The following is a 72,089-nucleotide window of genomic DNA, read 5'->3' as shown; positions in this document are numbered from 1 at the left end:
GTTACTAAGACAAAAAGAAAGGGAGTTTAAATAAAAAGTAAATGGTGTCGTGCATCTCTCTTCCTTCTGTGTAGAACTGAAGATGAGTGTTGAATTCTGCATATATTATCAGAGTGTTGATGGGTTGGTTAGCTTTCTTTCTTTTTTTATACTTTGTTATAAAGGATGGCTCTCTGGATGAGGAGCCAGTCTCCTTAGAAAATGAAGGTTGGATAAAAATGAAAGAGATCCATTTCTAAAAAGATTAAAGTGTTCCCAATTTAAGATTTGATTTTTCTTTTATCTCTCTCTGTAATTTCATGAATCTGAGCAATTCCCAGTGTGGGAATTCCCTCCAGAAATCATATTCAACTTTCAGTCTTAGAAACTCATCTGGTTACTAAAAGGTCAGTTGACCTGCCCATGATCACATGGTAAATTTGCATGTAAGACAGGACTTGAAACTAGGTCTTATGGCTCTAAGGAAGACCAACCCTCTGGCCATATGCCATGGCTATTTGTCTAATACTGAGTGTGCTTTGTGGTCAATCTCATAGGCTTTTGGAGCTGGAAAAGATCTTAAAGATTACGTAGTCCAAGTCTTTACAGAAGAAGAAATTGAGATCCCAATCCCAATTTTGGTTCTTTTCCCAATATACAATGTTGCCACCGAATTCCTCACTCAACTAGGTCAGTCCAAGTGACAAAGGGGAAAAAATAGTATTAAGACTAGGCTCTGCTATTTTAGACTCAAGTCTGCCAGAAACAATATTATTTAACATTTTGACACATATATGTATGCATGTATATGTGTACATGTATATTTCCAGATATATGTTTCCATATGGGGGGGGGTGGGGGGTACACTAGAGACAGGGACATCTACATTTCAGCTTCTTCTTTAAGTCTTCCTCTCCCTGCAAAGACTTCTCCCTACAGGGTATCTGGAACAGAATCTCGTCTCAAAACTGGAAGCCAGAAGACCATGGCTTCTCTTCTCCCCAAACGCTCCCCGTTGTGCCCCTTCATCGCTGGCTTCAGAGCATGGAGCACTCAATCTCTACAAGGGCAGAGAGTCTTGGGAAAATGTGCTTTTAGCCCTGGGTCATCATCATCACCCCACGAGGACATTGGTCAACTACAGTCACATCATACAAGCCTCTTCCCATAGAATAGAGCAAGGCAAATCGAGAGAAACCTACTTAATGTTCACGGCTGGGCTCTACTTAAGCTAACAGATGTCAATGTTGTGGCTGAGTTACTTCAGTTGTGTCTGACTCTTCATGATCCCATTTGGGGTTTTCTTGGCAAAAATACTGGAGTGGTTCACCATTTCCTTTTCTGGCTCATTTTATAGGTGAGGAAACTGAGGCAAATAAGGTGGTCACACAGCTAGCAAATATCTGAGGCCAGGTTTGAATCCAGGAAGGTGAGTATTCCTGATTCCAGGCTTGATATTCTAACCACTATACCTCCTAACTGCTATTCTGTGTGCTTACAGACTATTCAATCAGCTAATAAGGATAGTATTATATCTCTTTAACTGAAAATAACATCAGAGGCCATCTAGTCCAATCCCTTCATTTTATAATTGAGGAAACATTGGTGCAAGAAGGATAAGAGACTTGAACAAAGTCACAGAAGTATATTTTTTTTAAACCCTTACTTTCTGTCTTGGAATTGATACTAAACATTGGTTCAAAAAAAGAAGAGCAATAAGGATTAAGCAGTAGGGGTTAAGTGACTTATCCAGGGTCACACAGCTAGGAAGTGGCTGAAGTCACATTTGAACCCAGGACCTCTCATCTCTAGGCCTAATGCTCTATCCACTGAGCACCTAGCTATTCCTCCTTTATAGGTTTCTTCTGAGAGAACCCATAAGCTTTCTCACCATTTAGCAGCAATTACTTTTTTGTCTTCTGCTTTCATTTTTAGTGAGACTCCTTGAACCAAGATGTGCCTCAGCTCCCCAAGTATTGTCTAGACTCCCTTGCTTTTAGGCAAGGGCCTGTATCAGAAGGATCAGCAGTTGTATAAGTAGATTCATATCCAATTCCTCTGACCCAAGAGTTTATGCTCCTCCCCTGTACCCTGTAGGAACTTGTTTTGCTTGACTCTATATAATGAAGGTTTTATTTTCCTTTCTTTTTCAATGAGGAGAAATGGGAACCTTAGGAAGTGGACTAGAAAAAAGATGGATATTTGTTGTTGATAAAAAAAATACAATTTCACTTTAAAAGTATTATTCCTCATGTTGCAGATGAAGAAACCTAAGTCAAAGGAAAGATTCAAACCCAGATCTTCCAGACTCCAAACTTAGCACTAATCCTATCTTTGAAAAAACAAATCCAATTGATTCTTTTTGCAGTGAAAGCATTTCCTTCATCTGGCCCTCTCCTGGAGGAGGTGATATGGCATGATTCAGGAGTTCTTCATTCCTTCCAGATCCAAGAGTTCTCTGTGACCCTGATCAGAATGGAAGGGACTCCATACATTGGGAAATGCTTCTCCCGTGACCTTTAGTCACCATGGACAGCCTCTGACTTTGGGCTGGGCAGGCCGGTGTCTATGGTGACAAGGGATCAGTCACTGCAAGGTTGTTGTACAAGTTTTTTTTTTTTTTTTCTGACCCCTCCCTCTAGGCAAATCAGATCTAAAGGCTCTTTATCAATTTGGCAGTGGTTTGAGCTATCCACAACACCTTCTGAAGACACTTAGTGCAAGTCTCGTGCTTTTTAAATATGGTGGCCACCATTCAGAGCCAACAGAATCTGTTACATATAAAATCTAGTGTTTTCTTGGGGCTTATGTGCTATTCAGCCCCTTCAGTTGTGTCCGACTCTTTGTGAACCCATTCGGGGATTTCTTGGCAAAGTGGTTTGCCATTTGCTTCTCATTTTATCGATGAGGAAACTGAGGCCATTGGGGTAAAGTGACTTGCCCAAGGTCCTATGGCTAGTGAGTATCTGAGGACAGATTTGAACTCAGGAAAATGAGTCTTCCTGATGCCAGGCCCAGCACTCTCTCCACTGTGCCATCTTGCTCCCCTTGACTTATGTACAAGTCACTTTTGGGGGTTACCATCTTCTTTGAGATTGCACAGAATTGATTCATCATCCTTCTAATACCCTATGGGTAATTTTCCATTTCTGCCACTGCCTCCATGCTATTTTGCCTTGAGGGGACACAGACCTATTTCTTTTGTGTTCCACCACACAACAATATATTTATTCTGATGTAATCACAGATGACCAACCCAAAGGATGATATCATTATCCTATACCAGGGGTTGCTGCAAGTCAGCCATGATCAAGCTGAGTAGTGAGGTCTGACCCTAGCCCATGGACTTTGCTTCCACTGAAGAGAGTTTTTCCAGGGGAAGTCCCAAGCTTGGTTCTGCAATTTCTGGCTCAGAGGCCATGCTCCTGTTCTGTGACTCATCTCCTTTGCCAGCTCTGGAAGAAGGGCCAGAGTGTGAGAGATGAGGACCATGGACCTGACTTCTGCATAATCCATTCTGCTTCTCCCTCACCTGAGATTATACTCATTTGCATTTGTACAGCGCGTTAAGGGTTGCAAAGTGCTTTTCCTCCCAACAATGCCAGATAAGGCAAGGAAGTTTCCCACTTTACAGTTCTGAAAACTAAGGATCAGAAAGGTGTTGTGGACATGCACTGAACTTGTGACTTGATCGCTTAATAAATGCTTGTTGAATGGCCATTCATTTCTGTCTGGCAGCGTGTTAGCCCACCATCAATGGATTATTGGCCTCTTGGACAGAGAACTATGTTCCATGTATATAATTTTGGGGAACAACATACTTCAGGGTCAACAGCTCCTACCTGGGGAGTGACTAAAAGGATCTCTTTGTCAGTAAGAGCCCAGTGGACTTCTGATTGCTATCCCTTTCCCAATACAAAGCTGCCCAGGATGGCTTCTGCATGGAACCCCGAGGCCTTGCTTAGATAATAATTGACTTTTCCATAGTGATTTAAGGTTTGTTTATAAAGGGACCTAACAAATACAGTGTCTTATGGACAACTAGGTCAGAAAGACCCATCTTTCTGAGTTCAAATCTGGCCTCAGACACTTTCTAGCGATGTGACCCTGGACATGTCACTTAGCCTTGTTGACCTGAGTATTATCATCTGCAAAATAAGCTTGAGAAGAAAATGGCAAACTACTTCAGTATATTTGCTAAGAGAACCTCAAATAGGGCCATGAAGAGTCAGTCAGGACTGAAAGGACTGAACAAAAACAAAGATCTTAATGCAGAAAGTTTTAATAGCTAAATTAAGTTTTAACAGCTAAAAATTGCACTTAAACTTTTGGACAACCTGTCTAATCTCATTTGAGTCTCATGACAACTCGAGTCAATAGGTTTGGTAGATATCTGTATTCTCATTTTATAAAGAAAGAAACTGAGGTTCTTTTGCTCTTGGTCAAGCAACTGGGAAGAATCAGGGGCAAGATTTGAACTCCTATATTCCTGAATGCACAAATGATGGCCTGGCAGATACTCTCCAGAGTTCAATTTAGTTTGAAATCCTATTATCCTAATAGCTTTCTTTTTTTTTAAATAACTGTTACCTTTTTTCTAAGAATTGATACTAAGTATTGCCTCCAAGACAGAAAAGTGATAAGAACTAGGCAATGGGGGTTAAGTGACTGGCCCAGGGTCACACAGCTAGGAAGTGGCTGAAGTCACATGTGAACCCAGGACCTCTCATCTCCAGGCCTGATGCTCTATCCACTGAGCACCTAGCTACCCCTCCTAATAGCTTCTTTGTGTGCTGCTTCTAAGAAAACCCATAAACTTTCCATTTAGTAGCAATTACTTTTTTGTCTTCTGCTTTCATTCTTAGTGAAACTCCTTGAACCAAAATGTACCTCAGGTCCCCAAGTATTGTCTAGACTCCCTTGCTTTTAGACAAGGAGCCTGTGTTAGGAGTACCAATAATCAAATGGATGTTTACAGGAAACTGAATATTGTGTAATTAATGACCAAGTTTAGCCCCAGAGAAAAGACGAGAAAATGCATTGACCTCTTGGCTCTAGCACACCCTTTGTACCTTCCATATCTCCCAGATAGAGGGCAACCCCCAAAACAAATGTCTTGACTGATTATGAAAGTCCAACAGGAATAAAACTAGTTCTTTAGGGTTTTGCTATTTCCTTCTTTTAAAATGCAAATATTATTGGGGGAGAAATATATTTAGTATCAATGAAGTACATTCAGACAGTTACAGTTTAGTGGATGGGAACCAAGTCTAGATACGAGAGGTCCTGGGTTCAAATTTGGCCTCAGATGCTTCCTAGCTGTGTGACCCTGGGCAAGTCACTTAAATGCCCCGTTGCCCAACCCTTACTGCTCTTCTGCCTCAGAACCAATACTTAGAATTGATTCTAAGATAGAAGGTAAGAATTTTTAAAAAGACGGAGTATAGAGCCAATACTTTAAGCCACCCAGCCTTAGGGGGACTGGAAGGGTTAGCTCATCATCCAGAAATGGATGACAAGTAGAATCCGAAAACAACATTTTCCTACTTCACGATCTTGACAGGGCACACTCCTATGCCCATGAGCTTAATTTAGCTGACACCCAGGAGGGATATCTAGGGCCCCAAAGGTATTCTCTGGCACAGAGTCCAATGCCTTGGTAATTCCTGGCAAAGACAAAGCGAAATAATGGCCCAGAACCAAGACCAGTACCTTAGCTGTTAGAACCTCCTTTGTCTTCATTGTTCTAAATATGGTGCCCCAGACATGTAAATCCAAGAGGGAAAACCTGTTGATGCCAAGAAATTCTAAATATTTAGAGGGTGACAAAAATTGGCCCCTGAAAAAGAGCCGTTGCCATGGATTCAATAATGTGTGTTCATTTCCATTTAGTGTCTTGAACTCAGTTTAATTTAATTTAATACAGTTTGATTTATGGAAGGTATTATGAGATAAATATTAATAAACAAAAGGAGTTTGCAAAAACACCCATTAGGCAGCATGTGTGTTGACAGTCAATCATCAAACATTCAACTCTTACTATGTGGGTATTTGCAAAATTTAAAAACTCTATTTCTGCTGTTGAGGTGCCCCCAGCCCAATGCGGGAGATGACATGCAAACTAGGCACATACAAAACATACACATCGTAGTCTTAGAGGGGAGTCACAGTGGGGAGACCTAGGAATAACCACTTGCAGAATGTGGGGTTTGAGTCTGCTAAGTATAAGGGATTGAAAATAGTAGTAGTCTCTCGGTAACCGAGGATGATGATTGTCTTTGTGCGTTTTTGTGCACAAAGACACCTGTGCATGAAGATTTAAGTGGAAAAGCCGATGCACAGAGACAGTCCCACTCTCTCGGCGTCGGAAGCCTGGGTCCAGTGGCACGAAAAGTCGTTACACCTGGAGACTTCCTCAGCTGCATTGGATGGCCGTGTTGTCTTTTGTGCTCCAACACGCCCTAAGCACTCCACAGTGCTTTGCTGCGTCGCCCTCTCAGCCGTTGAACCTTCTTATTGGTTTCTGAACCTTCTTATTGGTTTCTTCCATCTGTTCCGCCGAAGCAGTCTTCACATGCTGGGTGAGCAAAGCCCTGGTTCACCAGGGGTCGACGACCCGATGGCTACCCTCACAAGGTTTAGCCGGTCTGTCGAAGCCTTTGCCTGGGGTGTGGCCGCTGCCGCATACTAGCAGCTATTAGGAGCCACCAGTGAGAGCTGGGTGTCAAGTGGGGGTCAGAGGCTGGAGAGCTGCCCTAGGAGGGTGAGACAAGCCCTCCATACCAGAGATACTACTCCTCCTTGAGTACCCCATACACCCCAAGGGATTGAAAATAGCCAATTTTTAAACAATAATGATGGGCATTGATATAGCACTTGGAGGTTTTTGAAGCACTGTGTATATATGATCTCATTTGCTTCTCACAATGGCACTAGGAAGTAAGTCCTCGTATTACTCACATTTTCTAGATGATGAAACTGAGGCTGGGAGAGAGTAAGCAACTTGTCCAGAGTAAAATAGCTAGTATCTGAGGTAGGATTTGAACTCAGGTCTTCCTGACTCCAAGTCCAGCAATATACACCACATGGATACCTAAATGACTCCTTCAGGTGTATAAGGCATTTTATTACAGTATCCCATTAAATCCTCAAAACAACCATATGAAATAGGGACTACAGACGTTATCCTCACTTTTTACAGAAAAATGTACTGAGGCCTGGACAAGCTGGTTTGATTTGGAGGCAGGATTTGAGTCCAGATCTCTCCTGCCTCTGGTCCTATCATCCTTCCTTGTGCCGTGATTGCAAAAGGGTTATGAAGAAGGTGCGTAGAGCAGACCTGTCTGTTCTCAGTCCGCGCTGAAGGACTCAGTGCATTAGTAATGATGAAGCAATCCCCTTCACTGGCCAAGGCACAGGAAGTGCTACTGACTTAATGGTTCTTTAAAAGAGTCTTTGAAACAGGCAGGTAGGTGGTTCAGTAGATAGAGTGCTAGCCTAGAGCCAGGAAGACTCATCTTCCTCAGTTCAAATCTGTACTCAGACATTTACTAGATGTGTGACCCTGGGCAAGTCATTTAATCCTGTTTGCCTCAGTTTCTTCCTCTGGAAAGTGAGTCAGAGAAGGAATGGCAGGGGCAGTGAGGCTCAGCAGATAGAGAGCCAGATGGGAGATCCTGGGTTCAAATCTGACATCAGATATTCCTTAGCTGAGCCTAGCCCTTTCCTCTCTCTTCTGCCTTGGAACCAATACACTGTATTGATTCTAAGACAGAAAGTAAGGGTTTGGGAAGGTGGGGGAGCAGCAGTGGAGGAAACAGCAAACCACTTCAATATCTCTGCCAAGAAAACCCCAAACGAGGTCACAAAAGAGTAGGATGTGACTGAAAATGACTCCCATTCCTTCTCCTCTTCTCAGATGTAGATCATATCAGCACCATGTCAGCCACTCACAGTTCTAAGGGCAAGACTCAAGTTTGTTCTTCCACTTCTGTGGCTCTGTGCCCCATTGCTCATTGGTTCTGGCCTCTCTTCTGGCTCTTGGCTCTGAGGTTTCCTGTCCTGCTGGTTTCTCTTTCTCTTCCAGTCATCTGCCGTCACTCAGACATCAATGATTCCCAGTCCACAAGCCATGATTCTTCCCCTTCGACCCATTTGTTGCTTGGTATCACCCAGCCTCTTACTAATGGGGTCACTTGGACCCCATTAGTAAGCTAACTAAGCTCTCTGCTTCACACCAGAGCCACCACTCCATCGCTGACATTCCCCAAGGAAGTGACGGAGCTCCTTTCAAATGAGACATACTTCTGGGCCACTTACTGTATACTCAAGCGCCGAGTGTGTCCTATAGTCTTCCCACCCCACTCTTAATATCCATCTGAGCCTTAGTTTTCTCATGTGTAGAATTAGGCAGGGCAGCTGCATGGCTCAGTGGACGGAATGCTGGCCTTGGATTCAGGAAAACTCCTTCCTGAGTTCAAACCTGGACTCAGACACTTACTTTCTGTGTGTCCCTGGACAAGTCACTTAACCCTGTTTGCCTCAGTTTCCTCATCTATAAAATGACGTAGAGAAGGAAATGGCAAACCACCCCAATATCTTGGCCAAGAAAACCCTAAATGAGCTAACAAAGAGTTAGACATGACCAAACAATTACAACAAAGCAACAGTATGCAGCATGTACTGGCCAGAGAAGAATTATTTTATATTATATTTATTAAATTATATCATACTATATCATATCATATTATGTTATGATATGCTATGTATTTATTTTATGATATTATGTTATGTTATATTTTGTTATGTTATATGTATCATGTTATGTTATATTATGTTATGCTGTTATGTTATGTTGTGTTATGTTTTGTTTTATGTTATAGATGTTATATCATATTTATCATATATCACATCATATCATGTTATATTATTGTATATGCTATATTAAAATATATTGTGTTGTTATATCATATATTGGTTATGTTATGTTGTATTACATTGTGTTGTTACATTCTATTATATTGTATTATATCATATAATAGATTAGATTAGATTGTCATATCTTGCTATATTATATCACAGTATTATATTTATATTACATTTAATTATATTATGTTTGAATTATGTAACAGTACATCATACTATTAAAATTTCATTATCAAAATTGGCACCTCAAATCATTAAGCAAATGTTACTTATTAAGACTTAATTTGTTGTTTTGTTGATTTCTAGACTTAAGAAAACAGGGAAATTTTAATAATGTAGATTAGACTTAGAAGTGTGCCATCTAGGGAGCAGCTAGATGGCTCAGTAAAGAGAGACCCAGACCTAGAGACAGGAGATCCTGGGTTCAAATCTGGCCTCAGACAATTCCTAGCTGTTTGATCTTGGGCAAGTCACTTACCCCCCTTGCCTAACTATTGTTCTTCTGCCTTGGAACCAATACATAGTATTGATTCTAAGACAGAAGGTAAGGGTTTTTTTTCAAAAGTGTGCCATGTATACATTTTGATTTTCTAGTTAAACATTTACCAGTATACTCCTGTGCTTACTCCAGTCTGCTAACTGGTAACTGCCAATATTAATTAAGTATTCTTGCGAACTAAGTGCTAAGCTCTTTTGCTTTCATGATACTAAAAAACTAAGCTTTTCTAGTACCTTCTAAATTTAGTGCCCTGGTGCAGAACACAGACCTATCAACCCTAGTTGCATCTCTGATATCCCTTGGAGGAGAAGTATACTGGCTCTTTTCCTGTTGTTTTCTAACAACAAGAGAGTTGTTGCACTATTCTCTCTAGCCACTTTTTTCTTTCTTCTTTTTACAATGTATTCATTCTGCAACTCCTTAAAATCCATCTTCTTCATTTAATTCCTTTTAACCTCATTTCTTCCATCCCTAAGTGGTCTTCCTATTTACTTGGCAGATGTTAGCAGCTCAATTTCATTTCCCCTTTCACTGTGGGACCTTGATGCTAGCTCAGCTATGCTTGTTTCCTTTTCATTATGCCTTGATTTGAGGCAATGTATATGTGTCCTTACTTGATACAGAGTTGTCATGCCATTCCCTCCCATTTTATCCCTTATATATAACAAAAAGTCCTGCTGGATCCAAGTTTTCTACACCTGAAACATTTCTTTTGAGATCCCAGTGCTTCAGCCATCCTTTAGACCAGCAAAATCCATTTCTTCTGGGTGTAGTTGGGTGGTTCAGTGGTTTGAGAGCCAGCCCTAGAGATGGGAGGTCCTTGGTTCAAATCTGACCTCAGACACTTTCTAGCTGTGTGACCCTGGGCAAGTCAATTGACCCCACTGGCCTAGCCCTTACCACTCTTCTGCTTTAGAACCAATACTTACCAGCAATTCTAAGGCAGAAGTTTAAAAAAACAACAACCCAGGCTTGTAGCTAAATTTGTCATTCATCACCTTGATTCCTGGTTAATTCTGTTCTCTCTTTATCATAACTCTCTATATTAAGTTGGAAAGCTTAAATATTGTTTGTTCAATTCAGTTTTGTGTGGGGCTTTCCTGGGGCTTGAACTAAACCTATCCTTGCCTGATTGCCATCTAGTTCCTCCTTCTGTAAAAGAGTGTTTCCTCCTATTTGGAAGAAGAACTTTTTCAAGCTATTTTTGCCTCTTTTCTGACCAGGGAACATGATCCAAGACCCTGACCCCTTTCCCAGGGAACATCTCCCAAGATCACTGCTCAATCATCTAACACACTCAGTAGCTCTTTTCTCCTTTCTAGTATAAATTGATCTTATTTAGCTCTTAGTGAGGCAGCTTTGGATGCCTGAAAGAAGTGGGAGAAACCTGGGTTAGATTATCTACTCTTATGCTGACTGGCTGTATGACCCTGGGCAAGTCCCCTAACTAAATTTCAGTTTCCTCATTTGGAAACTAAGGACAATACTTCCTGTTCCAGAGCTGTTACAAAGATCAAACAATATAATATATGGAAAGTGTTTTGTCAACCTGAAAACAGATAACGAACCCTTGCTCTCTAGGTAGGTTGAACTGTAGCAAGGAAGATCTGAAAGATTTTGATCAGATGAATGACAAGACCAAGGCTGCATGTAAGATCATGGTGGCATCCACATAGATTGCCATGCTATTATAATATTAGACCTGCTGTTACTGTGTTACCTTTCATTGGATTTTATCTTTATTGTTTATTTTTTACTTCTAATTTTTATTGTTTACATTTTAAAATATTATATTTTACTTTATTATTTATGTAAATAAAATAAAAAGATAAATAAAATTCTATTTCTCATTATACTTTATTATTTATGTAAATCAAATAGAAATAGAAATAAATTATAGTTTGCTATTGTTACTATTAAAAGTTTATTTTTGCTTCTAATTCACAGGTGTCATAAGGATCAGAAAAGAATTAATCTGATGTGTTTAGTAATTTGTTGAGTTGTTTCAGTCACACTTAACTCTTCATGTTCCCATTTGGTGTTTTCTTGGCAAAAATATTAGGAGTGGTTTGCTTTTCATTCTCCACCTCATTTTACTAATGAAGAAACTTGGGCAGACGGGGATAAGTGACTTGCCCAGGGTCACATAGCTACTAAGTGTCTGAGATTAGATTTGAACTCAGGTTTTCCTGACTCTAGGCCCAGGGCTCTATCCACTATGCAATCTGGCTGCTTACTTAGGTAATTTTGCAAATATCTATTCAGCATCTCCTCTGTTTAGAGAACTGTATTATAAGGGGAGATCATTTTTTTTTCTTATGTCCCAGCCTCTGTCACAGAACTGTGAGAGTATTGTGAAAAGCCAATATTAATTTGTACCCTTTTTTGACCCCAAAACCATATTTATTGTATTTTATTTTATTTTAAAGCTCAGTTTCATCTCTCCAGAGAATTTTTAACATAATAGTATGATATAAGGTTTGGAAACGACATTGTCTCTGATTTGTCAGAGTGGGAAATCTTTCAGGGACGGGGGACACATACACAAAAATTACAATAAATACAATAATATAATAGACAATATAAAATGTGTAATATATAATATTATATGTTAAGTCATAAGGACAGGCAGAGGAGAATTGTCATGTGAGGGCTAAGAAGTCTTAAAGGCCTAAGGATCATACATGAGAGGCCTTTTTGAAAGAGATAACATTTCACTAGGGCTTTAAAAGATTGGAAAACTATATCAGATTACATGCCGTCTCAGGTAGAAGTAAGGGGAGGAAGCGAGTGAATCTGGATCACAAAATGTCAGAAAACAAATGTTCAAAATGTTTTTGACATGTAATTGGGGGAAAATTCAAGAAAATATTACAGGGAGAAGAAAAAAAGATTGGTAGGAACTCAACAGGTAGAGGGAATGAGACACCATTCGGGGACAAGGAACAGAAGAAGCAAGAGCTTAGAGATGGGAAAGTAATGAGTGGTCTGGCTTGGCTGAGTATTATAAAAATTTTAATTAATGTGCAATAATAAAAATATAATATTAAAAAGATTTATTAATGATCATTAGATGTAAAGGAATAAAAAAGTAACAAAATAAAAACCACGTGCCCATGGCTAATTAGCCTGTTCAAAATCCCTGCTTACCACCACAGTCGCGAATAGGAAGTAAAGAGAACTGGGATCAGCAATCCTACTGCCTAATATCCCCTGTCTACAGGAAGTACATAATGACAGGAAGTAAGTGGGCTCCCAGGAAATGTAGTTTTTAGGGTAACAGATTTCCAATTACACATTCCCCCCCTGATGGTCATTGGGAGACTAGTCTCCCCAATTGATCATTTAACATAATCAACTTTAAAATTACAATAAGTTGGGTATAAAAGGGGAAAAGAACAAACCAATGATTGCTAGGCACATTGACAAAATGCCAGTTGGGGGCAGTCCCCTTCAGCATAAAAGTATACATTAAAAAAAATGCATTTCAGCCCCACACAGTTCAAATCAACACATCCCAAAGTTCACTCTGGATATTCTGGTGCAGGTGTGGTCTGTGCAGGCATCTTCATGGCACCTTCTCCAAACAGTTCACTTTCTGGATTCAGAGAGGTAGCATGATTCTTAACCTAAAATTACTCTCAAAAGAATTTAAACTTTGCATTTTAGAATAATACACTCTACAGCATCTGGAGAATGACGAGATGAGAGACCAGCAGAAAAGGCAGGCTATTCCCGACTGAGAAGTTTACACTCCTAACTCTGTCATTCTGTGATTTTGATGTAGGAACAGATTTGGAGCCAGATAGGGCCTCGGGGGCAATCTGGTCCAGTGCCCTCACTTTACAGAAAAAGAAAAAGAGAAGTTGTGACTCAGCCAATGTCACACTTCTAATATACATCAGAAGTAGAATTTGAACCCAGAGCTTTAAACTCTAAAGTCAGTAGACTCTCTACAGCATCATGCTGCCTCCTAGAAGCAGAAGCATTATAATAACAGTGTTAAAGATATGTTATTTTGCCTCTCCTCAAAAGATCCCAGAGCAGAGGTTCTTAAATGTGTGTGTGTGTGTGTGTGTGTGTGTGTGTGTGTGTGTGTGTGTGTGTGTGTGTGTGTGATGAACTCTTGGCAGACTACTGAAGTCTATAGTACCCTTCTTGGAACAATGTTTTTAAATATATAAAATAAGATACATAAAATTAAAAAGGAAACCAATATAGATATAGCCTCAGCCACTTACTAACCCTAGTCTCAGTGACTTACTAACTATGTGACCCTGGACAAGTCCCTTGAAAGAAGGAAGGGAGGAAGGAAGGAAGGAAGGAAGGAAGGAAGGAAGGAAGGAAGGAAGGAAGGAAGGAAGGGAGGAAGGAAGGAAGGAAGGAAGGAAGGAAAGAAGGAAGGAAGGAAGGAAGGAAGGAAGGAAGGAAGGAAGGAAGGAAGGAAGGAAGGGAGGAAGGAAGGAAGGAAGGAAGGAAAGAAGGAAGGAAGGAAGGAAGGAAGGAAGGGAGGAAGGAAGGAAGGAAGGAAGGAAGGAAGGAAAGAAGGAAGGAAGGAAGGAAGGAAGGAAGGAAGGAAGGAAGGAAGGAAGGAAGGAAGGAAGGAAGGAAGGAAGGAAGGAAGGAAGGAAGGAAGGAAGGAAGGAAGGAAGGAAGGAAGGAAGGAAGAGAAGGAAAGAAGAGAAGGAAGGAAGGAAGGAAGGAAGGAAGGAAGGAAGGAAGGAAGGAAGGAAGGAAGGAAGGAAGGAAGGAAGGAAGGAAGGAAGGAAGGAAGGAAGGAAGGAAGAGAAGGAAAGAAGAGAAGGAAAGAAGAGAGAGAAACAAAGAAAGAAAACCCTATGAAATTTGCTGATGGATCCATTGGAAGTATTTGAGTCCCAGGTTAAGAGTACCATAGGTAAGATGAATAGTAGCAAGGAAGAACTGAAAGGTTTTTTTTAATTTAATTTTATTTATGTGTGTCATATGATTGTGATGGAATACTACTGTTCCATAATAAATGACAAACAGGTTAATTTTGGAAAGACCTACATGAAATTACAAAGAATGAAATGAGCAGAACCAAGAGAACATTATATGCAGCAACAGAAATATAATTTGAAGAATGACTTGTATATGTCCACCTCCAGAGAAAGAACTGAAAGGTTTTGATCTGATAAGTAGCAAGATCAGGTCTTTGATTAAGATCATGTTGGCATCCATACAGAATGGAAAAAATTTAGAATATAGCTGGAAAAGACTATATGGATGGTAGTGAGAACCTGTACTAAAATGGTGTTAATGAACAGAGGATATGGGGTAAGAGAGCCAATGCTAAGGTAGAATCAATAAAGCTTGGAAATAGGTCAGTGAATGAAGGATTAAGGAAAAGGAAGAGTCATAAGTAAACTTGTTTTCACTGTGTTCTATATAAATGTAAGTTGTAATTATTATTATTATTTAATTTTTCATGATTTTAAATTCTCTTAAGCAGGCAGCCAGAAAGTACCAGCATCAGAGTTACAGGTCAGTAGACAGACTATGTATGCCCCTAGAAGACTAGATGACCAGTTTTCCTTCCAATTAATGCAGAAAAGTCTCTCTTAGTTTCCCCAAAATGGAGTTCCATTTTCAACCTAAGCTGTTCCCCTTGGCTCCATGGGCTTCTCTCTGGAGAAAGATGACACTCTCATATCTAAAATCACAGTTCTTGGTGACTTGGAGAAGGCTGACATTCTTACTTCGCTTCCTCTTCAAAAGAAAGAATAAATGAGCTGAGACTCAGAGATAACTCAAGAGAACTATTGGAATAATATTGTTATTCCCATATCTAGAGGTATCCAGAAGCAGTGAGGCAGCCCAGTAGACAGAGTGCTGGCCTTGGAGTCAAGAAGACCTGAGTTAAAATCTGACCTCACTGTGTGACCCTGGGCAAGTCACTTGACCCCCATTGCCTAGCCCTTACCACTCTTCTGCCTCGGAGCCAATACACAGTATTGACTCCAAGATGGAAGGTAAGGGTTTTAATTAAAAAAAAAAAATCTGACCTCAGATACTTACTAGCTGTGTGATTCTGGGCAAGTCACTTAATCTCTGTTTGCCCCAGTTTCATGCTCTGTAAAATGAAAATAACCAAAATCCTTCAATTGTAAAATCAAAGTAATAAATAGAACCCATCTCCCAGGGTCATTGTGAAGATCAAATGAGATAATGTTTGTAAAGGGCTTAGAGGAGTAAATGACACGTAGTTGGCACAGTATAAATGTTGGCTCTCATTTGAAGACATCTATAAACTCAGATCCAAAGCATATGTAACTGAAGTTAACCAATCAGATCATACCAAGGATTATGAAAGAAGTAGGTAGGAAGTCTTCCTCAAAGGTCTCCCCAATCTAATCTCTTTATAAGTTTAATTCTAGAAAATAGCCAGCCTCCTGCATCTTGCTAAAGGAGCCATTTTGGAAAGAAGCAAAGTGTGGTAGATCAGTACCTTATCATTGTAATCCCTCTGATATTGGTCCATATCCAGGAGAGAGCATGATGTTTAGAAAAATCATTGATCCCCGAGTGGGAACATTTGGTTTCAAACTTTGTCTCTGGTGTGCATGATGTATGTGACCCTGGGTGAGTCATTTACTAGATAACACAAATGGGGAAGCTTGAGTTCTGAATTACTTGGTTCACAGAACAGGAACTCATTTCTTTCTTTCATTCTGATTGAGTTTTCTATTAAGACTGCCATGATTCATACAATTTAATAGAAAGACTCTGTCTCCTCATATGAATTCTGATCCCTTTCAAGTCTGGATCCAATAAAGTTCCATTCTGGTACTTTCTATTTTCAAAGTCTTCTTTTGCTGACATTAGCATTGCAAGAGATTTGAATGTCAGCTTGGCAAAGCTTCATCCATGGGAAATCTGAATTGGGAAGATTGCTTCCCTATGGAATATTTTTTCAAGGGATTATCTATTTAAATCAAAGAACTAGACAAACTCATTTATCATCACAATTTAATAATAATAAACTACAGCCTTTGGGAGAAATCCAGGGGAGAGTTCACTTGTTTTTTTAAAACCAGGGGCCAATGCTCACTATTATTTCATCATTTCCCCTTCATTGCTCATCTCCATCCTTGCAATGAATATGTTAGACCAAGTAGAAAGCAAACAATTGATCCTTAAACTTAGACTCTCTCATTATGAGTCCTTTAGCTTAACATTCTTCTAATCATTCTCCAGCTTCAATTATGGGAAATAAATTGGCCCTGAATCTGTGGAAGAGCCAAAGAGTTTCACTCATGGCCTTTATGGTGCTCTCTGCCTTGTTCTCTCTTTCGAGTTCAATTCAAAGAACTTAGAGGCTAAAGCAATCAAAGTCACTGAGCTAAAAGGACTTCAATGATGCTTCCCAGAAGGTCTCCACCAACAATGAATAGACCAACATTCCACAGAGAGATCCTGTCACCACAACTTGTTTTCCTCAGAAAAATTCTGGCTACTGTTTCTGATGTTGGAATAAATTTAGATTATTGAGAGCCTAAAAAAAAGTTCTAGAATAATTATGGCTATAGTATTTCAAGGAGCACCAAAATGAGAAATCACATAAGGTTGACTAAGTTTAAGGCATTTCATAATGAAGTCATTTCATTGACTTCTAGGATTTATAGGAGCTACTTCCCCAGATTGTTGCAATGTTTCCATATCTTAGGAGATTCTCTTCTCAAGATGACATGACCAAAGTAATTCATCAGCTAATGAGCAGTCTTCTGATGATGCTCCCATCTTTATTTGGCAGAGCCAGTTCTTGAATGGCAGACACAATTCATTACTTCACATTGAAATTTAATATTAATCTGTACCCCTTTTTGGCCCCCAAAACAACCTTTTGATTTTAAAACTAAAAAGGTTTGACCTTGGACTGAAGCTCAAACTGTATCTCCCTGAGGCTGTGGATAGAGTCCTCCCTTCTCTTGTCTACCATACTGGGAAACACCCTGTGTGTGCTGTGTGGCTATTCTAAACACGCCTATGTTTACTCTTGGCATCCAGAAGACCTTCCTCTTGTCCTAATTAAAGTCTGACCTCCTTTCAGAAAGGCTCAGGAAAAGGACATCACAAAGAGATAAATGGACAGGGGGGACAGGAAGTCATTCTTTCTTTTCCTAGAACCACAGACATAGAAGGTGCTGGGTCTGGCTCTGGTCCGGTTCAGTCTGCTCAAGGAAGAGGCAACTGAAAGAGCTAGCCAGCAGCAAATGGCTCCAGCTTCTTGCTCTCTCTGACCTACTTTTTGCTATTTAATAAATAAAAATTATAAAATTAAGATATGGCCTCCAGAGAAGTTTAATTGTATTGGTCTATACTCAAAGCCTATTCTAGCTTTGGTCCCAAATTCTCCAGAGGATTCATTACTCTCTTTACTTACTTAACTCCACCAAACCAGGACCAGCTATTCTATGTACAGTTGTTTTCCCCAAATGAATTTGCTTCTGGTGCAAGAATTCTAAGTTACAGCCTACACTATAAATGAAGGATTTACTAAAAGATGTCTCAAGATCATTTCAGCTCAAAATCTATGATCACAAAATCCTAGGAAAGCTCATGTCAAATACCACTAACCACAAATTACTCATGGGGAAAGTATGTGCTGGTCTCACTGTCCTAGAGTATGGCCTACTCCATCGCCTCCTCACAGTTCTAGGAGAACCCTTAAAGGATTCGGGTATCCAGTTAAGAAGGGTCCTCCTAACCACCTGGTTAGCAGTATAGAACCAGCTGCCAAATGTCTATACATGCTTGGATTTCTCAAAGGTTCTTCCATTACACATCATTATGACTCTCCCAGAAGTCAGCTCCTTGTCCTCTTCCACATGGGGAGATGCCATCCGAGGTGCTCTGCACATCTCCCAGTCCTGGTTACATTAAAGTTAAAACCTATGTCATTCCTGCTAACTAGCAGCAAGCTACAAAAAATGAGAAGTGTCATATAAAAATGTAGTTGTAATCACTATAGGAAGTCTATAGAAAGTACTTTTGCTTAATTGTTTTTTCTTAATTAAATGATACTAATTAAAAAGAAAGAAGAAAGGAAGGGAAGGGAAGAGAATGGGAACAGGAGGAGAGAAGAGGAGAGGGAAGAATTAGAGTCTATTTGGAACTGTATATTGAGAGTGGACAATGTGTCCAAACGAAATATAAATTTTTTCTAAGAATTTATTTTTAGATAGATAAAACAATTTTGAAATGTAAAAAAGAACAATTATTCTCCACCAGCTTTCTTCTTATTGATTGTTTAGGTTATGATCTAATTCTTTTTTTTTAATATTTTATTTTTCCCCAATCATATGTAAAAACAATTTTAATATTTTTTAATTGAGTCTTCAATTCTCTCCCTTTCTCCCTGCCCCTCTTGCTCAGATGGTAAGCAATCTGATATAGATTTTACAAATGCAATCATGCAAAACATTTTTCCATATTAATCCTTTTATGAAGGAAATTCAAACAAAAAAAAACTGAAAAAAGTATGGTTTGAACTGGATTCAGACTCCATTAGTTCTTTCTCTGGAAGCAGATGACATTTTTTCATTGAGTCCTTTGGGACTGTGTCTTAGATCATTGTATTGCTGAGAATAGTAAAGTATTCACAAGTATTCGTCCTACAATATTGCTGTTCCTGTGTACAATGTTCTCCTGGTTCTGCTCACTTCATTCTGCATCAGTTTGTATAATTCTCTCTCTAGGTTTTTCTGAAATCCTCCTGCTTGACAGTTCTTGTAGCACAATAGTAACTTCTCATTGATTTTTAAGACCCCTCCTTACAGTCTTGTGTGGTGACCAAGCAGGTTCAAGGTACTATTTCCTATAACCAGTTATAATCTGTTTTTCTTACTAAGAAAATGATTAAGAGCAAACAAGAAGGGGAGGGGAATGGCAAGAAGGAAAAGTAAGAAGGAAGGAGACAGGGAATGAGTAAAGAAGAAAAAAGAAAAGAGAGAAGGAAGGAGTGAGAAGGGGTGAGGAGGAAAGGAAGATAAGAAAGGAATGAGAGAGTAAGGAAGAAGGGTAGGTAAAAAGAGGAAGGAACAAATGAACGAACGAACGAATGAACAAATGAATGAAGGAAAAGAGGAGAGAGGGAGGGAGGGATGAAGGAAGAAGAGGCTAGAAAAGGAGGGGGAAAAGGAGTAAAGGGAGGGAACAAGGGAAGGAAAGAAGAGGAGGGAAGGTCTGGAGTTTGAAAAGCATCGTGGTAAAATGGAAAAAGCATTCTTGATATGGCATTAAAAGACCAAAGTTTTACTCCCAATTGCACTGATTAAGAGTTGCCCATGGTCTTCACCAAGTAAAGTTTTTATTGGTAAAATGTAGGTTAGAATAAGAGAAGTTAAGATAATTCTTTATTACCTGAGTCTGAATTGGCTTTTAAATGCTTTGTTATCATCCAGTGCTATGTGACTGAGTTACCCTGATTGGAGAGGGACAGCCCAGGTCCAGCTCTTTCTGTGAAACCTTTCAAAGTCTCCGGGAAGCTAGCTGCCAGATACCCTTGTGCCCTGCAGTGCCACAAGCACCCACTGTCACCAGAGAGAAGAACCCTAGGGATACAGGACCTTAAATCATGTGGGGACAAAGGTGAGGGAGAGATAAAGATTCAGATTATGGTGATTTCCCAAGGAGGTCAGTCCTAAGGGAAGGAGAATGGAAGGGTCTAAATCAGCGGTTCTCAACCTCTCAATTTGTAGCAATGAGAATACATAATGCATATCAAGTATTTACATTCCGAATCATAACTGCAGCAAAATTACAGTTTTGAAGTAGCCACCAAAATAATTTTTTGGTTTGGGGTCACTGCAACATGGGGAACTGTATTGTGGGGTCACAGCATTAGAAAGGTTGAGAACCACTGGTCTAAATGGGGCAGTGAAGATAATGAGAGGGCTGGCATTCAAAAGCAGCTAGGTGATTCAGTGGATTGAGAGTCAGGCCTGGAGACAGAGGGTCTTGAATTTAAGTCTGGTCTTAAGTATTTCCTAGCTCTGTGTGACCTGAGACAAATAACTTGACCTCTCTAACCACTGAGCATCCTGGCCTCAGTTGTCTTTTCTTTAACTAAATTCTCTACTATCTGGTTAAATGAAAAACCAGCAGAGATGAAATTTGGATATTTTCCTAACATCAGATTTCAGAGGAAGGAGTGGCCAGGGAAGGAGGCAAAACAAACGGAAATGTTCTGTTTTTAAAATCAAATAACATTTTTTTTTCACGTTAGAGGTTCAAAATGCTCTATACTAGCCCTTATACTTTTTCTGCCTTAGAACCAATGCATAATATTTATTGGGTTTCTTTTAACCCTTAAATAATTGAGTGATAATACACATATAACCCATGGAATTGCTTATTGGCTCCAGGAGGAAGAAGGGAAAGGGGGAGGGAAATGTTAAAATTACCTGTGGTTGAACTCTGAATATATATATATATATATATATATATATATATATATATATATAAATTATGTGGTCGCCAGGGATTTAATTTCTAAATCCCAAAATGAATTACTAATGTAAATGGAATTTATGGTAGTTTATTTACAATATTTACAATAGAAGGAAGATATTAAGGAATGAGAGAGAGAGAGAAAAAAAACTCTGGCTTCTTCTTATACCAGTTAGAATTTCTAAGTCCTAGCCAGGGGAAGAGAGTCTCAAGAAGATGGGCCTTACCTGGAGGTTTCATGCCTCCAGAAAGGCAGGGTCACTAAGTCAGCTTTTCACTCACCAACGGAAACAGTCTAAAAAAAGTCTGGGTGTTGGTCTTCCAGTTGCTCCCCAGTCTGTCTTCCAGTCACTCCTCCAAGTCAGTGTCCAAAACTCCGCATGCTGGAATGTCCAAATATCCGTCTTCCCTTCAGCTCTTAGTGACTGATCCTTCACTCCAAGCCCAGGTGACTGTATCTGAAATCATCCAAATGTCTGAATCTGAATGCCTCTTCAGTCTTTTTTTCCTCTATTTAAAGACCGTTTTCTCTTGTGTCACCTCCTCTAAATTTTCATGTCTACCAATCATAGCAGACGATTTTCTCCAGGACTACCCATTCTTTAGTTCTCACCTTCTTTGGTTAGATTATTCTTTTGGGGTTACTTAAATCCTCTTTTGTTAAGTTCACCTTTTGTAGTTGCTTAACACCTTTTTGTGATTAATTCACCTTTTGTTGTTACTTAACACCTTTTTGTAGTTAAAACCTAAAAATAGGTTGTAGCTTACAATTCTAGCTTCACTATAAAGGAAGAGCTAAGTATCTTCATTGTTACAATCAGGAGATAGCTAAATCCAATCTTCACAGAAAGAATATGAATCATGTAACCATGGCAAAATATTTTAAAATAAAATAATTAATTTTTTTAAACCTTACCTTCCATCTTAGAGTCAATACTGTGTATTGGATCCAAGGTAGAAAAGTGGTAAGGGCTAGGCAATGGGGGTCAAGTGACTTGTTCAGGGTCACCCAGCTAGGAAGTGTCTGGGATAGATTAGAACCCAGGACTTCTGGTCTCTAGGCCTGGCTCTCAAGTCACTGAGCCACCGAACTGCCCCCATAATATTGATTATGAGACAATAAGTAAGGGTTAAGGGGGGGGGGGGAACCAACTAGTGAAGCAGGATGAGCAAGACCCTCAGAGGCAGAACCTTGAACTTTGATAGCTTCTTTATTTTTGCCTAATAGAACTTCAGTGTTGGAACTAGTCAAATTTGAGTAATAGTTCATTGACTAGTTGATGATGCATTACAAATAATCGAAAATATTAAGATCATTGAAGCTGTAGCTTGAATTATATAATAGCTGATTCTGTGTTTCGTGTATGGTGGGGATGTTATTAATGGAATAATAGCTAGTGTATTAATCTCTTGTCCTATTCAGGCAGTTAGCCAGTGGTTACTAGCTAGAGTTACTGAAGTTCCTATCAATAAGCTGAGCGAAACAATGCTTAATACATATGGAGACATTAGTATGGGAAGGATGTAAACCAACATTTTCGGGGTATGGGCCTGATAGCTTATTTAGCTGACCTTACTAGAATGTGGTGTAAAGGAAACACATAGAATTTTGCGTTCTTAGATGTAGGGTCAATTCCTATTGTTCTAGAAATAAGGGGATTTAAACCCCTATAATTTATCCTATCAAGATAATTCTTTTGTCAGACATATTTCTTATATTTGTGGAGGAATACTTGATAATGCAATTGGAATAGAAATAAAATGATAAACATAATGCTAGAGTAATTGGTAGAAAATTTTTTCATAGTAAGTATATTAGTTGATCATACCGAAATCGGGGATATGATGCTCGTACTCTAAGAAGGCTGATGTTAATAATATTGTTTTTACTATAAAATTGATGGTGCTAATATGTGGAAATTTGTGGTTTAGTGGTGGGCCGAAGAAAAGGATTGTTGTTATAGCGTTTATTGCAATAATGTTTGTATACTCTGCTAGAAAAAATATGGCAAATGGTCCTGCAGCATATTCAACATTAAAACCTGATACTAATTCTGATTCTCCTTCTGTTAAGTCAAAAGGAGCTCGGTTTGTTTCAAAGAATGGAGCTATCTACACTCTGATCTCCAAACCCTACGTCCAAGCTAGTTATAACACAGGATAAAGCATTCTGGGTTTTGGTGGACAGAACAGGAGAAATCAGCATAAAGATCTTTGTTGTTGCTTTATTGAGGGGGGGGAGGGGGGGGACAATTTGCATGCACTTAAAAGAAGAACCTAAGAGACTGGGTAGAAGGAAAACTTGGTGAGGTTCTGGGCACACTGACTGTAAATCTACTGAGCATTCAAACCAAACACTTCCTTTTCGTTCAAGATATTTTTTTAGTTCTTTTGGCTGGGTTCCTAATTACCATCAGTTAGAGAGAAGAGGAAGGAAGTGAGTACTAGCCTTCATGAGTAGATGTGCTCTTTTAGATGAGATCGTTTTTAGCTGACATTTTCATACTTTCTTTTCCTCTTATTCCTTTTGAGTTGATGCAAATTTAATTAACAGACAAGCCCCACATTTCTAAATTTGGTGGCTCAGAGCCAGAAAATGTACAGAACACCTCGAGCCCTTGTATTAAAAAAAAAAAAAAAGCTGTTTAAGTTTTAATTAAACCGAACATTTCCCATTGTTTTACTTCCTTCCCTGGCCACTCCTTCCTCTGAAATCTGATGTCAGGGAAATATCCAAATTTCATCTCTGCCAGTTTTTAATTTAACCAGATAGTGGAGAATCTGGTTAAAGAAAAAGTGACTTAGACTAGGGGGCTCAGTGGATAGAGAGTCAGGCCTAGAGAAAAGAGGTCCTGGGTTCTAATCTACCCCCAGAAACTTCCTAGATGGCCACAAGTCACTTAACCCCCATTGCCAAGCTCTTACTGGGCTTCTGCCTTGGAACCAATACTTAGTACTGATTCAAAGATGGGAAATAGGGTTTAAAAAAGAAAAAAGGAAAAGAAAAGGTAATTTAAAACCTTCCTTTCTGATATAATAGGAGACTGAATATCCTTTTCCAACTGATCGTGATAGGTCTATGCCTTGGATCAGCATGCTTACTAAGTCAAAAGTTATCGAGAATGAAGATGGAGGAAAATGAGGAAAATTTGACATACACTCTCAGTCACCTGAAGTTTACACTGAAAGTCTCAAGGTCAGAAACAGAGGAGGACCAGGAGAAGCAAAATGGATTTTTCTCTGAGTTTGGCTTACCAGTGTCTATTCTCCTGAACTCCACCCTCAATGACATAACCAGGGCAAGAAGTCATTGGGCGTCCCTGCAAATGACATAATATCAAGAGTAAAACCACTGGCTCTGTAGCTACTGGCTTCTCCCAAGTCCATGCCACTGCCTTAAGGAAGAGCTGAGACCAGATCAAGAGCTCCTAAATTGTTCTTATGCACACCAGCCTCCACGTATGCTGTAAACTGAACATCAGCCATGTTTGCCATACTCCTTTGCCTAGCCAGAGGATAAGTGGTTGTGGGTGTGTGTGTGGGGGGGGTACCAAATAAATAGACTCATGTCTTTCTTAGAACCCTTAAGTTGTGCCTGTGTATTTAGATATCCTTTCCACATGTCTATCTAGACTTTATCTAGATTTGTATGTAGCTAACTAGAAAGATATCACTATCTTTATATAGATATATAGATAATTTTCTAGAACTCTATAGTTCTATTAGCTATATTTGTATAATATATAGAATAAATATATAGAAAACTCTTTAGATAAAAATAGATACCTATAAACATAGATATAGATATTTATTGAACTACATCTATCTAGAAAGATACAATTTTTGTAAAATAAAGCAATATACAGAAATCAATATTTATAAGTACTTATAAGTGTCTATAGAGCTATTGATTTATCTATCTCTGTCTATATGTATCTAAATATGTGCATATATAGATACAACTTATCTATATATAGATGAGATAGAAAATATCAATATATCGATATAAATATAGGTATCTCCAGAGATGTATATATTGCCTATACATTTGGCTATATCTATATAGAAAGGTAGATGAGATAGATATTCATAAATATATCTACGTATGCCTAACTACCTTAAATTTACATATACAACTCACCTCTATGTAGCCTCTGTAAGTTCTCAAGGTCTTTAGCCCAACTCATACCCATACAAGCATAAGTCAGGGCCCCTATCCCCTAGTCCCAGAGCATGGTGGGCCACAGCCTTCCACTCTTACTGGCAAGTCAGATTATCAGAGCAAGACTACACCTTTCTATGAAGGGTCAGGAATGAGTATCTTTTTCTTGCTACTGACTTGAATCTGATTCAGGTAAGTTTTTAAAGTTAATATCTCCTTTATATCATCAATACTCTCCAGTAGGTAATACCTCAATTGCATTTGACTGATTAACACCCATTAATTAGCTTTTTCAAAGAGATACATGCTGAGAAAATATAGCAAGAGCAGATAGAAAACATTCCCCTGAAAAGGAAATGGAAAATAAGGAAAACAGGCTTACATTTCTTGGTTCCTAGGTGATACTCCCCGGCACTGTTGGTGGACTGGGTTCAGCTTCCTGGAAACTATGACATAGGGTCCAGCTTTCAGAATTCCAGTGGCTGCTCCAGCCTTTGAATCTGTGGCCTTGGGCAATACACTAGAACATATCCTAATGTGTTCCATCCTTAATACTCCATCTGCCTCTCTCAGAAACAGAACTGGATTCAGGTGAGCTACATGTTTGCTTCATGACAGGTATAGATGAAAGAGTATGATGATCTTCTCCTTCCCAGATGTCCACAGCAGCTCATCCTCCTCACTTGAATGAAAGGGAAGGAAATAGACAGAAGACTCACTTTGATCATTCAGTGCCATTTGAATGAATACTCAGTCCTGGCTCAGCAGTCAACCAAAAGTCTTTTTCTTAATTGGAAAATGAGGGGATGCCCTCCGATTGGGAAATGGCTGAACAAATTGTGGTAGATGTTGGTGATGGAATACTGTTGTGCTAAAAGAAATAATGAACTGGAGGAATTCCATGTGAACTAGAAAGACCTCCAGAAAGTGATGCAGAGTGAAAGGAACTGAACCAGTTAAACATTGTATATAGAGACAGAAACAGTGTGGCACAATTGAATGTAATGGACTTCTCTACTGGCAGCAATGCAATGATCCAGTACAATTCTGAGAGACTTATGAAAAAATAAATGCTATCCACATCCAGAGAAACAACTGTGGGAGCAGAAACACAGAAGAAAAACAACTGCTTGATCACATGGGTCAATGGGGATATGAACATCCTGGTGCAAATATCAATGATATGGAAATAGGTCTTGATCAGTGACACATGTATAACCCAGTGGATGTGCTCATTCGCTATGGGAGGGAGTTGGGAGGAGGGGAGGGAAAGAACGTGAATTCTGTAACCATGAAAAAATATTCTAAATTAATTAATTAAATAAAATTTTCCAATTTAGATAAATAAAAATAAAAAGTCTTTTTCTTCACTATTCAAGAAGATTCATTTATAGAAAATGGTTACAGAATGCCTGCACATGCTGTAGTTAGGAAGATTTATCTTTAGGAGTTCAAATCCAAACTCAGATACTTAGTAGCTGTGTGACCCTGGGCAAGTCACTTAACTCTGTTGGCCTCTGTTTCTTATCTGTAAAATGAAGCGGCAAAAGAAATGGCAAACCTCTCAAATATCTGGGATCACAATGAGTTGAATATACCTGAAATGACCAAACAACAAGAACCAAATAGTCTTCCTGTCATAATGAAGCTCTAGAGTCAGACTTCAGGGAAGGAATAGGATCCATAAAGTACATAATATCAAATGTATTCTTCCTTGCCCCTGGATATAAACAGTTCCTGATATTTTACCCTACCATCGGTCCTTCAAACCCTGCCAAATTTCCATTCTTCATGCATCGCCTTCATCCTCACCACTCTGTGATATTTGTCCTTATTTCCCACCATGTCTCATCAAATTCCTTTACAAAATTTTCCTCCTGCTCTATATAATCTGTCTTTGCCCTATCAGTGTGATCTGAATTCTTGCAGCCCACTAAGATCATTCCTTCTTCTTCAGTATCTCTGCTTTCTTCTAAACCCCTTCTACTCATTCTCCCATATCTATCAATTCCCAATCTGGAACGATTGCTCCTATGCCTGAATAAATGAGAGAATTGTAGATTGAGATCTGGAAGGGACTTAAAAGGCCCTCTAATACAACTCTCTCATCTTATAGTTAATGAAAGGATAATCAGCTTGCCCAAGATGACACAGGTTGTAAGAGGCAGAGTTGGAATGTAAACCTAATCTTTTGTCTCCAAATCCAAAAGTCTTTTCAGGATTCAATTCTGAAAATCAAAACTAGTGTCTCTATCTAAGTCATTTTACTTCTCTGGCATTAGCTGGTCATTTATAAAATGAGGAGGATTCTCCTGGACTTAACATTTTGAAGAGTGACTCAAACTCTCTTTGTCTATCAATTAGCAACTTTTAAGTTAATCAATCAAAAACTTAAGTACCCCTACTTAGTGCCTTACCAGTCACTAAGTATGAGAGTTCACAAGTCACTTGCTAGAGTGGGTGATGATCCTGGGCAGTGCTAGGCAAATGGAAAGACTGAAATTGGTTCCTGTAAAGTAGGGAAGGGACAGGAAGTGACAACGTTCTCCTGGTTCTGCTCCTTTCACTCTGCATCAATTCCTGGAAAGACTTTGTAAAGTAATGCAAAATGAAGTCATAAAAACCAGAAGAATGCTGTACACAATAAAATAATGTATAATGATCAACTGTGAATGATGTAATTCTTATCAGAAATGCAAGGATCCAGGAAAATTCTAAGGGACTCATGAAGAAAAATCCTGTCCCTAATACACTGTTGGTGGAGTTGTGAATTAATCCAACCATTCTGGAGACCAATTAGGAATTATGCACAAAGGGCTTTAAAAGACTGCCTGTCCTTTGATCTAGCAATACAGCTGCTGGGTTTGTACCCCAAAGAGATAATAAGGAAGAATACCTATACAAAAATATTTGTAGCTGAACTCTTTGTGGTGGCAAAAAAATTGGAAAATGCGGAGGTATCCACTGTAAAGATTAAAATTTAGGGGAGACGGGGAGACTGAGGCATCTGAGGCAGGTAGAAATTAGTTTCTCTCTGCAAGGAGTATTATATTTTTTTAGAGGTTTATTGAAGATTAAGGATTAAAGAAAATACAGGATAAGAAACACGTGTCCAGGCCATAGAGTGGCCTAGACACAACCTCACCTACATTATGAAAAAAAGCCACGCCTGCCCCAAAATGGAAGTCCAAGAGCCAAGAGAGAGCCCCTCAAAAGCCTTTGAATCAGCTTAAATACCTTCTCGATCTCGGCCCAGGTGAGATTACAAGGCATTCTGGGGAAGTGGAGCAAAGGCTTGTGGGGATTGTAGTCCTGTATTCGAGTCTTTTTTTTTTACACCATCGACTGGAGAATGACTGAACAAATTGTAGTATATGTTGGTGATGGAATACTATTGTGCTCAAAGGAATAATAAAGTGGAGGAATTCCATGTGAACTGGAAGGACCTCCAGGAATTGATGCAGAGTGAAAGGAGCAGAACCAGAACATTGTACACAGAGACTGATACACTATGGTACAATTGAATGTAATGGACTTCTCTACTAGCAGCAATGCAATAATCCAGGACAATCCAGAGGAATTTAGGAGAAAGAATATTATGCACATCCAGAGAAAGAACTGTGGGAACAGAAATGCAGAAGAAAAACATATGATTGATCACATAGTTTGACGGGAATATGATTAGGATTTTGATGTTAAAAGATCATTCTACTACAAATATGAACAACATGGAAATAGGTTTTGAACAATAATACATATATAACCCAGTAGAATTGCTTGTCAGTTCTGGGAGGTGGGAGGGGAGAGGGAAGGAAAAGAACATAAATCATATAACCCTGGAAAAATATTCTGAATAAATAAATTAATTTTTTAAAAAGACTGTAATCTCCTTGCAGGCATTTTATTTTAAAATTTTACATCAATATTCATTAAGGAGATTGGTCTATAGTTTTCTTTCTCTGTCTTTCTGGTTTAGGTATCAACACCATATCTAGATGACAAAAGAAATCTGATAGAGTTCTTTTCTCAACTTTTAAAATAAATATTTGTTAAATTTGTTTAATGCATATAGTAAGCATTCTTGAGGAAGAAGTGTTTTAATGTGTAGTTTTTCAGAAACTTTATTATCAAAGTCAGACAAAATCTAGGAAGCATGGCTAGAAATGGGCTCCAGGATCTGAATACCAACCTTGCTGTGTTTACATGGACCCCTTCTTTCATTCCTTTCTCTTCTGAAGAGGCAGGCTATGTCTTCCCAAGTTCCTTTGTCTCCCCACACAATGTCTCTGTCTCTAATATAGATCCTCTACTTGATCAAGAACCAACTGGCTCCTTCCCCAAATCCAAAGTGAGTCTTTCATCAGACTCTAGAGTAATCACTCAGTTACCCTCTGGACCAGACTCTTACCCACTAGAGTCAAGGGAACTAGGTTCAAATTTTGGCTCTGTCACCTACTTACTGCTTGTGTCATCTTAGTTTGTTTCTCTCTGGAATTCAGTTTTTGCACCTATTAAAAAAAAAGAATTTTGAAACATATTCTCTTTGTGATCTTGGACATTTCCTAGCTGCGTGACCCTGGGCAAGTCACTTAACCCCCACTGCCTAGCCCTTACCATCCTTCTGCCTTAGAACCAATACACAATATTGATTCTAAGATGGAAGATAAGGGTTTAAATTTTTTAAATTAAATTTATATGTATATCTATCTCTAGTTAACCTTTGTCTTCTTTGTGGTTGAGGAAAAATTGTGGTTTATTGTAAACATTTGGCTAACAAGAGATTATATTATGGTGTCTTTAAATACAGAGGTAGTGAGATGAGAAGTTGGAGAAAGAGTAAATGTCTTCATGCATGGGATTTCTCAAAGCCCTTGGGAAGGTGGGTACATCAGTGGTGGCAGCCCAGTACTTCAGCTCCTTTATTCCCATACAGTCAATGACCCTTCCTGATATTTCCATGTGCTGCCATAGTTTAGTGTTTCCCGCTCTTTCTCCTTTCACTGGTTGCCTAGGGGCTACCTGGATCAGTTCTGCATGACCCCTCGACCTCACTTCCCGTCCAAACCCTGGGAATCTTGGGTTCTGAAGTAGGTCCCAGCTTTTAAACCACATTCTTAGGGCATGGCCAAGGCTTCCATTAAGTCAGCTGAGAAGTCCTATCACCTAAGGGGCAATTACTTTCTTATTATTGTTTTTTATTTTTTAAAAACTTTTATTTTTGAAATTTAATCAATCTAATCAAAAAATCAACATAATTTTAATTTTCCCCCTTTAGTTCATTAATTATTTATTCTTAACGTTATTTTCTTTCTAAATTTTTTTTTTAATTTGGTCAATTTCAAACATTATTCCTTGGTTGCAAAAATCATTTTCTATTCCCCCCTCCCCTCCCATAGCCCACATGCAATTCCACTGGGTATTACTTGTGTTCTTGATTTCCCATTTCCATGTTGTTGGTATTTGTACTAGGTTGTTCATTTAGAGTCTACATCCCTAACCAGATCCCTTCGATCCATGTATTCAAACAGTTGTTTTTCTTTGGTGTTTTCACTCCCACAGTGTTTCCTCTGAATGTGGATAGTGTTCTTTCTCCTGTATCCCTCCGGGTTGTTCAAGATCAATGCATTGCCCCTAATGGAGAAGTCCATCACCTTCGATTGTACCACAGTGTATCAGTCTCTGTGTACAATGTTCTCCTGGTTCTGCTCCTTTCACTCTGCATCACTTCCTGGAGGTTGTTCCAGTCTCCATGGAATTCCTCCACTTTATTATTCCTTTTAGCACAATAGTATTCCATCACCAACATATACCACAATTTGTTCAGCCATTCTCCAATTGAAGGGCATCCCCTTGTTTTCCAATTTTTGGCCACCACAAAGAACACAGCTATGAATATTCTTGTACAAGTCTTTTTACTTATTGTCTCTTTGGGGTACAAACCCAGCAGTGCTATGGCTGGATCAGAGGCAATTACTTTTAAGTAGGGTGGAATAAACAATGGTGCCTCCCCTTCCCACTATGACCAAGGTGCTTTCATCTCGACTAACTTGGTTGATTATCTCCTCCTCCTCCTCCTCAGCCCCTGATGCCTCAGAGGAAATTAGGAAATCCCTCCTGGCTTGCCACCTGCAGCCCAGATTTGTTCCAAAGAAGTTCTCTTTGTATCCAGATGAATTATTCACCCATCCAGGGACTGTTTCTGGATCGCCACCACCCACCCCCAGACATCTCCTCCGCTCCAACCATCCACATCATGTATCTCTTATTCCTTTCAAGGAGCTCCTGCTAACTTTGCTGTGGCTTCTTCCCCATGATATCATTCCCCCTTCCTCTTTTCTTTTTCTGTTGAATTCATCTCCTGTGAGGTGATCTTTTCCCACTCCTCCTTCGCTGGAGCTGCCTTATGTTCCTATACCACATCCTATGACATCATCACACTGTCAATGAAATCCTTGGCAAGTGTGTGTGTAAGTTCTGGTAGTAGGTGAGGTGAGAAGAGCCCTAGATGCGGCAGCAGAGGCTCTGGGTTCGAATCCTGGTTCTTCCATTTCTTCTCTGTATGACCTTGGTTATATCCTCTGGGACACATTTTCCTCACCTAGGAAATGAAGAAAGTTGGCCCAGACTAGGGGTTCTGATCTTTTATGTTTCACAGATGCCATAATGTTGGGTTTTTTTAATATCATAATTGAAGAAAATGATAAATTTTAGAGGGGGCTAGGTCAGAAGATAGAGTAGCAGGTCTGGAGGAAGGAGGACCTGGGTTCAAATCTGTCCTCAGATACTTCCTAGCTATGTCACCCTGGGCAAGTCACTTAACCCCAGTTGTCTAGCCCTTCTCACGCTTCTGTCTTAGAATTAATCCTAAGATAGAAGGTAAAGTTTTTAAAAAAGAAAAGAAAATTGAGAGCCAGGCCCAGAGAGGTGCTGGGTTCAAATAAATCTGGCCTCAGACCCTTCCCAGCTGTGTGACCCTGGGCAAGTCACTTAACCTCCATTGCCTAACCCTTACCACTCTACTTCTTGGAACCAATACACAGAACTGATTCTAAGATGTAAGGGAAAGTTGATTAGAAATTAATGGAAAATAAAAACGCAATTTTTCCCCCATCCACATTCATGGATTTCTACCACCACCCTCCCCCCCCACACACACACTGAGATCCTTCCTTGTAAGACTGGACAATTTCTATGACAACTTATGGCTAAATCTATGCTCCCTAAGTGTTCAAAATCCTTCTTTGTTTCTACCTCAGGATTCCTCAGGTCACAGTCTGCCCCTAGAAACTGGGCCTTAGAAAGAACTCCGATATGTGAGTAACAGCAGTGCATTCTATTAGAACATGAGTTTCAGAGTCAGGCAGCCTGGGCTCCAGTCTGGATTCCCCCAAGAATCTTGGCTATGAAATGTCTCCATAATAGACAGTGTTGGGTTTTGGTGAAGAAGATCTGTTTTTGAATCCAGTTTCAGAAGGATATTGACCAGCTCAGCTGTGTGACCTTGGGTAAGTTACTTTACCTCTCTGATCTCAGTGCCTCATCTGCAAAATAGAGAGGTTGGTCTAGATGTCCTCTGAGATCTTTTCAAGCTCTAAATAGTATCATGCTAAGACAACAGCCTTCCCTCAAGCCATCATAATTCAGCTTTTTGATACTATCAGTTCTGCCAGCACCACTCACTGTTGGCATTAGCCATTTGACTTTAGGTAAGTCACTTAATCTCTTGTGACTCTCAGGTTAATAGCATTTAGAGCTGGGAGGGAACTTAGAGATCATCTGGTCCAATTCCCTCATTTTACAAATGGGGAAAGTGAAAGCCAGAGAGGTAATTTAGTTATTTTTCAATTGTGTCCAACTCTTTGTGACCCCATCTGGGGTTTTCTTGACAAAGATCCTGGAGTAGTTTGCCATTTTCTTGTTCATCTCATTTTACAGATAAAGAAACTGAGGCAAACAGGTTAAGTGACTTGCCCAAGGGCACATAGCTAGTAAGTAATGTGTACATGGTTTTTCATTGGTTTCAGTCATGTCTGACTCTTTGGGACCCCATTTGGGGTTTTCTTGGCAAAGATCCTGGAGTGGTTGGTCATTTCCTTGTCCAGCTCATTTTATAGATGAGACAGCTAGGACAAACAGGGTTAAATGACTCACCCAGGGTCACATAGTTAGTAAGTAATGTATACTTTTTTTGTTCATTTGTTTCAATCATGTCTGACTCTTTGGAACCCCATTTGGGTTTTGTTTTGTTTTTTAGCATAATTCTTTTTTGTTGTTGTTTATTTATTTATTTATTTATTTAATTTAGAATATTTTCCCATGGTTACATGATTCATGTTTTTTCCCAACCCTGCCCCCACCCCCTCCCATATCTGATGCATAATTCCACTGGGTTTTACATGTGTCATTGATCAAGACCTATTTCCATACTATTAATATTTGCACTAGGGTTATGCTTTAGAGTCTACATCCCCAATCATATCCCCCATTAGGGTTTTCTTGACAAAGATCCTGGAGTGGTTTGTCATTTTCTTCTCCAGCTCATTTTACAGATGAGGAAACTGAGGCAAATAGGGTAAAGTGACTTGTCTAGGGTCACATAGCTAGTCAGTATCTGAAGGAAGATTTGACGTGCAGGAAATGAATCTTCCTGAATCCTGGTGCTCTATCCACTACAGCATCAACTGAGGTTATGACCTAACCACTGTCACACACTATTCAGTTATCTATCTCCAAATCTAGTGCTTTCCTTTTCTGAAAAATGGGGGAAAGAGAAAGAATATTTTGCAAGTAAAGCATTAGCCACAAGCTGAAATTGTCATATGTTTTAAAAGGAAAGTAAAGAATAAAACAGACATCTCCAGTTATATGTACAATCCTCTTTTTCTCTTCTACATATATGGAAATGCCCATTTAATTTGGCATGTGTTAAGTTCTGAATAAAAATCAATTTTCAAAAAGAGAAGGACGCACTATACAAGTATTAATTGTTTTAAATTTCTTCCTTCCCAAACTGCAACTTACCTCAACAACACCAAAGAGGCAGCTATAGCAGGTACAGAGGAGAAAGAGTCAGGTCTGGAATCAGGAAGACTCATCTTCTTGAGCTCAAATCTGGGCTCAGATACTTACTAGCTATGTGACCCTGGGCAAGTCACTTAACCCTCTTTGCCTCAGTTTCCTCATCTATAAAAAGAACAAGAGAAGGAAATGGCAAACCACTCCAGAATCTTTGCCAAGAAAACCCCAAATGGGGTCATGAAGAGTGGGAAGGGGCTGAATAACAAGAATCATCAAATAGGAAATGCTATGGCCAATTGAAATGTGTGTGTGTGTGTGGTAGGGAATAGGGGAAGAGGAGAAGGAAATAAAGAGTGACCATACACAATGCCCACAGCAGAATCTGCCTAACAAATCTGGGCCCCATTTTGGGGCTGGACATTCGCTTTCCTTAGATTTGAACACAAATATCTAGAGATGAGTGAGGAAAAAGTGAAGGAATGAGAGCCCAAGCCAAGAAGACCTCTTTGCTGCCTGCTGCCCGATCAGGCCAGGAAGGGTTTGGGTTCCCGATGAATGCCCTTGAATAAATCGCACTGTTCTTCTTTCTGTTTTACTGTGTAAAATTCTTAATTAGGGAACAACATTCAGTGTTTGCTTGCTATCAGGAGCTGACAAGAGAGCGAAAAAGCCAGGAGCAGGAAGTAGCAAGTGAGCCACAAGGAGGCCCCCACTGTTCTGACTCACCATTAACCTTTTCCCTCTATCCTTTTGGATGGTAAGAGCAAAAACTTTGGCAAGAACAAAATTTCCCTGCAGAAGACATGCCGGTGCCAGAAGGGAAGATGGGGACTTCTGCATGTGTTGTCCTTATCACAGAAGTTTGAAAGTCGGCTGAAGGCCACCCTTGGCACCGAGATCTGGTTTGTGTTGTTTGTTGTGTTTTCTCTTGGCATCATTTGCTTCTCTGGGGTGACTCTTTGCATACAAACTGTGGCATATGTGAAAAACAACCTTGAACTAAAAGTGATTGGCAGTTCCTTGGTTTGAAAATTCATCCAATTGGGAACTTCTTCAGGAATATACTTTAAGCTTTTCATGCCCTCTAAAAGTGCTCGGAGAACTTTGAAGTCAGGAGGTCAGGCTACATCCGGGATTCTCAACCCAGGTCCATGAACTTTTTTATAAATTTAAAAGCTATGCTTCGCGGTGATCAATTTCCTTTGTAATCCTATGCATTTTACTTTATACACTTAAAAACATGATCCCAAGGGGATGAGGGGGCGGCTAAATGATCTCTTAGCTCCTTTCTCTTTCTAAATCTCATAATTCCATGCATCCCCACATTTTACATATATGGAAAGATTATCCCAGAGAGGCAGTGATTTGTTGATAATCTCCTGGTTTTACACAAATGGCCCAAATCTCCTGCTTCTCCCTATATTATTCTTTTTACACCACCATTTTCTTCAGTGAAGCCTACTTTGATTTTTTTTTGAGATGCTAGGCATTATTGTTCATTATAAACATTCTACTCAAGTAACTATGTTCATAAAAATCTCACCTCTGCCACTGTCTGTGACCTGTGGATTTTTGTAACTTGGTTTCCTTATCTGTAAAATAAGAGGGGTTGCACAATATTGACTCCAAGACAGAAGATAAGGGTTTAAAAAAAAAAAATAAGAGGGATTGGCTAGATTTGCCCTTGTCAGTTAAAAAAAATTATTAGGCATTACTGTAATTGACATTATGTTGTAGGGAAATTAGGAAAATGTGCAAGATGCGCTTTCCTGCTTTCTGGGACCTGATAATTTTGTCTGAAGTATGAATGGATAGAAGGTCTCTACAGAAGTTCCAGGACTGAGAGACAGAGGTGGAGTACAGGCAGGGTCATGGCTAAACTCTCCCAACATCCCCTCCAAAGAACTTTAAAATAATGCCTCAAATCAAATTGGCAAGTAGAAAATTCAGCAAAGAGAGAGACATTTTTCAGAGGGAGACATTTTTCCAGTCTAAAATGATTTAGGAGGTCCTCAGGGGAAGTCTGTAACAACAAAGTGGGCATAGGCCCAGAGCAAGATAGGAAGACCAGTGATGGGCCTTGGAGGCTACCAGGACAGCTGCAGTAGCAGCATCAGCAGTAGCTACAGGAGCTCTAAGCCTGGGAATGACAAGGGTGTTGGACAATTGACCAGAAAGAGGTTACAGGGAACCCTTTGCTGGCACTGGGTGTAGCTGGGCATCTCCATTGCCCATATTTAGTTCTAGGTGGCAATTCCAGGATAGAAAGGAACAATTGCAATCAGTCACAAGGAGCAAGGACCTTGGTCACAGTTCCATGGCTGTTTAGAGCTCTAGAACTTGTATCTACAGGAGAGCAGAGGACCTGGGCATAGTTCCTGGACTAAAGGGAGCACTAGAACTTGTGAATGCAGAGATGCAGAGGCCCTTCCTGGGTACAAACCTTTGTGCAACTAGAAGAGCATGAGCACACGTCTCCCAGGATCACATCAGCTTGGAAGCACCAAGAGCTTGCAGCACCCCAGAACTAGCTCAGAGAATAGCAGCACCAAAAAGATTTAAAGCTTGGCATAGTGCCTCCTCACCCAGGTGAGCAGAGCCCAACTTTAACATAAAGTTCAATATGAAGAAATAGGCTGGGGAAATGAGCAAACAAAAAAATAACTTGACCATAAAAAATACTACAGTGGAAGGGAAAACCAACATATAAACTTAGAAGTAACAATGCAAAAACAGCCACAAGAAGAGCCTTGTATAGTCAAGTATCAATAGTCAAGATCACTCTTTAATCAAGGGCAAAAGGGGTTCAGTGCTAGGCCTCGACACAGAGCTGTGTGCCACACATGACTGCAGAGTCAGAGGATTGAACTCTGGCTACTCTGGTCACTGACCCCTGGGAAATGCCAAATGTAGGAGAATGACAATTCCCAGGAGCCATTAAAGTTGGGGAGCTTAAATATCTTTCTAGATGACCTGGGGGCTTAGGGTGAGAGGGACAGTTGATTGACTTTACTATGGTAAGAAAGGAAAATGAGGAGTTCCAAACAGTAACAGTAAGGGGCTGATGCTTTACAATGGACACAAAAGGGAAAGACTCAGCCCAGGGCTGGGACACCTTGTAATGGACTTTAGCCTAGGGGGAGAAACCATTGGGACAAGAGATATTTAAGATCAGATGGGATTAGCTATTCCCACCCAAACTACCATGATGTCTATTGTCTGGTGAAGTAGGACCTTCCCTCAGGGGGAAAACTCTCCTGTGACAAGGTCAAAACCTGGGGTTTCTACCTCCCAACTAAATTGGGGACTTTTAGATTTCCACATTGACATGAGTAAAATGATCATTGAACTCAAGGCCAGAAAGAATCCCAGGAAGTGTTAAAGAAATAAGAATGGTACAGGAAATGAATCAAACCAAAAGCACATCATACATAGCTACAGAATGAATACTGGAAGAATAAATTATGAATGTTACCTCCAGAGAGTGAACTGAAAGGTGGAAACATGAGAGACTCCATTTGTATGAACATGTCTGCCTCCCAGATGATGCCTTCTATGATGCCGTAAGGGTAAGGAGGGATTGGGACATCTGAGAATAAATTCTATTAATAAATTTAAATTTTTTTTTAATTTAAAGAGTGGTATTGGAAAAATTGGGGAAAGAAATGAAAGTGAAGAGACTTATGAAAAGAGGATTAACAGCTTAGTAAAGGAGGCATGAAAGATACTAAATAAATTTGGTTTAAGAAAATGGAATTGTTCTAATGGAAGGAAGAATCACAAAAATTCACTGAAGAAAAGAACTCTTTTAAAAGCAGAATTGACCAAATTGTAAAAGAGATACAAAAGCTTACTATGGAAAATAATTTCTTATAAATTAGAATTGGGAGGTGGAAGCCAATGACTTTATGAACCTTCAAGAAATAATAAAAAATAAAGCCAAAAGAATGCAAAAATATAAGAAAATGTGAATTGTCTCATTGGAAAAGAGATAGTAGGAAGATTATTTAAGAATTATTTGATGAGGGTTGGGGAGAGGGGAGGAAAAGAACATGATTTTTGTAATCCTGGAAAAATACTCTAAATTAATCAATTAAATAAAATTTAAAAAAATAAAGATAATAAAACTTAAAAAAATAATTATTTGATGACCTAAAGGCCATGATCAAACAGAAAGTACAAATAAGATGGAGTCATCCAGTATGGTTTCCATTGTAAATAATGACCAAGACAAATGAATTGCTTGTTCATTAGGAGAAGCTCCTGAGCACAGCCCTCCTAAGAGTCTCATGTCCTAGAGTTTTCCTCAATGAAAAGTAGATCCAGGAATTGTGGATATTTAGAGAGATGCTAGAGACCTTTGTTGTGGGCAAAGGTGATCAATGCCCTTACTATATCCTCTCCTCAAGTAAAAAATGTGTGGATCCTGTAAAGCATCAGGTATATTGATACTTATCTAGACAAATGCATTATAAACATTCATTAATGATATACAGTATTGTCAAAGGCAATTATCCCTAACACACAATCAACGAATCAATATATAGTATCTAATAGTAGCCTCACTAGAAGTACATGTAATATGGGGGCAGCTGGGTGGCTCAGTGGATTGAGTTGGGCCCAGAGATGGGAGGTCCTGGATTCAAATCTGGCCTCAGATACTTCCCAGCTGTGTGACCCTGGGCAAGTCACTTAACCCCCATTGCTAGCCCTTATCACTCTTCTGCCATGGAACCAATATACAGTATTGATTCCAAGACAGAAGGTCAGGGTTTTAAAATTTTAAAAATGAAGAAGTAGTACATGTAATAGATTAGACAGAGATCATAAGAAGAAACTTAATGTACAAAGTAATGCATAGCAAAACAGCAGCCTTTGACCAAACATAGAAGTGATGAAGGCTATGGATGTACTGTATATCCTCTCTGCTTCTTTGCTGTTTAAACTCTAAGCACTCCACAGCACCCACTTTGGCCACCTTCATGGTCATTGCAACAAATTATTCTCATCTGCCTCTTCTGCTGGAGGAAGTTGCTATATGCTTCTTGGAGCCACAGCTGGGTAGCAAGTGGGCACCAAAGGAGAAAAGCAGCCCTGGAAAGGAGTGAGCAAAGCATCACAGCAGAGAGACTAGTCTTCCCTGAACACCCTGTACAACTCCATGGGGTATAAACTAAAAAGGAAAGAGGAGGAGGAGGAGGATCAATGAAGGGAAACCTCCAGAAAGCTCTAAGTGACTGGACACTTGCCTTACTGATCCAGCAGTTGGTACTGACTTTCCAAAAGGTCTCCTTTGTGAAGCCACAGGATATTAACAGAATCTCTGAAAGTAGCTATTATGTTTGGAGGAGACGGGAACTCTACTCATTATCACTTCCCTCTACATACATGTGAGAGGCTACAGATTTCTCTGAAATGATTATGTTCTCAGAATTCTTTCTAGCACTGATACTGAATAGCCAGCCATATTTTGTCTCACAGGAGTCAGCTTTTCTTTCAAGTCAAAAAGGGGAAAATTGATTACAAATAGCAGAAATAATTTTCTTAACCCTCTATATGCCTATCCTTACTCAGCCTTCAACCCTTTTAGCTCTAAATATGACACTATGCCCCCACTAGGGATTTCTTTCTTCACACTCTGGCCTGAACCTGGCCAAATCATGAGGCCGAAATGAGGGTCAACAAAAAACTGGCAGAGGCTATCAGCATGGGCACTGTGGCAAAATTGACTCCCAATCTCCCTTCCAACCATCTTATGCCTTTTAATTCTGCACAGATATATCAACTTGAAAGACTCTGCCATGCTAGTTTTTTAATTTTTTCATTACTTTTCATGAATACACATTTCCACATCCCTCCCCATAAATGATCATTGAATGTCACCCTGAGCTAGGAGTCTGTTGTTGGCAGCAAAACTCCTATTTGTCTGAAGTAGAATATTACAACTTATTTCACTGGCATAAGGGATTCCCCCAGTGAGGAAATTCCCTCTACCAAAGCAGATCAGTGGATTTCCAGTAGATCCAAAGCCCTAGATTCATGATTCCTTAAGAGACTTGCCATTAGAATTTAGGTCTTCTACTCTCAGTGGTTTCAAGAGACAAAAAAAGTGTATGTTGGGTGGGGAGGTGATTGGATTTGTGATCTGACTAATTCCCCAGTTTTTTTTTTTTAAACCTTAACTTCTTCCATCATAGAATCAACACTGCATCGGTACCAAAGCAGGACAGTAAGGGATAGGTTAAGTAGTTTAGTGATTTGCCCAGGTCACACAACTAGAAATGTCTGAGGTCAGATTTGTATCCAGGATCTCCTGTCTCTAGGCCTGGTTCTCAATCCACTGAGTCACTTAGCTACCTCCATGATCTGGTTAATTCTAAAATGCTTTAAGGCTGAATAATGATAGGCATATATAGGGTTAAGAAAATTCATTCTATTTTAAACATTTTTTCCCCTTTTTGATTTGGAAGAGATTAGTGAGATTTGACTCTAAACATTGCTGTCAAAACCTAAGAGACAGGGAGGGGAAAAAATGGATCATTTTAACATGAAATTACAAGGGAATCAAAACCACAAAGTGGAATCTAAAATTTACTCATATTTCCTGTTCACATAGTGAACATTTCAATAAAACTTATTAATAAAGATGGCCTTCAGTGATACTGCATTACCAATGATTGTTTCAAAAGATGGGAAATTTTATAGGGCACAGGTTTTAAAACTGATTCTTTTCCCTAAGAATCTCCTGGCCCACTTGACATATCCTAGGGGGCTTTCCCTCCCTCTCTTAGGACAGTCTCCTGCTCAGCAAAATAACTGAGAAATCTCATCCCTATTCTCAAGCTTAAAGGTCTTTCTAGTCCCAGGTCTTCCTATTTCTTGAGCTTGAACTAGTCCCTGACATGACCAAGTAAGGTCCATTGCTGTGATAACACTATTGTCTCCCTTCTTTGTTACTTTCACTGCTAACCCTTAACTAAAGGATCGAAAATTCCTTAATTTTATTCCCTAACCTGGCTAATTTTAAGAGGTTTTGTTCCTATCTCTCTCTTCCCCCCAAAGATTTATTAACTGTACTGAAATCATAGCTAGTCCTAGATTTATTCTAATCTTATATACCTTACCGAGAAATCATGAGGATCTATGATACGGTTTTAATAGAAAGATTAGTTCCAAACCCGTGTCTGACATATTCCCAAAGTTATTTCAGGAGGCAAGATGCTTCCAGAATTGATTTGATTCAACAGCTTTCATTAAAATTTGATGCTCATCTGCAGGGTTTGTACCCCAAAGAGATAAGGAAAAATACTTGTACCAAAGTATTTATAGTCACACTCTGTGGTGGCAAAAAAAAAAATTGGAAAATGAGGGGATGCCCTCTGATTGGGGAATGGCTGAACAAATTGTGGTATATGTTGGTGATGGAATACTACTGTGCTCAAAGGAATAATAAAGTGGAGGAATTCCACAGGAACTGGAAGGACCTCCATCCAGGAAGTGAGTTAAAGGAGAACATTGTACACAGAGACTGATATACTGTGGCACAATCAAATGTAATGGACTTCTCTACTAGCAGCAATGCAATGATCTAGGACAGTTATGAGGGACTTATGAAAAAGAATGCTATCCACACATCCAGAGGAAGAACTGTGGGAGCAGAAACACAGAAGAAAAACAACTGCTTGATGAAATGGGTCAATAGGGATATGATCAGGCATGTAGACTCCAAGCAATCACCATGGGAAAATATTCTAAATTAATTAAATAAAAATTTCCAAAACCTTGAAAAAGACAAAATACAGAATTTATTCAGCTGATTTGACCAGTCCACATTACACAAAATGTTGTTTCATTTGCATTACCTGAAAACACATTTTAAAACTATTCATAAATATTTCGTGTCAAAAGTACAGGATTGATCCTTAAAGCATTTGATATACAACATACACAGTATGCTGTCTTGACACTCAAATGCTTAAAGTATTTGAGCATTACAAAAGTTTCCATTGGTTTTTTTTCCTAGAAGTTCACTCATTCATCCCATTGGATGTACAGAATTATGTGGTTTACACAGTTTTGCCAACATCCAAAACATTGTGCTTTAAATGTATTAAGCATAGCATGTACAGTGAGAATTATTTCCATAGGAACATAACAGAACTTATCATCAGTGATGGGTGGCTAGGGATACATTCAATTAGCCATTCCAATACACTGGTTGAGCTTATTGGTTGTTAAAACAGTACTCTGGGCTTCTATCACCCCTCAAAATAGTCAATTCAGTTTTTACCAAAATCTAACATCAATGGCTCAAAGAAACACTGCTTAAAAACAATAAACATTCTCCAGTAAATGAAGACTTCTTATACAACTTAGAAACAAAAGTAGTAATTTCTACATTAATATATTCTTATAATTGTTCAAAACTGAAAATATCAAAGTGCACAGTAGATGGAACCAGTCGCTAGAACGCCATTCTTCTAATCTTCTCCACTTTCTTATTGAGGATTCATCATTGGGGGTATGAGAACATGTATTCTTAACTTGTACCAGTGTAGTTTTAAAGATTAACTACACATGGGCTACCAGAGCCCATACTATCCAGCTAAAAATCTATGGTACTACCAACTCAGCAGTCATTTTGTAGTCATTAAATCTCCTATAGGGGAGATAGAGACAGCCCTAACTTAGAGTAGATGATGCTGTCCATCAGCCATACTCCAATGTTGGAGGCCCCCGGACAATGTTGAAATAGCCAGCCAGGGCGCCGAGGTCAATATAGAGAGACCGCTGCCTCTTCATTGCTTCTGATTCTTCTGTGCTCCCAGTGCAAGAAGAGGAATCTGTGAAGACAATTATAGGACTGTAAATTCGCCAGCCAAAACGGTCTGGTGGACATCTGGTTAACAAATACCCATCAATTGAATACTGAAAAGTCTTTTTTGAAAATCCCTCAGATGAAACAGACCAAATAGCAATTAAAAGAGCAAATAATGAGATGGCATATAGGAATCCGGGTTCATTTTCCAATATCCAGATAAGTCCAGAGAAAGCCCAGAAGGCTTTTAGGACCTGCACATGAGACCAATGAATGTAGCTTTTAACAAAATGAAAATGATAAACACACACTATTTCTAGAATTCACCCTAAGTTGTGAAGTTCTCTGTCAAAGGAACAGATTTTTTGGAAAAGATGGGAAATACCATTTGAATTCAAACTCAGCTTTGTATCCATGGACCACATGGAATGTTATACAGTGGGTACATTTATATAAAAAATTTAAAAATATTTAAATTTTATGTATTTAAAAATGATAGCAAGGTCATTTGCTGTGTAAGTTGTTAATTACATTGTACCAAGAGCCAAACTATGATAACTCATTTATTTAAAGATGAACGAATGAATTATCTGTTGCATAAAATTGGAAACCGGTTCTGGGATTGTAACATCCAGATAGATGTGTATGGTCATCAATTTGATTTCCATCTACCATGGATGCACATAACAATTTTCTAGTCAACTGATTCTCAATGAGAAAAATAAAAATAAATTCCTATCGTTCCAGTGGCTTATGATCTTTCATTTTGTAAACATCGAAGAAAGGGATCTGAAAGAGCCATCAGAAGAAAAGAAAGTATGGTGACTGACGCACTCATAGCTCGTACCTGTAATGTTCTCGGGCAGCTCCAAATCCTTCCTCGTTAATTTTTTCCTCTCAAAAAGGGCAGAGTCCAAACTCTGACAACGTGGCTGCTCCTCTCTTGGAGGGTTTAGGGCGTCATGCTTTAGTAAATCAGTTGCGCTTGGGCGAAGGTTGGGGTTCCTCTCCAAGGAGGTCTCTATCAGGTCTCTCATACTGGGGCTGCAGTCTTGAGCAATGTCTGCTAAAGGGGGTGCCTGCTTGTGAATCTAGAAACAAACCAATTTCCTTAGTACAGGATATCCCTTACACATTGTGACTTTCCTCATTGCAGTTTTGATATATCCGGATTGGCATAAGAAATTAAATTTGGGGTAGGGTGGGGCCAGTGGAGTGAGAACCAGGTCTGGAGATGGAAGGACCTGGGTTCTAATCTGACCTCAGATATTTCCTCATTGTGTGACTCTGGGCAAATCACTTCACTCCCATTACCTTACCCTTAACACTCACTTTTCTGCCTTGGAACCTATACTTATAACAACTCTAAGACAGAAAAAAAAAAAACCCAAAGTTTTGATGGAACATCTCTGGCTCAGACTTGGGTCATTTCCAGGCTGCTGCCAAGTACTTTAATTTTGTGGGATAAAAAGAATAAATGGTCTTTCATGGATGGCTGATTCAGGCCCAAGAGGCCCTTCCTTTTTCTATTTATTGTTATTATTATTCATTTCCTCCAATATAGGAAACATTTGTGGCCATTTCAACACAATAAAAGCCTGGGGCACTCAGCCAAGCAGGGGTTTCTCTTCAGGATGAATTATCCCTCCCCATGCCTGTTTGGATGGTTCATACTTACTATGTAAAGGTAGGAGGGGTATGCAGAGCGAGGGTAGCGTTTCACCCAGGGAGGGGTACCCGTCTGCATGTGGATGAGGGTGGACCCCAAGCTGTAGATATCAGCTTTGGTTGAATGGCCTCTGCAGAGAATCACCTCTGGGCTCATGTAAATCTGAAAGAAAAAAAGGGGGAGGGAGGGGAAAGATCAGTCTGATGTTCCCTCATTTGGTTGCTTTAGTATTAATTTCCCTGCTCTGGTTCTGGGAAATCCCCCCCAGCCTTATTATTTCTATCAATGCCTCCACCCTCTGCAGAAGAGACAATGCTTGCTTCTTCCAGCTAAGGAAAATAGGCACCACACTCTAGTTGAGAGCCAGGCAACCTTGGCTGGAGGGGGTAAACTAGCCTGACAAAGACTACCTTTCAGCCACACGTGGAATGTGTTGGAGATCTGGTCATGAACAGACCTGAAACCAAGCAAAGAATGAAGGACTGCCATTTTGCTGTAGGCCAAGACTTACTGTACTTGGGAGGTTTTTCTTAGTGAGTGGAAGGGCTTCTTGGCTTTTATTTACTTTCCTTTTTAAGATTTTGTCTCTCCAACCTTCCCAGGCTGGAAGCTATAGGCTTAAAAAAAGAAAAAGGCCAAGTTCTCCATCCTACTCTTTCCTGGGGCCCAAACCCTGAGGTGAAGAGTCTTTCAGCATCCAAATTGGACAGAATTTACAGTGATTCCAAACACTGCTGAATTTGCATTTCAAAGGGTTTCCACATCCTTGAAGCAATACACTCGAAAGAGGATGACAATTTTCAAAAGCAAAACCAAATTAGTTAAGTCAAGGAGTTCTTAACCTGGGATCCTACAGAGTTCTTGGGTGGAAATGCACCAATATCAACAATAAAAACAACAAATAATAAAAACATTAAACCAAGTAGGCTGCTGTGGATAGAGAATAAAAACTGAATAGGCCCTATCTTCAATTTGCTTGCCATTTCAGAAAAGGAGAAGGGGAGAATTTGGCTCAAATATTTTTAAAAAGGTTAAAAACTGTTTCTAACATAACTGAGGAAGAAAAAAATATTATCAAAAAGCAAAAAACAAAAACAATTCTAGTCTCAGAGTTGGTCCTATCACACTTCCAATGATGACTTAACTATTATTACTGGTGGTATAAAAACAATGGTCCTATCATTCTCTGGCTTGTAAGACCTCAGAGGACAGAGAATGTTTCTAGAGTTTGGTTTGCTCATCATTAAAATGAGGAGGCTGAATCATACATAGAGAAAACTACTGGAAGGTCCCTTTCCAGGGGGTAAAAAGTGCATTCTTTGTTAGGATTCTTTAAAATACATCCTTTAATTTTCTGTACATTAGAAGAAAGGAGTAATGTCTATAAAAGGAAAAGGACAAATAGATGCTTACCACTAAACCACAATGAGCCTGCATTCCTTGCATATCTACTAGACGCATGTCATGGTCCATAAGATTTTTTTAAGATCTGATGACCAGATTTCAGCTTTGAGTTCTACTGTAGGGTCCTGCTGTGCAATTACAGGCAGCAAACCTGCATTAAGTAACCTACTACCTAATTATGTGGTAGTCTAGATGCAAGGAGATAAAAAAACAAATTTTTTTAAAAAACTCATTTAGTAGCCATTCTTGTCTTCATGAGCTTACTGGCTAGTGGATGAAAGGATAATAGCTGGCATTTATTGACTAAGTTAAGGTTTATAAAGGACATCATATATTCATCGCTTTATTTTATACTCCTAATTCTCTTTCCTAGCTAAGAAAATGGTGCTTATTTAGAAAAGTTCCATGACGGCCATGGTCACACTAGTCAATGTCTTCAGTAGACTGCACACCCATAGAGTTCAAAGGTTCTTGAGGCATCTTCTACTTCCCTACTCAAGGCTGCCCAAGCCTCCACAAAAAAACAAACAAACAAACAAAAAAAAACCCAAAACAGAAACTCCAGTGGCTCCCTATTTCCTCAAGGATGAAATTTGGCTTGGAAAAATTTGGAATTCTTCCCAGCTTGACCCCAATCTCTCATACACAGGTCTCCATTTGCTAACTTGCATTTATTTGTATTTATTCTGTAAATGTGTTATTGTCTCATTAGAATGTAAACTTCTTGAGAGGATGGATTGCTCACATACTATTTCCATCCTCCCTAACACAGTTCTTGGCACATGGTAGGAGCATAATACTTGGCCATTAATTGATCCCCCCAAATAGATTAAAACAAGCAACCAAGCAAAAGGAAAATGGTTTTTAATCCTATAGAATCTTCTGTAACATGAGAAATGAGGAGAGGTTTCAAATAAATCATCCTAGTGCTCATTAAATTTTCTTTCACATTTTAACTTCTGGTTTTTCATTTTTTTCCCCATTAAAATGTAATGTTCGGAGACATTCTTTCTTCAATTTCAAACTTTCCTCCCAGAATCAAAATTTGACAACTGGATACTCCCGAGACACTGCTAATTTTGGCATTTGGAACTACAAAATCTGCATGAAGGTCTCTTGCAAACTATGCTAGTCAATCCACAAGAAGTAATTTACTGTTGCTTCTTTTAAAAGTATTATGTATTTTGATAACCTATTCTTTTATATTATTTAAATGTATTTAGTAATTTGAGTATATTATTTATCATTTCATATTCCTTTGTCTATATAGAATACTTTATATTCTATAAAAATTATCTAAATGCTATTTAGAGGCAGAGTATGACCTTGCTGCTAACTCAGACAGGCACTGCCCTTTTCCACAAAAGATTCCCAGAAAGGGTCTATTTTTTTCTCCAGCATTGCAAAACGTCTACATTAATCATACTGCTAGGGAGGGTGGAGTAGTAAGATGTAGAGAGCTTTCTCGTTTTTAATACCATAACTAGCAGTTCTGTTTTTGGTGGTGGTGGTGGTCTTTTTTTTTTTTTAATAACAACTCCAAGTGGAGAAAAGAAACTAATGACAAAACATGTTGAACCATTTTCCAAAGATATGTCTAGGTTCACACAATGGAAAAGCAGGATGTGGAACTTTATAACTTTAAAGACAACTCTGATCTACTAGGTCATATTGTCTCTGATATGAGGTTGTATGGGGGGAAAAAATTTATACCAGGCTAAGAACCTGCAAAAGTCACCTTCTCATTTGGCTCACAGACATCCACTGCAAGGCTCCAAGACTATGTAGTTTAAAAATGATAGTCCTTTTGGGACTCAATATAATGCTCATACCTATAATCCACACTCCTGGAGAGGCTAAGGCTAGAGGACTACTTGAGTTCAGGAGTTCTGAGCTGTAGTGGGCTAAAGCCCATGAGATCTTTCTAAATCTGGCACCAATAGGATAAGCTACCAAGGAGCCATCTGGTTGCTAAAACAGACCATCCCACCTCAAAACAGAGTCAAAGCTTCTATGCCATTATGCTTCCAGCCCAGGTGAGATAGGGAGGGTTGGTCTCAAAGAAAACAAACAAACAAAACAAAACAAAACCTAACTGTTACAAAATAGAGCAAAGAAAGAGAATCATCTCACTAATAGGTCCTCAAAATGATTATGACCTATTAAGAAATATGACAAATCTAAGCATTATACAATATAAAAACCCCTGAGGACATGGCTCCCTTCATTTCAGGAAATTCTCTTCCTTTTTGCTTCATGGAAATCTTAAATATTATTGCTATTTTGTTTTTGGCTTGGACTTTATCATTCACTCTTTAAATTTAACCATGATCAGACATTTACCCTAAGGAAAACTAGTGGTATTATCAAGTTCCAGAATAGTATTTCATTATTTCAAGCTGTTATCAATGTTTAACCTCTCAGAGGGATTCTAGAAACTTTACCTACAAAATCTCAGAAAGCAAAGTATTTCCTTAATTACCTCTGTTCCCCGAAGATCCTTAGGAAAATAGATTTCTTCTGTCATTTTAACACTCAGGCCAAAATCTACCAACACAGCCTTTGTTGACATGAAAACAATGTTGCTGGCTGTAGTGAAAATAAAACACTTTTTTTAGTCTAAAAATGTACATGGATCTTCAATACAGTAATGCCTAAAGTGATAGATGTCATACACCACACAAAAACATGAGCATCTGGCGTAGTTTTTTTTTTTAAACCCAAATGAAAGATTTGTACACTAAGCACAGGAGCATAACATACACAGAAATTACAAATACATGCTAAGTATTGGAAACCTCAAGCTTCAAATTCTCAAAGTCAAAATGGGGATGTGAATGTGTCACCTTATGACCATGTTATTCTTCTGAAAAAAGGGAAACAAAAATCCCAATTTTGTTCCTCTAAAAGCTAAACTTACAATAAAATCTAATGCATATGCCAAGTTTTACATTGTCTCTATATCCGGTTTGCTGATTAATATTGTTAGAAAATTTCAAGGGGCGGCAGTTGGATTGCTCAGTGGATTGAGAGCCAGGCTTAGAGATGGGAAGTCCTAGGTTCAAATCTGAACTCAGACACTTCCCAGCTATGTGACCCTGGGCACTTAACCCCCATTGCCTAGTCCTTACCACTGTTCTGCCTTGGAACCAATACACAATATTGATTCCAAGACAGAAGTTAAGGGTTTAAAAAAAATTTTTCAAGGACATCATGCATGATACTATTCCCTTTATGAATATGGATTCCAAAGCAGCTCTGCTTTAATAGATTGTTTAGTGAGTTTTTTTTTCCTCATTGTTCTGTTAAAAAATAAATTTTTTCCTGATTAGGTATAAAAACAAGTTTTTGGTCTGCATTCACACTCCAGTTTTTCCTCTGGAGGCAGATAACATTTTTATCATGAATCTTTAAGATTGTTTTAGATCATTGTTAGTGAGAATAGCTAAGTAATTTTTTAACAATTGTTTATCAAATAATATTGCTGTTATTGTGTATAATGTTCTCCTGGTTCTGCTCCTCTCACTCTGCATCAATTCCTGGAGGTCATTCCAGTTCACATGTAATTCCTCCAGTTCATCATTCCTTTCAGCACAATAGTATTCCATCACCAACAGATACCACAATTTGTTCAGTCATTCCCCAATCAAGGACATCCCCTCATTTTCCAATTTTTTTCCACCACAAAGAGCACAGCTATGAATATATACATTTTTAAAACCTTTCCTAATAATGTTTAAAACCCATCTGTCTCCCATTAGGATACTGTTATTGTGGGATCAACGTTCCAATAGTCCATCAAATGATAATAGAGTATATTAAGCGAAGTAACAAAAAGCTAGAAACAGAGCCAGACTGGGTGCCAGGTAGATGAATTTAAGTCCAGCCTTTGGACATATACTATCTATGAGACCATAGGCAAGCTATGCAACTTCTTACTCCCCATTACCTCTAATGGGTATGATAATGATAAAAATGGGGACCCTAAGCAATGCTCTTAAGATTATAAATTGCAGTCACTTCTAATCAACAATGGTAAAGGGGATTTTGCTAGCCAAATGACATCACAGCCCAGCCTCTGCCTCCCCTCAGTTCCCCTGAAAGATGAGAGTCAACTTACGTTTAATGTCATGGTGTATTACTTTCTTTGAGTGAAGAAAATCAAGTCCTTTCAGAACATGTTTCGTGACCCAAATAATTTCGAATTCTCTCATAGGTCCACAACTCTCCAACTTCTCCATTACAGATCCTCCCTCGCCTGCTTCCATGAAGAGATGGATGGTTTCGCCCCACAAGACAGCACCATATAATTCTGCAATGTTTTCATGATGGAAGCATGCCTGAATTTCAACATCTGATGGCTTGAATTGATCTACTGGGATCTAGAGCAGAAAAATAGGAGGTAGATTAAGAACAGTATAACACCAATTCCTTCACTACTTACAAGGGTGGTCTAGCAGGGAATCAATTGAGATACCATCAGTAGTTAAAAGGATATATTTAGATGGGCAATGTAGCAGGACAAATAATAATTATGATAATTATAACAGTAATGACTAAGCCATAGGCTAGCCTCCACAAAGCCAGACTGGAAAAATCCACATAATGCTATGCAGCTAGCTAGTCAGACTTCCCAAGAGTGATAGGTCACCACTGCTTATCCCTCCCACTCTCTAAAAAAAGTGAAAGAGGGGGTCACCCCCACAGCCCATCAGACATGCTGATTTCCTTCTAGGATGGTCTGACCTTGTGCGGAATCACACAAAGTCTGAGGAAAAGCATTTGCCTCAGGTAACACTGGCCTATTCTGTAAAATTTAGAGAGGATTTTTTTAAAAATAGGAGCTGTGCAATTTTGTCCCTAGACTATAGTTGTCCATGATTAGATATATATGGGGGCTCCAACAAAATAGAGTTTTTCTTTGCAATGAAAGTGCATCTTGGTTAGTGGGGCCAGATTAAGAAGAAAAGGGCAGCAAATGTAGGGTCTATTTTTAGAGTAACAAGGAGACCCCAAGTCAATTTTACTTCATTTTAGTATTTTTAGTATTATTTAGTTTTATTTTATTAGTATTATTTATTAGTATTTATTAGTATATATTATTATATATAATATATAAATATTAATATTTATTTGTGTTATTTAGAAGTATTTTACTTCATTAAAAGGGACTGTCATATTGCTAAGGCTAAATCCTCAAACACACCCAGAAAGAAAAAATATCCACAAAGCTAAATCCCTATGCTTTCTTCCATGATAGGTAAGGGTAGGACCCTCAACTGCTGGTAGAATTACACAATCCCCTTTAGTGGCTTTTTCAGAATGAGGTAAAGATGTGTCCTATATAATGGGCTTTCAGTGAGCCCCAATTATTAATGTTGTATGATGACATGCTTCTCAATACAAAGAGAAGCCCACCACTTCAATTCCATATCTTAGCACAAGTTGGAGATTTCAGATACATTTACAAATTATGTGTATTGACGAATTTATATATTCTATATAAAATATAAATGTTAATACATAACAAATGGAATCAAAGCATACCTAAAAATATAGATAATAGTCCCACTATTAAGTGCTCTTGATTATCTGCATCCTTACTATTTCTTAAACCTATCTAAATTCTGAGAAGTCCTGAAAATTGGGGGAGGGGGAAACTCAGCAAGCTTCTCCCATTTTCTGATTATATCTCTGCCTACTTCTCTCCCATCTCTCATCCCAGAAGGAGGAAGGGGTCTTCAGGCTCACAGTCATGGAATCAACTACAACTTCTACTTGTCCTTCTCCCCCAAACGTGGGAGTAATTTAAGTGATGGATAAATGAGTCACATACTACCTCTGGGATATCTGCAGGCTCTTTCTTTTTGTCACAGTTGGAGTGGATTGTTTTATACACACACATACACATATTCAGTCTGCAAGAATTTAGTGGTAGCAAGCAAATACAGATGTTTTAAAATGGGTCATCTTCTAGATGGGAAGCAGCCAAAGGAATTACAATCTAATGAAAATATTTGAAACATGCTAAGGGAGAAAAAAAAATGTGAATGGGAAGGAGATTTTTGCTATAAATACATACCAGTTTACATGCCATTCTTTTTTTTGTCCTCCTATCTTGTGCTAAGTATACTTTTCCAAAAGCGCCTCGGGGAATGAAATCGGAGCCAATATTTCTATAAGTTAGCTTCCATGGAAAAAGAACAACATCAGCATCGATCTGGTATCTTCCATTCTGGGGGGCAATGACCTGTTAAATGATTAAAAAGAAAAAAGTTGGGATTTTTCCCCCCAAGGCAGAGACTTGTTGCAAAGTACTATATTTTTGATGAGATACCACTGAGTGTATATGATCACCATGACTTAGTGTACACAGAATGCTAAATTTAGAAACATTGACAATGCAAAGGAAGCATGTGAAAACTCATTCCTGGTGAAACCTGCTCAAATTTCCATCTAGCAATGAGTAAGCTCTTTAAATTTTAACCAGTAAAATTATTTTCACCATAGAAACCACTGCCATTGGCTGATTGACTGAAAACAATGATTGCATAAACAGATCTGCAGGTTGATTTGTTTATAAGTAGACTGTGATAACCTGTTAGTCTACATAGCTGTTACTCACACATTGACGCACATCCCAGAGATTAACTAATGGTCACGAAGCAGTCTAAAAACAGTGGGCCAAGGAGAAACTGAACCATTTTAAGTAAAGAACTATTTAATGTAATTGGCTAGCTATCATGCCAAAATATCTTCATGGGGTGGTTTTAGCATAGACATGAAAGAGCTGACTATTTCTACCCTAAAGTTGGGAACCAAATTAGAGTCAAACTTAAACTGTACTATGCTGCACATAATGCATGCCTTCAGTAAATTGACCCCCATCCCCACCCCCCCCAAATCAACCCTGCCACAAGTTTTCCCAGATGTAATGTATTTCAATCAAAATATCATTATATAGGCATTATCTTTCCAAATGACATTTGGATTATCCAGCTCTAATATAGAAATGACTTCAGGCGGGGGAGGGGGAAAAGAGAATGTGATGAACAACACTAAAAAGCTAATGAATAAAGGTGATGAGAATTCAAATTGTATTTCACTGTCTCATCACTGTGGACTTCTGCACATTAAAAACCAGTTGATGCTAAATTAACCTTAGTTGAAATCTTCCAAATGATGGACCAACTAGGATAGAGAATGAGCCCAACTCTACAGGAATCAACATCTATTAAACACCTACTGTGTGCAAAACTTTGGGTTAGGCTACTTATAGGGGTTTAAATCATAAGACATAATCATCTTGACCTATTTTGAAGCAAAACTAGGTCCCATTCCAAGTGATGAAATAGTTATCTTGGGGCTAGCAGGAGTTTTAAGAACCTATTTAGTAACATATAAGTAACATTTAGTAACAAGTAACATACTATGAAACAATTCCATCTTACAACTTCAGATAAAATAATGCTTTCCACTTCCATCAATGTACAGACTTCCTGTTCTTAGAAACAAACAAAAAAAAACCTAATGGAAATTCCATAAGCTCTTTCAGTAAACAAATTCTATTTTTAACCATCTCTATCAGGAAAGTACTACTTCAAACTCATGCTGTAGTTCAAGTCCATCTCCTCTAACTCTGTCCAGAGAGAGAGAAAATGAGTAGCTATTACTCAAAATAAGAGCTTGAACAACATTGAATACAAGTATCCCTTCCACATCCAGGGGCGAGTTAGGGGCAGAGGCATTAGGGCACAGCAGTTACCGGGACAGGGGTGAGGGGTGCTGCCATCTGGAAAGTTCAAGTAAAATTTTTTAGTCTTGTTTCAGAGAAGTCTGATTTTTTTTTCTTCTTTGGGGAGTTTATCCTTTCTACCCTAACTCTTTCAGCTTTAAAACCTGGGATTCACTTCTTTTCTTGGCTGACATAAGTCCTCTGAGACATTTTTTTTCCAACATAGAGTAGTTTCTTCAGTGTTAAACTATGTGTTCAGGTTTGTGGCCTCTTCTACCAGTTTCTTAACTCCTGTGTTGTCGAACGGCAAACACTGCCTCTCTCATTACTTTTACTTTGTTTTTTAATTTCCAAACTAGCTTTTTTTTTTTGCTGGCCTAAAAATCCATTGGGATAGGCCCTCCCCCTCTATTTTCCTTCAGGGAATCCCCAAAGGACCTGGGCCTTTTCTCATATGATGCCAGCCTCTCCTAGAATGCCTTTTTTTATAAATGATCCTGCACCCAAAAGAATGTTGCACTAAAATTGGAATCCCGTGGTTTATACATATGCTTTGCAGTTGTTGGTATAGTTGCAGCAAGGACTTCATGGATCTCCTTTTTTTTTTTTAATATGCCTTACAGTTGACTCATTAACACTGCAATGGGGGTCTCAACCACAACAGCAATTCTGCCTAAATGAAGCACATCTAACAATTCTACTCTTTCCTGTTTCTTGGGAACATTTTCCAAACAACTAGGAAACACTGCACTTGGAACCCATGATTTTAATAGTTGATGGTGCTCAAATGACAGAAGATATGAGAAAGTCAAGATGCAAAGATCATGAGATGTCATAGCAGAGATTGCTGTAAATACCCTTGGCATCTCCAAATCAGTACACAGAACCACAGCTCTTTTTTTTCCCTTTTAAAACCCCTACCTTTAGGGGGCAGCTGGGTGGCTCAGTGGATTGAGAGCCAGGCCTAGAGATGGGAGGTCCTAGGTTCAAACCTGGCCTCAGACACTTCCCAGCTGTGTGACCCTGGGCAAGTCACTTAACCCCCATTGCCTAGCCCTTACCGCTCTTCTGCCTTGGAGCCAATACACAGTATTGACTCCAAGACGGAAGATAAGGATTTAAAAAAAAAAAAAACCACCTACCAGTCAATACTGTGTGGCTCCAAGGCAGAAGAGCAGTAAGGGCTAAACAATGGAGATTAAGTGGCTTGCCCAGGGTCACACAGCTAAGAAGTGTCTGAGGCCAAATTTGAACCCAGAACCTCCCTGTCTGTAGTCCTGGCTCTCAATCCACTGAGACATCTTGCTGTCTCCTTTAACACCCCAGTTCATTTTAAGGGGGAAAAAATGTGTGGTTGTTTATGTTATTAAATAGTAAAATATATATTATACAGGTAACATTATATATAACTACATACATTTTATGCATTTATAAGTTAATAAACTGAGATAGTTCTCTATTTCTAGCTTTTGTGTATTGTCTGTTGGCTTTTCTGGTCTTTTCACAAACTAAAATTTTATATTTTAATTTTTTTACATTTATATTTATTGTATTAAAATATGTTGATATTATACTGTATATAATGCATTTCTGAGTTTTTAAACTTTTTCTATGTCTTCTGCGGGCCTTCACATGTCTTTTGAGGCTTCCACAAAACTCTCCCCAAATTCCCATTCAATAACTTCTACTAACCATCAAAATCATGATGTGGATACCTGTACATTTACTAGCAGCCTTACTTTAAGGCACTGGGCACACATCAGCCTTCTCTTCTGGATGAACAATCCCAATTCCATTACATTCTGGGGACAAGCCTCTAGTCTTCTTTAGTGTTGGAGTCTATAGTCAAACTCAATTTTTTGCAATGATTATGATCATAGTAGAATTGTTTCATACAAGGCTAATAATAGCCCTCATTCATGATTTTTCTCAGCCATATTTGCATCTGCCCAGTTCTCCCAACTTGGATTTATATTTCTTATTATCTCCTTCATAAGTAACCTTTCTCACCCATGAAAGTTCAGGCTCTTTGCTTCTGACTACTTCCCCAAATCACCAAGTTCATCCCCAAGGATGTGGATAACATCCACTTTAAATTAAAGCATATTTTTTTAGCACTTTTCTATTCATTTGCATCTCTGATAAACCAGACTAAATAAATGCTAGACTCAGAATTAACATTTGAAGCGGGTCAGAGATATTATCTCTACAAAAAACCTGGGGGAAAAACCAAGTAAAAACTTTGGTTAGTGGTCTATATTCTACATTCTACATATTCTATTAGGTCAGAGAGGTCCAATTCAGTCACTATTTGTGTCATAACACAAGAATAATAACAGCCACCATTTAAAGATCATTTTAGGGGGTAGCAGGGTAGCTCAGTGGATTGAGAGCCAGGCCTAGAGACAGGAGGTACTGGGTTCAAATCTGACCTCAGATACTTCCAGGCTATGTGACCCTGGGCAAGTTACAACCTCCATTGCCTAGCCCTTACCACTCTTCTACCTTGGAACCAATTCACAGTATTGAAGATGGAAGGTTAAGGGTTTAAAAAAAAAAAAAGATCATTTTAAAGTCTGAATGTTTTATCCATATTCTCTCATTTGAGTTTCAAAATAACCCCCATGAGATGGGTACCATAAGTACTATTATTATTATTCTCTTTTTTTATAGAAGGAGAAACTAAGTTTAGGGGCAGATAAATAATTTGCTCGTGGCCACAGGGCTAAGGTAAGTGCCAGAAGCAGGATTTGAACTAAGGTCATGGGATTCACAATGTCAAACTATCTTCCTAATATAAATAACCACAACAGTAATCTTTGTCTTCACAAAGACTTATTAATCAGATTATACATACCTTGGACCAAATGGGTGAAAAGGCAGCAGTGTCTAATTTGGGCTAGAAAATTACAAGTACCTAAGTGCCCTGTTTTAGACACTATCACCACAGTTTTAATATACTAGGATGGGAAGGGTAAGTATCAAAAACCTTATTAAAATGCAAATATATTCCAGAAATTATGCTCTTCCTCCATCTACAAAATTGTGAGGATTAAAGGAGAATTCTGAAGCAGTCTGTGAAACTTAAAGCCTTAAATAAGTTATGAGCTATCGATATCAACATCATCATCATTACTACCACTAGATCTGGCACTAGCAAGAAATCTCACTAAATCTATTAGAATCAGTTTATCACAAAGTCCTGGTGAGTATCAGACCACTGTGCTCCTAATAACTATTTCAGTGATGTCAACAGGAAGACCTACTCTTCTGATGCTGGAACCCTTCGATTTTCATTATGATCTTACCAGGACTGTATAGATGTATAGCTGTATAGATGACTGTACTTCTATACCTTCCAGAGTCCTGATCCATAGTCTTTTCCAAAACCACTGCTAAGAACACTGAGGCCAAACACTGGGTGGGTCCCCCCACCCCCACTTCTAAAATCTTCTAAAAAAAGCAATTCCTAAAAATGAGAGCTGATTCTGTAGTGACATTTATCATTTCTTTTGGAGGACTAAATTTTGCCGTTTGAACCCACCATTAATTTACTAGATACCTCTGGCATATAAGGGTCTTAGGGGGAAAAGAATCAAAGCTCAATAAAAGACAGTGCTGTCTTCTCATCTCGAAAAGCTTACAGCCTCATAGGGAGAAGAGACAAACACAGAAATAACTCAAAGTAGGATATTATGAGTGTCATAAGAGGGCTGTAGAAGCCAGTTAGGGTCTAAGGATGAGTAGGACAGGGCAGCACCTGGAGATGGCAGAGCAGATCTGATTCTGAAGAAGACAATGAATCTGAGAAGGCTTTGTGAAGGAGGTAGCATTCAGGTTGGACTTATAGGAATGGAAAAGGCAGAGATACTATCCCTCCTTGTTTCAGATAAAAGGAGATGAATGGCATAAACCATAGTAAAGAGTTCAGAAAAGTACATGAAGCATTCAAGAACATTAAACAGCCCATCCTGGCTAAAATCACAAGGTAATGGCAGAAAAATAGCAGGAGTCAATCCTAGAAACTGAAACCAGAACATGGAAGGCAGCTTTCTGCATCAATTTTACTAAACCAAAAAGTAGGTAAAAATATATATGTATACACACACACACACACACACACACACACATATATATATGAAATGTACATCTCACTGCAGATACAAAGATCATTTTGACCTTTGAGGTGATTAGCTAAACATTTAAAAACAGGCTGCTATTTAATCCTCTATCTCTCACCTGGCTACACTACTTTGGGGACTTGACTAACTCCTACTCCTTCCCCTCACTTTCCATCTTCCTTCCATGTGGTATGTCCCCCTGTTAGGCTGTACACTTCTATGGGCAGGAGCTATCTTTTTTTGTATTTGTATCCCTAGCACTTAGCAAAAAGTACCAAAGAGGTACTTAATAAATAAATGTTGATGGATTAGTCATGACATCATAAATATTTCAAGATATTTTCCAGAAAAAAATTAACATTCAAAAAAAATTACAGCACCGAGGAGGAAGAACTCTCCTCAGGCTACAATTCAGAACAGTTCACAATCGCCATAGTATCAAGCAAAGCAAACCCCAGCTGTACAGATTTATCTTGAACAATCTCTAATTACAACTGAACATGGCTGGCTTCCAGCAAAGCCAAACCATTCAACCACACAGCTGACCCATGTGAAAATATTGGTTTTGTCTCAGTGAATAGAGTGTAGTTGACATTTGAAATGAAAATTCAAGACAGAATTTATGCATGTTCTATTTTTCTCTCCTTCCACCTGGACCCCCCAAAAGTTACCCATTTTGCAATTAAGGAATAGAACTTAAAAGTCTTCACTTTCAATGAGTGTTATTTACAAGTTGTTGCCTACTCCTCTTAGTACTGTGTGGGCAGTAGTTTCTAAATTAGATTAGATTCTAATGATGCCTAACCCCACCTTGCAAACACTAAAAACATCAACACACAGCTCACGCACACCTGAGCCTGTCACATGATCTTCGGTTGTGACAACAAATGGATGCCACAATGTTTTAGATTATTTGCATTCTAGGGATGACTAGCAAACACAACATACATACATACATACATCCCTCGTGTTTTGTCAATTAAAAAGGATGAACATCTGAATAGATATTTGCAGACTGTAGCCCAGAAATTGGGAAGTTGCACAGACAGACTCCAGGCATGGGTAAAATCCCAATTTACTTGATGGAGATGAACAAGAAGTTTGGTCTTCATAGATAAAAGTTAGAGGCAGTTGTTATTTTCATTTCAGACTGTCCTCCTCTTGCCAAAATTACATGGAGAGAAGAGGGAATTTTTCTTAAGTGGCCCCTCATTTGACATTCTCAGATTGCCCATTTAAAGAGAGGTTGTATGGTATAGAACAATGTGTGGACTAGAATACTAGCACCAATACTTATTATTATGTACATGAGCAAGCCATGTGACTTCTACTACAAATAAAAACAGGCACAACACCCAATTTAGATCGTTGCAAGGGACAGAATTTTGAATGTAGAGTTTGGGGATACCCTGCATAAAGTTGAGTCACATCTATTGTTTATCATATATAGTAAAAATTAACAATAACATTTAAAAAAGATTTTGCATTGAGCCTTTACCTTGAGGGTGATTCTTATAGGTGTGAAAGGGGCCAAAATTAAAGTACTTTTAAGCTACACCACTCTACTTGCTTCCTTATCTCCACTGAGTGTCCTCAAGATTGCTAGATTCACCATAATACAAATAGAAAAATCATGAAAAGCAGTAAGTTAGCAGGGCTGTTGCTTACTGTATTTAAGAGGATTCCAGATTCCTGTGGCTGTCGTCCACAATAATGTTTTGTGGCATTGGAAACTTGATTTGCAAAAATAAGCAAGTCCTCCACTGTTCCGTATCTGACAGATGAAGGCAGAGAAACCTCCTGGCCACTAAGTAAAAGGGATTCTGCCCGCTCTTCATTTTGATTAGTGTCCTGGCACATCTTGACAAGACTGTGTTCATAAACTTCAGGTTCTCCACGTGGGTAAAGATTTTCCATCATGTCTATCACATCAGACATGTTCAAGTTTTCAATTAACAAGTCAATTTCTTCTTTGTCGTCACTCCCCGTGCTCATATACTCCATTACTGTTGTGTTTTCTGGATCAACAACAAAAACAAAGGAGAGTTATTTGTTACAGTAGGAAGTAAAAACTAGGATTAGAATAAATGAAATAAGCTTGAGAATAGATTTTAATAATTTATATCTTTAAATGTAAGTCAAAGCTTCTATCGTATGATATAAATGTAAGAATTGACTGTGTACAACAGGGAGAGGGGGGGGATGTAGGTGTTCAGCCAGAGTTATAAATTATTATTTATTTAAGCATCAAATTTTTGCCAATGTGATTTGTAAAGTATCAGGTTGGTTTCTCTTTATCATACACAGATTCAAAGTCAGAGGAAAAAAATCATTTTGCATTATAGTATTATATATTTATCCCTGTGAAAAAATATAGGAAAGAAAATTGGGAAGCAAAATCAAATTCAAAAATATCGGCTTCTATGGAGCAAAGTTAATTTGAAATAAGAACAGCCTATGCCAACATTTAAGGACAGCAAGGTGGTACAATGGATAGAGCACTGGGCCTGATCCAGGAAGATTTATCATCCCAAGTTCAAATGCGGCTTTAGACATTTACAAGCTATGTGACCCTGGGCAAGTCACTTTACCCTTTTGCCTCAGTTTCCTCAACTGTAAAATAAACTGGAGGAGGAATAGCAAACAAATCACTCCAGGATCCTAGTAAAAGAAATCCCAAATGGGGTCATAAAGAGTTGGATTTGTCAGAAAAACAACTGAAACCACCCCCTCACTACCTCCCACTGCAAATAATATCTGAATTCTCTTAAATCAGTCCTTACGAGGTATAGACAAGAAGAGCAGCTTAGTGGATCAGTGGATAAAGAGCCAGGCCTGAAGACCAGAAGTCCTGAGTTCAAATCTGACCTCAGACACTTCATATAGGTATAACACTGGGAAAGTCATTCAACTCCAATTCTTTTCTGTCTTGGAATCAATAGTATCTAAGATAGAAGGTAAGCAGTTTTAGGACTTTTTAGTAATAGACAAGAAATCTTGGCCTAAAGATTTCTTGGAAATAAAGATAATGGTGATGATGATGATGATATAGGGCAAAAAGTATCAATAAATATAAATGAAAACGGCAAGACTCCCTGCCAGAACAGGATTTACTAGGATTTAAGTTCAAGATCCACACCATAAGTGAATAAATAACCTTTTGCAACTTGATCAATTTTAGTTTATTTCTGAACACTAGTTCCTTAAATCTAAGGAACCCAAGTTTTAAACTTATGTGGAATGGATTCAGAGAAATCATGTTTTAAAAAGTCCACTCCAATTTGACAAACCTAGCAGAAGGTTTGTAATTGAATAAATGATGAAAGCATTAGACAGAGCAAAAGCCATGGCCAAGTGCTTATATAGACTCACATATCAATATGAATGTGAGCTGCATAATTATATTATGCAGGAAATATGGAAGTACAAAAACAACCCAAACAGAAACATTTCCTCCTTCCTGCAGGCTTCTGGAAATTTATTTCCTTCTCAGCTACTCATACAATGGAAAGGGGAACATCTCTCCATTGGCATGGAATGTTCAAATCCCAACTAATATAACCTAAAACAAAACTCAGCATAACCATATAAAGGAAAAAGCAGAAGACAGCTTTGAAATTAAATTCGTGTAGTTAACCTCAACCCAAATCAAGGAGTTCTGGTCATCAGATGCTCAATGGGCCACCTGCCCATTATTGCATAATTTTAATTTCTAATCAAACACTTTTCCTTGGTGCTTCCTCTTGGGGGGGTAAAAACAAACAAACAAACCCCAACAACAACATAGTTCTTCCCACAAGAATCTCTATGCAAAAAATCTGTACATCATAAAAAAAAGCTTCCAATTAGGTAACTTGGCAAATGAAATCCACCCTCTGGAGCTAGTCTGCATGCAAATCATTTGGGTTACATTCCTTGAGAGCTTACAGTTCCAATTCTGAGGATAATTCTGGGTCTAAAAAGAGTGCTCTCTTTTACATTATTTATAGTTTTATTTGGGGGTTGCAGTTTTACATGATTATTCTTTTACAACAATGACCAATGTGGAAGTATGTTTTGCATGATAATACATGTAAAACCCAGATCAAATTGCTTACCATCTCTGGGAGAGGGGAGGAAGGCAAAGGAGGAGGACAATTTGGCTCTTATCATTTTGGAAAACTATGTTGCAAATTACATGCAATTGAGAAAATATCTTTGAATTTTAAAAATTCTGGATTTAGATGGACAATTAGGAGCTAACTGGGAAAAGTATTCGTTTCAGATTCTAATTCTGCTAGTGCCTGCAAGACTAGAGACATGCCAATTAAACAGTGAAGTAGGTTTTTTACCTCTCTGCACCAAAAATATATACTTTTGCTGTATTTAGTATGCTGCTGTAGAACTTATCCAATATATTTCTTGTACTATAGAACTTATAAGTACTAATGTTTTTAAGCCCGTATTTCCCATCTTAGAATCAATACAGTGAAGGCAGAAGAGTGGTAAGGGAGAAATGATAGGAATTAAATGACTTGCCCCAGGTCACACAGCTAGGAAGTGTCTGAAGCCACATTTGAACCCAGGACCTTTAGGCTCTAAATCTGGCCCTCAATTCCCTTGGCTACCTAGCTGCCCTCAAGAACACAGACATACTCTTCTGCTGTATTTGGTATGCTACTGTAGAAGGGATTTTGTTTAGAAGGTGGCTGCAAGCAGCAGTAAGAACAGATAAGTAAAGTAATGCAGCATTACTAATTCAGAAGTGAAACATCTGTTTGATCTTAAATTGAAGTTAACCAATAGTTATAGTATCTCATACAGCAGGGGCAATCCCTGGGAAATTTTCAAAAGAAAAGGAGATAGAAGGGAACAGAATGAAGGAGTTTTTCATGACTGGGGAACATTTCACTTTGGAAGAGATTAGAAAATGTTTACTTTGGAGAAAGTTACCTAGTAGATAAAAGCTGGGTTCTAAAGATCTGAGTTCAAGTTGCACCTCTGACATATACTGAAGTTTTGTGACTGCAAATTACAACCTCTCAATATGGTATTGAACTGCAGTACACAGTGGGATCTTCATAACAGCTATTGGGGCCCTATATTAACTTTGTTGTTTATAAAAAAATAATATCTATATTTCATTATGTATATATTTTGTTAAATATTTCCCAATTACTTCTCGCTGCACTGTGGTTTGGGGACCCCTTGAATCCAAAAAATCTTTTCAAGGGATCAGATCTTCATGATAATAAACATTTTTATTATGGTAAAAAAAAACTAGTGTAAACAAAAAGTGTGGGGAGATGTCAATATTTAAGAGTGTAAAAGTATCACAAGATCAAAACATTTGGGAACCCATCATCCATGTGCCAATGAAAGTAAAGATCCAATTTCCATCTTGATTGTATATTGTCTTTTTGCTGACACAGAGGAGCTGTAACCAAGCAAAAGTACCTGGAAGATAGGTAACAACCTCTAGGTCAAAATATGAATTCCTGAAAGGACTAATACCTCTCCATGCTGCATACATATCCAGACATTTCAGCTTCTTATGATCACAAACTACCCAACAGTCTTCTGCTAGGATGGAAAAGATGGCAACCTGCTCCTCTAGCAAACTGGACTGCTCTGAGAATATGGTCCAGTGTTAGATATGGATGATTTGAATCATACAGCTGCCTTAGCTGCTGGATACATTTCCCCTCAAGTGCTTCTCTGGAAAAACAATGACAGCCCCAGATACCTTATGTGGAGTTTCCCAGAAATTAAAAAAAAAATTTTTTTTAAGTATGAAGCATTTTAGAATGTTCTTTTGGTTCTTGTGTAAAGAAAGATGATAATGAAAATAGACAATCTTCCTATGGACACTGTAGGTATTCAGGAAGAGTTAACCAATTCTCTTATCTCCTCCTTACCCCCATACAAACCTCTCATGTTATCCCCTGTTTTCCAATCCTCCATTTCCTTTCCCAAATAAATATTACACCCCCATTTTTAAATTCATCTTCTAGATAGTAGGTTACAGAGTAGGTGCCAATATACACTGGAGAAGTTACAGATGCAGTCCAAAAAGGAAAGAGTATTCACCAAAACCTTCATTTCAGATTGTAGTTGTCAAGCTAAACAATTTTTGGATCATGTTAAAAAAATCTTTATCAGTTTCACCTCTTAAATTATTTGATATAACCCCTTGAGACAACCTGCAGGAATTTTAAAAGCATGCCTTTCACATTGGCGGCAGCAGAGCAAAGTGTTAAACTCTGTGGAATTTTTCCTTGCTTCCTCTCTGGTCATGTGAACTCATGGACTTTTTTTAAGCAACATATTTGATTAGTAAGTCAATAAGCCCTCCAGAGCCAACAGGATGCTAAGTAGAGTTGCTTGTCTTAAAAAAGTTCTGTTTTTTTAAGTCTGAATTGTATAAAAAGAAACTGCAACTTAAACTGCTCAAAAAAAAAAAGAAAAACCAAAGCATCATCCCCACTCTGTAGGCCTGTCCCTCTCACTGACACCCCAGCAACATAGACCAACTTATGGTGGTGTCTTAACACCACTACAGATGCAGACCATGAAGTTTTCTGAGTTGCTTTAGTTGAATAGACATTATGCCAATACCTTGTGAGCTAGTCTCAAGAATACCTGGTAGGTTCAGGTACCATTAAATTCAGTATCACTGAGGAACAAAGTTGGAGTCAGAAAGGTAAAACAACTTGCACAAAATGAGAGCAATCAGCTACAGAGAGTAATTTAATTGAGAACATGTTCTAGCATAGCAATCAAGGCTTTGTAGCACATGCAAGCCAAATACAGTCTCTCTTCCCCTCCACGGAGCACAAGCGATTCAGATAATAAAATATCCTTAACAAAGTTTTTCATTTAAATCTATATCAAAAGGGGAGTCAGAAGCCCTGGGATCCTGCCCCTATCAGAGGAGAGGATTACCTAAACTGAGGATGCTGATTTCTCACAACTCACTCATCTAGTGCTTTCTGGATCACCAAGTGTTTTCCTCACTGCAACCCTTGAAAGTAGTCGGGAGAATATTAACCACGTTTTATTCCTGAGGAATCTGAGATTCAGGTTCAGACCCTAGAAAAAAGGGTCTCCAGACTTCAAGTCTAGAACTTTCACACCTCATTAGCCAGGGTGTTTTCCTATCAGTAAAAAGGAAGGGAACATAACACCTAGCTTATTTACCTTACAGTCCCTGAGAAGCAAGAGAAATAATCCGTTTGGCTTTAAAACTGCAGGGGTGGGGGCAACTGGGTCGCCCGGAAAGCCAGACCTAGAGAGGGGAGGTCTTTTAGGTTCAAATACGACCTGAGATACTTCCTAGCTGTGTGACCTTGGGCAATTCGCTTAACTCCAACTGCCTAGCCCTCTTCTGCCTTGGAACCAAAACATAGTATTGATTCTAAGGCGGAAGGGTTAAAAAAAAAAAACTGCAGAGGTACTACTACTCATCTGCAAGAAACTTGTTAGGGGTTGTGGGCTGCAAGAATCTTCATCTAGGGGTGGTTACTCCCTTGCAAAGTCGGAAGAACCCCTCACTAGTTTGTTTTAAAGGGAGATTCTGGCGGGGAGGGAGGGTGGAGAAAAGTTTTACTTAGTGGTCAATTGGCCCAGGTGCAAAGATTTCTTGCTTTAATATGCAAATGAAAAGTGTTCCCTTTCACCAAGAAATGGGGAGCCAGCAGCCCTAATAGCACTTCTAATCTTTTAAAAGACTTTTCAGAATAAAGCCTAAAGATGAAGTCTTTAGATTGGGCTGAAGCACTCCAGTTAATCACGAAAAACCAAAAGATCTACACTGAAAAGAAAAACTGGTTTGAAGGTCATCAAACAGTAAGGCCAATGGAAAGCCTTTGGATGAGATAATAATCTATTTGGCCTATATATAAATTACTCAAGGTAATGGTATGCAAACTGATGTATTTTTAGTTTCAAGGAACAGCCCCTCATTTAGGCTCAAACCACCCACCCACCTACCAAGAGGAAAATTAGCAAGAGTTTACATCACTTCGCACAGGCTAGATGGAGTTCTATCCTCTCCCTTCTGAAAAATCCCAACCAACAACTTGAAGCATAGCCTTCAACACTTTCAGGTAGAACCTGTCCGTTTCTGAGCCCGCAAGGACTGGACGCTGCGTCTCTGGGTGCCAAGAGAATGTGAACAGCCCCCAGCTAGCAAGCGTCTTCTGTGAAGTTTTTCCCCTCCTGTTGATATGCCTTCCTAGCCCAAAAGCCCAGTCTTGACGCTATGACGCAAAAGCCTTTTAGAAAATATTTGGAGCAAATGAGTCGAACTCTCCAAAACCTCAAACCTCCCTCCTCGTTCAAACTGCCGTCCCCCGCCCCTAGCCATGCCTTCGCCATCCTAGTTACTTTAATAAAATGGTCACCTCTGGAGGAGCTGCAGTTTAGAAATACTTACGATCAGTTCAACAAGTGGCATAGAGGGGAGCTCTGTTAGTAGATCATCACGCCTACGAGTATCTTGAGCAGTCGGGGCAGTACACGGTCACCGCTGCGCGAATCGCATTTACCTGGGACAGAGCTGCACGGTATGCCCTCCCCAGCGGTCGTAGGAGGGAGATTACAAGTCAATCCCACCTTTCCCCAGCACAGCCCAGACCTGCACGACCAAACGCGAGCAAAATTTGCGGACAGCTGGGATCCGGGAGGGAGAAGGAAGGGGGCGGGGTCGAAAGACTGCCGGCCGCTGGCTAGTGTTTCGCAAGGTGCTTTCCAGCGGGCTCTCGAAGCATCCCGACCCGATCCAAGAGGAAGGAAACTCAGCAACAGCGGCCGGTTCGCAAATCCAACTAACTCCCGGGGAGTTCCTCTTCTCTTCCCGGCAACCAGGCGGCGAAACGCAGGGTAGAAGCAGAGTAGAAGAGCTCTGCCAAAAACCAGCGCTCTCCTCACTTCACCCGAGTCCCTCCCTCAGTGCCCCCGTGAAGCTCCAGCTTCCCGTTTCTTTCCTACCTGGCGTTCCAGTGCAGCACGGGGAGCGGCTGGCTGGATTTCTCCGGCTATCGCGCTCCTCCGCTCGCGCGCAGCCAGAATGAGGCCCCCGCCAGGGCTGAGTGCACTCTGAGCGGCTGTCTTGCCGGAAAGGTTCGACGTGAGCGAGGAGGGGGAGGAGCAAGAGGCCGGAGTCGCGAAGAACGCCAGGGTGCGGGCTCTCGGTCTCCACCTCAGCAAAAGGGAACTGGCGGATGCTACGCGCAGAGAAGCGGCCAGCTCCTTGACTCACTGCGTCTGAGCTCGGAGACGGGTGGCGCTGCGGAGAAGACCAGGCGACGCCACCCCCTCCTTGGTGTTTTCCATTTCCCCTTTCTCTGTGTAATCAGAAAGAGGTGGCCCTAGTGGCGGGGGAAGCCTACGTCCCAGCGGTGGGAAATTCCCCCTCCCTTCTAGGTGCCAAAGCCTTTAAAGCACCAGAAAAGAGTTGAGGGCAGGCCTAGGGGGCGGGTCTTAGGGACCAGAGAAACTAGAGACTAGGAGTGGGCCGAGACTGGCCATGGGGCACATTGTACAGTATTGGGGAATTCCCAAATTATTCTGCAAGGGAGCTGCAGGACACGGACCTCTCTCCGCCCCGTCCCCCCTCCCCCAAATAAATAAAGTTCCGGTGGAGAGAGAGAGTGGGAACACCTGAGAGGTTTAATTCCCTCCCTGGGTCGGTGGGAGGAGCCACTGGTTTGATTGTAATTTCCAAGTGCATGCTTAAGAAGAGGACTAATGAATGAGTGAGGGGAGTATAAATTCTTCCCGACTCGCCCTGCAAATCTCTATTATTCTGAGAATACCCTTAGCCACCCCCACCCCCACCCAAGGCTCCTAGCAGCTCTCAATCTGAATTGGGCCAAAATGTATTCCCATCCCCCATCACAAGCTCAGAATCGCTACATCTTCCGTGACTTGGAAAGAGATAGTTTACCGTACACCAGACGTGCGGCTTAACACGCTGCGGATACAAACATAAGCAAGTCAGCCCCGACCTTGAGAGCTTACATTCTAAATCTAGATGGCGGGCCGCCGAAAGCCCAGCTCCTTCGTTTTACTCGTAAGGAAACTGCAGTGCACTAGACAGATTTAGTGATTTGCTCAGTCACACAATTGTAAGAGTTGGGGAGGGGATTTGAACTTAGATCCTCTGAGAGTCATTGGTCTTCCCCGTGTACCACATAGCCTCCGACTCCAATACTGGATTCGGAGACAAGAACAGAGGTTCAAATCTCAACTATGCTTCTATTTTTGACCGACTATGGGCAAGTCACTTAACTCATTTGGTCCTCAGTTTCCCCTTCTGTAAAATGTAAGAGGTGGACTCTATAGGATTCTAAGATCCTCTTGAGACCCTACGAGGCCGGTGCAGAAGAGCCCCGGAAGAGAGAGATGTCCCTAACAGCCTGCCTAACAGTGCTGGGAACAGTTGAGCTCCACCCTCAGCCAAGTTCCTCACTGCTGGGAACGGCCTGCTCACTCCCTCACCCTAGAGGGTTTCAGCACCTCCCCCCTTCTCCCTTTCCGCGGACTGCCGCTCTATTCCCAGGTCGGCCAGCGACTGCGGACAGCGAATTCTTGGCCCCCCGACCTCTCCTACTGAGCCAATTGCCAGTAACTCTATCTTAACACGCCCCATCTTCCCACTTCAGGAATGCAGCAATTTGTATTAGTGGTCATTTTCTCTGCGGCGATGCCAGCCCGGAAGCTGAAGGAGTGACCAGCTTGACCCCTAGTTAAGCTTAACTAGATTTGAGGAGCCCGCACAGATCGTTGGAGCTGGATGTGTTTTATTTGGAAGCCTTTAGTTAGGACCTAACTTCTTGCCATCCGTGATTTGGGGATTGCGTGCCAGACTTGGCAGAAGGGCTGAAAGCTGCTGACAATATTTTGATTTTTAGATACAAAGTGCTGTGTGTTCTGAGAACTGAGTGATTGCGAGTGGAGGCAGGGGAAGGCTCAGCATTTACAAAGCGTTACATGAGCTGTTCAATCCTTCTGGCCCCTCTTACTGTAAGAGCATTGGGGCACTGCCTACTGGCCCCCGGCGCCCACCTTTCTTCCCTCCCCGAGGGTCACACAAACTCCTGCGTCTGGACGTTCGACCATAAACAGTGATTCATCTGACCTCTCTGTACTCTTTCCTTCCCGAACTTCAAAACAAGGAATAGGATACCTTGTTGCCTTGGACTTGGCTAGTAGATAAAAGTATCTGCAAAACGAACTTCCTGAAGCTCAAACAAAACAAGAACAGCGCACCCCACTCCTCTCTTTTCAGAGGATTCCCTGGCTTTCTTCTAGACTCAGCTCAGACCCAGCCTTCTGCATCAACCCCCAAGTCACCTGTCTGACATTACTTCCCATCTAGTCTCCATGTAATTTGTAGTCCCTAATCATTTGCATGCTCTCTCTCCCCCCTTGGAAGGCAGCTCCTTAAGGGTTTTGCCTTTCTTTGGTGCTTAATAAACGCTTGTGGCTGGCTGACTGGAGGAGAAAGGATGCAAGTGGGGCGTCTCATATACCACAAGACTTCCCTGTTGTATTGGGTAGTTCTACTAAATTTTATTATTCCTTTTTTACGTCTTTGTTACCTGAGATGGCAATTCTTTAAGATGGGGAAACTGGGAACAGTGGAGATCCCTGAAAAATGAAGGTTTTAGAAAAACAAAAGATAGCAGCACACTTTTTAAGGTAGAGGGGAAATGAAGCCTTTTGCATTGGAGAAAGCTTGAGGTTTGGTTTGGTTTAAGGGCTTTCACAATCTTTTGCTGTGTGACCTTAGACAAATATTGTAACTTCTCTGTCCTACAGTAAAAGAGGTTATGGCTGTGACCACAGCATAATAAACAACCTCCAAAGACACATTAATAAGCATTTTGCAAAAAACTAAAAGTTGTTTATTCAACAGATTCCTGTGAGGCATATTATATATTTAGTAGCTTGGGGTTTGCAGAGTTTATTCTTCCCCCCTTCCATCCCAAAGAGGAAAAAAAAATCATTGAAATTATTAACTAGGAGTTAGAACCATAGCTAGAAATTCCAGGCCCAAGGCAGGCAACATTGAAGGCCAACTTAGCTGAATGAGGGAACATATTGGGGGTGGAAGGTCTTACACACTAAAGCCCCTGGAGGAGAGGAGGTAGGAAAGCTAGCTGGGTATGGTTGCTTGTTTTTACTAAGGAGTAAGGAGGTACAAAGTCCACTTTTTCCTACCTCTTGAAGGGATACAAGGTTTTCAGTGCCTTAAGGCAAAGCCTCAGTGGTGTGAAGGCCTGTCCAGGGAAATCATGTAGTGAATTATTTATGGGAGGTATTAAGAAAGGATTGGATAGCTTGGTGACTCTGTGGATAGAGAGCCAGGCCTGGAGATGGAAGGTCCCAGGTTCAAATCTAGTCTCAGACTCTTCCTGGTTGTGTGACCCTGGGCAAGTCACTTAACTCCCACAACCTAACCCTTACTGCTTTTCTATCTTAGAGATAAAACACTGTACTGATTTTAAGATGAAAAGCAAAGGTTTAAGAAGGAAAAAAAAAATGCGTTGCTGATCTTAGAGTCAGAGACTATGTTCTGTCCTGACTCAGGATACCAGCTGTGTGGCTGTGAACAAGTCACAACTTTTCTGGGCAACAGTTTCCTTATCCAAAAAATAAAGACAATAACACTTGGCCTACCTACCTCACAGGGGAGCAGTGAAGAGAATGCTTTGCAAACCTTGATGCATTTGTATGATTGGGGGCTGTAGGACTTCACTTTCTGATCTTCAGCTTGAAAAATAACCTTTTTACAAATCACTTTACATAGATTATCTCATTTGCTCTTTACAAGACCCCTTCTAGGTCAGTAATTTCAGTATTAACCCCATTTCACAAAGTGAGAAAACCAGATGCTTATTGAAGGGTCAGAGGACTAAGCAATTTGCTTTTGCTCACTGGCAAAGTCAGACTTCAAATTACATCCAAGATTTAGGGCTGTCCTAAATCAAAGAAGGGAAGTCATCTAATCTAACCCCCCCCCCCATTTCACAGATAAGGAAATTAAGGCACAGAGCAGCAAATAACCCAGGTCCTCCTGACTCCAGGTCTGGTACTCTATACACCATTCTACCTAGCTGCTCCAGTGTTAACTATTATTAATCTTGTCCCTGACTAGGAAACTGGTCACTGATTTAATTGTTAGATTAAACTTCTCTAGACAAATTATAGAGGGAAATGTTTCTTTCTTTTTTTTTTTTAAATATATTTTATTTGATCATTTCCAAGCATTATTCGTTAAAGATCATTTTCTTTTCCTCCCCCCCCACCCCCCATAGCCGACGCATAAGTCCACTGGGCATTAGATGTTTTCTTGATTTGAACCCATTGCTTTGTTGATAGTATTTGCACTAGAGTGTTCATTTAGAGTCTGTCCTCTGTCATGTCCCCTCAACCTCTGTATTCAGGCAGTTGCTTTTCCTCGGTGTTTCCACTCCCATAGTTTATCCTTTGCTTATGAATGGTGTTTTTTTCTCCTGGATCCCTGCAAGTTGTTCAGGGACATTACACCGCCACTAATGGAGAAGTCCATCACCTTCGATCGTACCACAATGTATTAGTCTCTGTGTACAATGTTCTCCTGGTTCTGCTCCTCTCGCTCTGCATCACTTCCTGGAGGTTGTTCCAGTCTCCATGGAACTTCTCCACTTTATTATTCCTTTTAGCACAATAGTATTCCATCACCAACATATACCACAGTTTGTTCAGCCATTCCCCAATTGATGGGCATCCCCTCGTTTTCTAGTTTTGGGCCACCACAAAGAGCGCAGCTATGAATATTTTTGTACAAGTCTTTTTGTCCATTATCTCTTTGGGGTACAGACCCAGCAGTGCTATGGCTGGGTCAAAGGGTAGATATTCTTTTAGCACCCTTTGGGCATAGTTCCAAATTGCCCTCCAGAATGGTTGGATCAATTCACAACTCCACCAGCAATGAATTAATGTCCCTACTTTGCCACATCCCCTCCAGCATTCATTACTTTCCTTTGCTGTAATGTTAGCCAATCTGCTAGGTGTGAGGTGATACCTCAGAGTTGTTTTGATTTGCATCTCTCTGATTATAAGAGATGTAGAGCACTTCTTCTTGTGCTTGTTAATAGTTTTGATTTCTTTATCTGAGAACTGCCTATCCATGTCCCTTGCCCATTTATCAATTGGAGAATGGCTTGATTTTTTGTACAATTGATTTAGCTCATTATAAATATGAGTAATTAAACCTTTGTCAGAGGTTTCTATGAAGATTTTTTCCCAATTTGTTGTT

At 39.5% G+C, this 72,089-nt stretch overlaps 1 protein-coding gene and 1 long non-coding RNA gene across 3 annotated transcripts in view; one reads left to right on the top strand and one right to left on the bottom strand.

Annotated features, from left to right (window-relative positions):
- LOC130454632 (uncharacterized) overlaps positions 1-8,834 on the top strand; it is an 11,433-nt gene extending 2,599 nt beyond the window's left edge. Inside the window, exon 3 of the long non-coding RNA XR_008912414.1 lies at positions 1,337-8,834. This is a non-coding gene — a long non-coding RNA (uncharacterized LOC130454632). The remainder of the gene's footprint in view (positions 1-1,336) is intronic.
- A 33,008-nt stretch (positions 8,835-41,842) lies between these two features.
- MAP3K8 (mitogen-activated protein kinase kinase kinase 8) lies at positions 41,843-67,380 on the bottom strand. 2 transcript variants are annotated; one of them, XM_001366837.4, is made up of 8 exons: positions 66,219-67,380; positions 59,471-59,820; positions 52,029-52,196; positions 50,067-50,328; positions 48,429-48,535; positions 44,552-44,704; positions 43,721-43,964; positions 41,843-42,898 (listed from the first exon to the last, which is right to left on the bottom strand). In XM_001366837.4, the coding sequence occupies exons 2-8, from the start codon at positions 59,804-59,806 to the stop codon at positions 42,765-42,767; spliced, it is 1,404 nt and encodes a 467-aa protein (XP_001366874.1). In that variant the 5' UTR covers positions 59,807-59,820; positions 66,219-67,380; the 3' UTR covers positions 41,843-42,764. The 2 variants fall into 2 exon arrangements, with proteins under 2 accessions (XP_001366874.1, XP_007504874.1); XM_007504812.3 differs by having other exon boundaries at positions 66,773-67,380.
- Positions 67,381-72,089: the final 4,709 nt, after the last annotated feature.

Source organism: Monodelphis domestica, chromosome 5, assembly GCF_027887165.1.
Source record: "Monodelphis domestica isolate mMonDom1 chromosome 5, mMonDom1.pri, whole genome shotgun sequence".
Classification (NCBI taxonomy): Eukaryota; Metazoa; Chordata; class Mammalia; order Didelphimorphia; family Didelphidae; genus Monodelphis; species Monodelphis domestica.
This window is presented reverse-complemented; position numbering and strand designations above follow the sequence as displayed.

Coding starts and splice junctions, on each gene's coding strand:
- MAP3K8 (XM_001366837.4), bottom strand. CDS start 59,806: ATGGAGTATATGAGCACGGGGAGTGACGACAAAGAAGAAATTGACTTG. Junction 50,329..52,028: donor AAAGAATGGCATGTAAACTG/GTATGTATTTAT, acceptor TTTCTGCTCTAG/ATCCCAGTAGATCAATTCAA. Junction 42,899..43,720: donor GCTGCCCGAGAACATTACAG/GTACGAGCTATG, acceptor TTGTCTTCACAG/ATTCCTCTTCTTGCACTGGG.